Source organism: Myotis yumanensis, unplaced genomic scaffold (assembly GCF_028538775.1).
Source record: "Myotis yumanensis isolate MYYU_CA2020_CCGP unplaced genomic scaffold, mMyoYum1.0.hap1 SCAF_5, whole genome shotgun sequence".
In the NCBI taxonomy this organism is placed as follows: Eukaryota; Metazoa; Chordata; class Mammalia; order Chiroptera; family Vespertilionidae; genus Myotis; species Myotis yumanensis.
The window spans coordinates 75,864,596-75,936,104 of NW_027223756.1; the positions used below are offsets into that span (position 1 = coordinate 75,864,596).

At 46.8% G+C, this 71,509-nt stretch overlaps 2 protein-coding genes across 6 annotated transcripts in view; both read left to right on the plus strand.

Moving 5' to 3' along the window:
* Positions 1–12,627: 12,627 nt before the first annotated feature.
* Positions 12,628–37,279, plus strand: STMN4 (stathmin 4). 4 transcript variants are annotated; one of them, XM_070415607.1, is made up of 8 exons: positions 12,628–12,725; positions 29,787–29,878; positions 31,110–31,205; positions 31,854–31,934; positions 32,369–32,577; positions 33,628–33,819; positions 34,494–34,547; positions 36,701–37,279. In XM_070415607.1, exons 2-7 carry the CDS (start codon positions 29,866–29,868, stop codon positions 34,512–34,514), a joined length of 612 nt encoding a protein of 203 aa, XP_070271708.1. In that variant the 5' UTR covers positions 12,628–12,725; positions 29,787–29,865; the 3' UTR covers positions 34,515–34,547; positions 36,701–37,279. The 4 variants fall into 4 exon arrangements, with proteins under 4 accessions (XP_070271708.1, XP_070271707.1, XP_070271710.1 ...); XM_070415606.1 differs by lacking the exon at positions 34,494–34,547; XM_070415609.1 differs by lacking the exon at positions 31,854–31,934.
* Positions 37,280–59,098: 21,819 nt separating this feature from the next.
* ZNF558 (zinc finger protein 558) overlaps positions 59,099–71,509 on the plus strand; it is a 22,555-nt gene continuing 10,144 nt past the window's right edge. Inside the window, exons 1-5 of one of the 2 annotated variants that reach the window (XM_070415578.1) lie at positions 59,099–59,186; positions 63,342–63,418; positions 67,922–68,028; positions 68,755–68,843; positions 69,322–69,448. In XM_070415578.1, the coding sequence (XP_070271679.1) occupies positions 68,007–68,028; positions 68,755–68,843; positions 69,322–69,448 (238 nt within the window). In that variant the 5' untranslated portion in view covers positions 59,099–59,186; positions 63,342–63,418; positions 67,922–68,006. The remainder of the gene's footprint in view (positions 59,187–63,341; positions 63,419–67,921; positions 68,029–68,754; positions 68,844–69,321; positions 69,449–71,509) is intronic. The other variant, XM_070415579.1, reaches the window with a different exon arrangement.

The window sequence follows — 71,509 nt, forward strand, 5'->3', positions numbered from 1 at the left end:
CTGTCACCACAAAAGTCAAACTCCTGCGATAGGTACTGGTGAAAAAGAAAAGAGGTTTATTCAAGTGTCGGCCACCTAAAAAGATGGGGGACTCTTGTTACAAAGCCCGTCTGAACATCTCAGAGCAGACAGAGGATTTTATAAGGAGGGAGAGGGAAAGCAGAGCAGAGAGATCAAGGGAGGGGTTGAAAAGTTCTCTACATGCAGACCAGCACAGTCCATTCTGATAAGGATCTCAAAACTGGTCAAGTGATAGTCTGGTGTGCATCATCCTGGTTTTTATCATCTGATTTTATGTTTTCCTGGTTATGCAGTTGAAGATCAGCAAATCTCCTGGAACTGTGATGACTGAAGGTCAGAGCCTGCATCTTCTGAAGTTAATTCCTAGGAATCTTATACAAACACTAGAGGCCCAGTGCATGAAATTTGTGCATGCTAGGGTCCTTAGGCCTGGCCAGTGATCAGGGCCGATCGGGGCCTTCCTTCCCCTGCTGTTGGCTGTCGGTTGCTGGCCGGGGCCTTCCTTCCTTCCACACCACCCCCTGGTAGTCAGCGCATATCATAGCGAGCGGTGGAACGCCCGGTTGGTCGAACTCCCAAGGGAACAATTTGCATATTAGCCTTTTATTATATAGGATGCTATTTATCTACAAGCTACATATTAGCCAGAGTCAGCATTTACAGAAACAACGTCAAATGAATGATGGGGTGGGTTACAACCCCCCACTGTTACAAGCTGACCTCCCTCTTTCCCAGCCTATAAGAGAAGTTAAACACCATGAGCAGGGCTGGATTAATGGGAGTATTTCTCTGAGGAGCATTATTAGGGTGCTGTGGGTCCCACCTTCCCTTCCAATTCCCCAGCTCCCCACATGCACTTCTACGACCACAGGGGAATCAAGAGCATGCCTTCCACTTACCCCAGCACTAAGGAAAGGAATTTCACCAGGACAACCTGGAATACCTCCTACGTGACCTCTGGATCTTGGAGGTCACAGTGGGCTGGCATCTGATTAGTGCTTGAAGAATCATACTGGCCGGGTTACCTGCTCTGATGACAGAATAGAGAGAGGCTGCTGCCTCAGGGACAGCCTGAGCCACAAACTTTCTTGGAACAAAGGGGGTGTGTGAATCTCCTGAGGACCAGATGACCTTGTGATGACCTGTCTCAACTTCTGTCCCAAGGAGCCATCTGGAAGGGAGAGGGGCCCCAACAATAAGCTGGCATGTGCCCTCCACTCCTGCCCAGAGAGGGCTAGAGCCAGAGCAATCTGTTAGGAAGGCACCCCCTCCCCCCCACTGCCAGGGAGCTGCAAGTAAGAGGAGCCAGAAATGGGGCATGCCTGGCTCTCTAAGGAACCCTCCAAAGTGCTGCAAGGCAAAGTCAGCCCTGAACACCTGAGTTCCCGAGGGCAGCAATTCACCATCAGGACCGAGGCAGCCTCAGAAGACCCTACTTTCCCCACTCTCCTCCCCACCCCCTCATCCCCATTCTGGCAGCAGGGGAAGAACACAAGGCAGAGGGGTGGGGAAGGAGCTGGACCTAGCCTAGCCCCAAACACCCCTGGTGGGAGGCAGGGAGAAAACGGTCAGTTCTAACAAAGTTGGACATGTTGATGGGATGTACTAATTCCTGATGAGGCTGCTTTGGGAATTAAGAGTGTAAGCAGGCAATCATGGGCTTTGCCAGGATTTTCATCCAGGAACAAATTGTTGCCTCTCACAGGTCTTGCTTGTTTAACTTCATGATGATTTTACTATTATATAGTTCACTGAATACGCCACTCAGTAAGCTCAGAGCCTTACACAGCTGATCTCAGCGTGACAGGCTCTTCCCACCCCTGCCCTCCTAGGGAAACCCGGTTCCCTCATCTGAATCAAGCTAAGCCTTGTCTTTCCAGAGTATCTTAAACTTCTCTCTACCTGCTTTCTTTATGGTGAGAGAGAGGTGCTTTTTTTGATTCCAGGAGGGCAATGCCCCAGCTTTGGGGGAAGATGCTATTCGTTTATAATTTTTTTCTGCCATTCTCACACAGTAGTTGTTTTTTTTAATTAACTTTATTGAGATACAATTTACCAACAATAAACTCATGTTAAGTTCAGTTAGTTTTGACAAATATATAGGCCCATGCCACCATTGCCACAACCAGGGTAGGGAACATTTCTGTCACCCCAGAGGTCCCTGTGGCCCTCACCACACCCAGCCCAGGCAGCCCCTGACATGCTTCCCATCACTGTGGATGTGATCTGTCTTTTCCCAGAGCTTCGTATAAATGGAATCATGCAGGACAACCCAGGCTTACTCAGGAAAAATCTCTCTAGATAAGAAGAAACCAGTTTTTTATTTTCCTAGAAAATAAGAAAATTCATTTAACCTTGGCCACTCTATCATTGGTTAGAGCGTCCTTCTGAAATGCTACGGTTTCAGGTTAGATCTCTGGTCAGCGCACATACAAAAATCAACCAGTGACTGCATAAATAAGTGGAACAACAAACCTCTCTCTCTCTCTCTCTCTCTCTCTCTCATCAATAAATTAAAAAAAATTTTTTTAAAGAAAATCCATTTAAAGTGTGAGTTGTTTCCTTCTAACAAGCAAACCACTAAAGCCACTATTCATTCTCTCTGGAAAGTGAACATACTGTAAATAATTTTCTTGACTTTTTATTTCAGTTAGTTCAAAATCTCTGCCTCCTCCCTCCTCACCCCTCCTTCAGTTTATGTTTCCATTTTCCTCTGACGTCTTGTTTATTTTGCTAGAATTTGAAAGTGTTATTGATGTTATGCTTACGGGTATTTCTAGTTTCCTTTAACCTTGGGATACAAATTGATTTTTTCACAGGCTAATTCATCTTCAAGATTTCTTGGCTTGAATTTGGCCCATTCATTGATCTAAAATGGTTGCGAAGCCATGGAGCAGAACGAGGCAGATCCTAACCTACGTGGTGAGTGAAAGTCACCATGGCTTTTGTCATTGTGGCAGGATTGTATGTGTTTCCTCCTATTCTGCCCTTCTTTTAAGGCTACCTTTACAGTCCTCCCAGTCTCTACTGTCCCTTTAAACCTAAATTCTGCAGGTGAGAGCAAATCAGCTCTTTTTCCACTGTTCTCTCTGTGCTCCTGAGCGGGTCAAGGAGGGAATGTACCAGGATGACCCAGAGGTGATCCCAGCTCCCTGGCTCCAGCACCGTCCACACACAAAGCAGCACGCAGCACGCAGAACTCAGTGGCTGGCCAGCCGTGACCTTAGCTGAGGGGGCAGGCGGCCTCCTCATCTCCCAGCACCCAGCCCTTCCGACATCCCGTGTTTACAGCATCCTTTGTGAGTTCCCCTTCTAGGGGTTTCAGCCCCTGGGAATTTTGCACTGGGGAAGGGACAGCTGTAGTGCTAGAGGCCAGGATATGCATAAGGCAAATCCTCTTCCTGCTCCCAGCTTTCCTCTTTTTTCTTAACCTGATTCAATTGTTCTGCTGTTGGCAATTGCCTTTTGTTCAAAGGCAAGGAGCACAATGTTGCTGTTTTATTATTAATCACTAACCCTGATGGCATACCGTGTGGGATGTCTGCTCAGCGCTTCCCAATGCCCACTCTGAGAACAGTATCCCCTACTCCATGCGGATTTGCACTGTGCACCCCCCACCCCCACCCCCCTGCCAAAATCCTTGCCATCAGACACGCACGCCTGACTGAAATGGGGCCAGATGGGTTCTCTTGCTTGGACATTTGAAATTGGGATTGAAGGAGGGTTGGTTTGTCTCTTTTTCACCCCAAGAAAGGTGGGCTGGCCAGTGCTCAGAGAGTAGAGTCTCTGTCAGGGAGATGGGCAGTATGGCCTTGTGGACAGATGCAGATGTGGACATGAGTGACCACATGGTGTCAGCAGCGGGAGACACATCCATGTACAGGGAGAAGGAGAGAGGAAGAGAGGAAGACTGGCAGGGTGAGGGGTGAGTGGGGGTGGGGTGGGGAGGGGGAGGCTCCCAGATTCTGTCGGTTTCCAGTTCCAGGTTCAACCCAGCTGTCCTTTTGTGTTGGTTTCTATGTGATCTCCCTGTAAACTTGAATGAACTTCCTGGTTTTGCTTAAGGTAATTTGGAATCGTTTCCTGTTCGTTTACAGGAAAAAGACTCTGAATAAGATGCAACCTGGGACCAAGAAATGAAGCTGCACCTAATCACATAACTGGCTCATTTCAGGGCTTGGGAACACGGATCCCACCTCTCCCGCGGGGGGAGGGGGGGGGGGGTGTTTATGGAACACGGACTGAAGCCACTGGTGAAATTAGTGTCTGTTGTTTTGGGAACTTGGACAATTTTGTCCTGAATCTGAGGCTTTAGGGGGCTTGAAAGGCCACCTCGAGGATGTCGGGCTGTGCCAGCTCCTCCCTGGGACTTCAGTAAGGTGCACGGGAGATGTGAAGCAGTCCGATGCTGCCTGACTTAAAGTCGGTAACGGAAAACAGGTCAGTTATGCAACCCTGCCCCTGGCGTTCATTATGCTGATAGTATAGGAGCTGAGAACACTGCGAGTTCATTCTCAAAATTCACCGTGGGACTTCCTGAGCTGCCGTACCTACCACTGTGCAGCCACCGACACTGAGCACTAATGTGGCCACCAATAACGAAGCAGCCAGGCCCTGGCCATTGAAACCAGGTCGGTTGAGACACGCTAGGGCAGTGGTTCTCAACCTTCCTAATGCTGTGACCCTTTAATACAGTTCCTCATGTGGTGGTGACCCCCAATTTCATTGTTACAAATTGAACATAATTAAAGCATAGTGATTAATCACAAAAACAATATGTAATTATATATGTGTTTTCCGATGGTCTTAGGCGACCCCTGTGAAAGGGTCATTCGACCCGCAAAGGAGTCGCGACCCACAGGTTGAGAACCGCTGCACTAGGGGCTTTGGGGAACCCTGATCCTTCAACACTTTCGCCAAGTCCATCTGGTGCGTCCTCTCGCTGGACAGAGGTGGCGGTGCCTCCCCTGCACAGCACACTTGAGGACCAGGCTGAGGATGCCCCACTGGGCTAATGAGGCCTCTACATCCTAAACTGAAACCCATTAAGCAAAATATATAGCAGGCGTCCTAAGAAACGGAAGTCCCTTAGACACAGCCTGCCTCTGGCTGGCCAGCTTACCAAACTGTCTAGAAACGGCTTCCAGCAAATCGCATCTCCCTAAATTAAGTCGAAGGACTGCTAATGAAGGTTTTACAGGCTTTATGCTGCCAGGAAAACTTCCAGCCTCGAGAACAGCGTTTTTAAAGTGACACAGATCCACATTAGGAGCTTCTCAGTCCCTCAGGCGAGCGCAGGCCCAAGCTCAGAGGCTGCTAACTCCACAGCCAGTTCATCTCCAGTCTCCTCCCAGGGGTGGCCCAGGAGGACCCCACACAAGGACCATGTCCCCAGGAGCAGATCCTGGAGTGGCTGCACTGGCTAACCAAGGACTCCCCCAGAGGCCGGCAGGAGTCACCGTGCAGCTGCCGCCAGCTTTGTCAGGGCCCTTCCTTCTCCATTCTCATGGGAGCTTATTGTCCACTCTCTCTCCTCGTGTTCCTTGTCAGGTGGGACACAGGTGGCAGACTTTATCACTCCTCCATAGACTAGACCACCTGGAGACTGACTCAGAGGGGAAAGGAACATGGCCTGGGGTCAGGACCTCCATGGGGGATGGCGAAGATGTTTGTGTTGGCAGACACGTCTGTGCTGTGTGACCCCACTGTCATGGGATGAGGAGTAGGGCTGGTTGATTTTATTTTCCTGAAAATTTTGAATTGACTCAAAGAGAGATCGAATGGATTTCTCTGTGTGGCTAAACTACAAAGGATTTCAGCACTGCTGCCAGGTAAACAATGAGTTTTTCATGGCTGTGAGGCAGCCATGTGCATGGAGGACCAGAGATGGTGCCTATAGCAGGGATGGTGCCTATAGCAGGGATGGTGCCTATAGCAGGGATGGTGCCTACAGCAGGGATGGTGTCTACAACAGGGATGGTGCCCACAGCAGGGATAGTGTCCACAGCAGGGATGGTGTCTACAGCAGGGATGGTGTCTATAGCAGGGATGGTGTCCACAGCAGGGATAGTGCCTACAGCAGGGATAGTGTCCACAGCAGGGATGGTGCCTACAGCAGGGATGGTGCCTACAGCAGGGATGGTGTCTATAGCAGGGATGGTGTCCACAGCAGGGATAGTGCCTACAGCAGGGATAGTGTCCACAGCAGGGATGGTGCCTACAGCAGGGATGGTGCCTACAGCAGGGATGGTGTCTATAGCAGGGATGGTGTCCACAGCAGGGATGGTGCCTACAGCAGGGATGGCGTCCACAGCAGGGATGGTGTCCACAGCAGGGATGGTGCCTACAGCAGGGATGGTGTCTACAGCAGGGATGGTGTTCATAGCAGGGATGGTGCCTACAGCAGTGATGGTGTTCATAACAGGGATGGTGTTCATAGCAGGGATGGTGCCTACAGCAGTGATGGTGTCTATAGCAGGGATGGTGCCTACAGCAGGGATGGTGCCTACAGCAGGGATGGTGTCCACAGCAGGGATGGTGTCCACAGCAGGGATGGTGCCTACAGAAGGGATGGTGTTCATAGAAGGGATGGTGCCTACAGCAGTGATGGTGTTCATAGCAGGGATGGTGTCCACAGCAGGAATGGTGTCCACAGCAGGGATGGTGCCTACAGCAGGGATGGTGTCTATAGCAGGGATGGTGTTCATAGCAGGGATGGTGCCTACAGCAGGGATGGTGTCTATAGCAGGGATGGTGCCTACAGCAGGGATGGTGTCCACAGCTGGGATGGTGCCCACAGCAGGGATGGTGCCTACAGCAGGGATGGTGTCTATAGCAGGGATGGTGTCCACAGCAGGGATAGTGCCTACAGCAGGGATGGTGTCTATAGCAGGGATGGTGTCCACAGCAGGGATGGTGCCTACAGAAGGGATGGTGTTCATAGCAGGGATGGTGCCTACAGCAGTGATGGTGTTCATAGCAGGGATGGTGTCCACAGCTGGGATGGTGTCCACAGCAGGAATGGTGTCCACAGCAGGGATGGTGCCTACAGCAAGGATGGTGTCTATAGCAGGGATGGTGTTCATAGCAGGGATGGTGCCTACAGCAGGGATGGTGTCCACAGCAGGGATGGTGCCTACAGCAGGGATGGTGCCTACAGCAGGGATGGTGTCCACAGCTGGGATGGTGTCCACAGCAGGGATGGTGCCTACAGCAGGGATGGTGTCTATAGCAGGGATGGTGTCCACAGCAGGGATAGTGCCTACAGCAGGGATGGTGTCTATAGCAGGGATGGTGTCCACAGCAGGGATGGTGCCTACAGCAGGGATGGTGTCCACAGTAGGGATGGTGTCCACAGCAGGGATGGTGTCCACAGCAGGGATAGTGCCTACAGCAGGGATGGTGTCTATAGCAGGGATGGTGTCCACAGCAGGGATGGTGCCTACAGCAGGGATGGTGTCCACAGTAGGGATGGTGTCCACAGCAGGGATGGTGTCCACAGCAGCGATGGTGTCCACAGTAGGGATGGTGCCTACAGCAGGGATGGTGTCCACAGCAGGGATGGTGTCCACAGCAGGGATGGTGTCCACAGCAGGGATGGTGCCTACAGCAGGGATGGTGCCTATAGCAGGGATGGTGTTCATAGCAGGGATGGTGCCTACAGCAGGGATGGTGCCTACAGCAGGGATGGTGTCCACAGCAGGGATGGTGCCTACAGCAGGGATGGTGTCCACAGCAGGGATGGTGCCTACAGCAGTGATGGTGTTCATAGCAGGGATGGTGTCCACAGCAGGAATGGTGTCCACAGCAGGGATGGTGCCTACAGCAGGGATGGTGTCCATAGCAGGGATGGTGCCTACAGCAGGGTTGGTGCCTACAGGAGTGATGGTGTCTACAGCAGGGTTGATGTCCACAGCAGGGATGGTGTCCATAGCAGGGATGGTGCCTACAGCAGGGATGGTGCCTACAGAGGGAAGGTATCTACAAACAGAGAGGAAGGAAGCAGCTTTGCAGAGAGGCTGGGGTTTGGTGGGGGAGCTGATTCATGAGTGCCTTCCTGTTTCTTGCTTCTCAGGAGGAAGGGTTGCATTTTCGCTTTATATTCCATGAAATATCTCTGACACTTCCTCTAGCTCCAAAAAAAGAAACACCTTTAATTTTGAAATAATTATAGGTATAGAGTAAGTTGCAGAAGGGTCCCATGTACCCTGCACTATTTCTCACATGGTTACAACTTCCATAACTCTAGTATAATATCAAACCAGGAAATGGACATTGGTACAATGTATGCCATAAAGATCTTCTTACTGCTTTCCCTATATAGTCACCCCTTTTTTCACCACTCCTAATCCATGAGAACTTCTAATCTATTTCCATCTCTATAATTTTGTCATTTTGAGAATATTCTTTTTATTTTTAACCCTCACCCAAGGATATGTTTTTATTGATTTTAGAGAGAGAGGAAGGGAGAGGGAAAGCACAAGGGAGAAATATCAATGTGAGAGAGAAACATCAATCGGTTGCCTACAACATGCAACCCAACTGGAGATTGAACCCAAATCCTGGGTATGTGCCCTGACCAGGAATCTAACCTGCAACCAACTAAGCCACACCAACCACGGCTCATTGTCATCATGAATTGCCTTTTTAAATTGCTAGTAAGTGAACTCTCCTCCCCCCCCCCCCCATGTGTATATTTGTTGTCTGTATATCCTCATTGATGTGTCCCTTCATGTTTTTGCCCATTTTCTAATGGTGGGGGGGTACTGTCAAGTTTTAATATAAATTATCTTGTTTTGTTAACAAATTTGAAATGGGCTTCTGTTCCTTGCAAACTCATGGGTATTCTGCTTTTGTCTTTAATGACAATCATAATAATAGCTAACATTTATTGAGCACATACTTTGCAGCAGGCATGGAAGTGACTCACAGGTTTTAGCTCACTTTATATATGTTGTTTTTATAAACATTATATGGTATTGTTCTAATCATTAACTGCCATTACAATGCCGTTTATAAATAATTAGCATAAACAAATGGCTCCCGCAATCCATTGCCTAAATTCCAACTGACTGAGTTTGTGTTGATTGAAAAATATCTAAGCCACTGATGTCACAAGAGTGCAAGAGTCACAGCAGCTGCTCTTCAAGTGAAACAACAGCGTTCACAGTTTAAAAAAAACATTTCATAGTGCAAACGTTTTTATTTGTTTTAAATCAATCCCTGACAATGTTCAGTTCCAACACATTCTACAGGGGGAAAAAATCCTCCAAGCTTCCGTCTCCTCCTAAAATAAAAGCAGAAAATCAATGCCCATTTACATTGGGTAGTCTTTATAAACCACACGAGTGTGAATGACGCTGACACACATGCAGTGTTCAGATATTCTGAATGCCTGTATGAAGCTAGGACAGTATTTCCTGAGGGTTCCCTAGGTGAGTGTGCAGTTGGCCCTACAGCAGAGCTACCTCTGTGACGGGCAGGTCCCTGAGGGGCTGGGCACTGCCCCCTGTGGCCTGGGGGCTGTTCATGTGAGTTATTGTGAGTCAAGTCAATGCCTGCCTTCTGGGTAGTCAATCATCTACTGATTGTCTGCTGCTGCTTCTTTCCACACTTGGAAACTGACAAGAGGATGCGGGGTCCCTGTTCCCACATGTTAGTCATGTTTCACCCTTGGAAGAGGTAGATGATGGCGAGCCCGCGGGGCAGCCAGGCAGCACACGGGCATCGGGGAATGACCACACTTGCCCCACCCCAGTGTCGTCGCCACAGTGCTACCTGCGCCGTGAAAGGTGGCGTCAACAGAGCGAAGTCACAGGTCTGTGCGTTGGGGGCCCCACGTCCCTGTGACCGATGTGCAGCCATTGCATTTAGGAGGGTCCAGTGGCTGTGGCTCTACCTCTCCGCCCCCTTCCCGTGAATATTGCCCCTCCCCCACCTCAGTTCAAATCTAGCCTCACTACTCAGCAGCCAGGCTGTTTGCAATTTACCTTTCCTTTCTGTCCCTGGGGTGGCAGGGGAAGCCCTTTCTCGCAGGGCTGTTGTGAGCTTTGCCGATTACTGTATCTATTACCAGGGAAGAGGGAAAGGGTGCTGTTGTTTCATGGGAACAGAGTTTTAGTTTGGGAAGATGAAAAGTTCTGAACAGTGGTGATGGGAACAAAACATTGTGGATATCTCCATCCACCTCCCATCATAGCTTAGCACTCAGATGGTAGCTAGCTAATTCTAGGAATGGGGAAGCCCTCCTCACTACCCCGAGCCCCCCACCTTGTTCTCTGCCCTCAGGTCATGATGTTCTCTCCTGTCCATTCCCCCACCCTGTCCCAGCCACACCCTCCTATCAGTCGGTTGGGGAGGGGGCGGTGAGGGGGGGATGCAGACAGACTGCTCCCCTCGCCTAGTAGCGCAGGATCTCTCATTGGCTGCCATCACCATGGCAACTCACTGTCTCCTCCCCCACCCCCTCCCTTTCCAGAGCCCGCAGATTTGTGGAATTCCAGGCTTCCAGGGCTGGGAGGGAAGAGGAAAGAGAGTCGGGGGAGGGGAGAGAGGCTCCCCTGACTGCAAGGGCAGCCGCAAGGTTCCCGTTTGCCTGGATTCCCATTGCAGCCTGGTGACCAGTGTGGCCTCCGTTGACTCTCCATGTTGAGAAACCACTCTGCTATTCATAGGCACGCCTGATCCCCTCTGACATGGGCCAGCCCAGGGCCCCGGGGCCCTGGGTTCGTGGCATGAGGCAGGCATGAGAAGAGTGTTGTTCAAACAGAAGACCGGTTTCCTGCTGCTGGCCTTCTGGCACTGATGGGGGGGACACAAAAGCCCCAGCGTGGGTGAGCTCTGAAGCCTCCCAAGATGTCGGGGTCATTGGTTATTCTGGCCATCCCTGAGCGTGGTTGGTCAGAGGGGGCAGCCTAACCGCTGCTCTCCCCACCTGATGAGCCACACGGTGGGTCTCAGCTGTGGGGTGCAGGCCAGGGTCCGTGCCAGGGCCTGAGAACTTACTGCTTCCCCAGCTGCCTGCAGAGTGACCACACAGCACTCTTATACATGCATGGACTGCAGTGTGCAGGTGCTCACCGGTGCTCTTGTAGTTCGAAAACATAACTTAAAAGCAAGGTAACCTTTTGCCATTATGCGTATCCTCAGGCAGCAGAGGCGTGGTGGTAGGGCGTGGGGGGTCCGTGAAATTGATTGTGGTTGAACTGACCCTCCTTGAGGAGGGTGAGGCCACAACATTCTGACACGTGCTTCAGTGTTGGATGAACCTTGAGGACATGATGCTAAATGAGATAAGCCACAAACAAAAGGATGAATCTTGTATGATTTCACTCCATGAGGTAATACATGAGGTAATGAATTTGCTAGACGAGGCAAATTCATTGAGACAAAAGGTAGATTAGAGTTTGGGGGGGGTGTGAAAAGGGCAAATGGGGAGCCACTGTTTAATGGGTACAGAGTTTCCGTTTGGAAAGATAATGTTCTAAGATAGATGGTGGTGATGGTAGCACAGCAGTGTGGATGTACTTAATGCCCCTGAACTGCACACTTAAAATGGTTAAAATAATGAACTTTATGTTATATATATTTTACTACACACACACAGAAATGTGTCCCCACCCCAGCCAAAAGGGGGTGAGGCAGAGCTAGGTGGTGGAGCAGTCCCACCTGCCGTGGGAGTGCGGGATGGAGGGCACGCCCAGGGAGCTTTGACAAGGAGGGGGCTTGCTTCTGGAGCAGGGAGCTTGCCCCACCGCCTGTCTCCCGCCCAGCCTCCTCACCCTGCACCTCCAGCTGCCTGGCTCGGGGTGAGCAGGTTGAGAGGTTACACCTGGGGCTCCCTGCCCCCATTCCCTGAGGGAACTAAAGAAGCTACGGTTGGATGACCCATTGCCTCCCCTCAGGGGTCCGCCTCATTTGGGAGTCCCCCAGGCGGTGATGACCTCAGCTTCAGTCCCGATCGGGAATATCAGGAGGGCTGGCCCGGGCGGTGCGGACCCACCCGCGCTGGTCAAATAGCCACAGCACAGGAGCGGCCAACAGCACAGCGAGGTGGGGAGAGGGAAGCCCTGCTCTCCCGGGACCCCCGTACTGCACCTTCCCCACCCCCATGGTCTGAGGCACCTGCAGCCCCTCCTCGACTTCTGAGTCACTATGCAAACCCACCAGGCCTTCTGACCAAGATGGAAACCCGGCACCAAGCCCTCCGGGAAGCTATTTTTAGGAGTCATCTGTGCTTTCTGACTTCTCTAGATTCCACAGTCTCCCACCCCCAGATCTGAAAGAGCTAAGGATTCTGGAAATCATTCATCAGCCCCCCTCTCCAGGTGCCGGCGCTCGCTGGACCGCTCAGCCTGCAAGCTGTGCCTTCACCCCCACCTTCCCGTACCACTCCCTCTTTCTTTCTTCATCCCCACCCTCACCCCGTTGGTCCCCCCGCTCTACAGGCTGCATGGCAAGCAGGCTATTTGTCTGACATCATCTTCCACTCCCTGGCCTGCTAAGAGTTACTCACTCAGGCAATCCCTGCTCCGCCGCCGGAGGAAACTGTCCAATTGCCAAGCAACCCACTGTTGGCCAATCAGAGAGCTCGGAGGTGATGTCATGGCGAGAGCCGAGCAGTGGTGCTGATGTGGAGAGAAGCCCAGGGTACCACTAATTGAGGGAGTGAGGAAGGGAGCAGCTCGCTTCTAACGGGACTGCAGGTAAGTAGAAATGAAATGCAAATTATGCGAGGCTCTTCGGATAAAAGAAAAAGGAAACCGGCCGCTTCAAAGAGGAGAAGCAGCAAGGGGTCCGGCACCTATTGTGTTGCCTTTTGGTTTCACGCAATTAAACTTTGTCAAATCCCCGGGGGGGGAATTGGGTGAGGGGAAAAGAATGCTCTCCGCAGAGGGGAGAGGGTGGGCTGCCGGCGTCCCTCCCATTCCAGAGCTCAGGGGAGAGAGGGTGGGCGGGAACCGCCTGGGTCAGATGTCCACGGGGAGGGTTTTTTCCTGCATCGAGATGTGTTGGGGCTGGGGAGAAAGGTCTTGCTCAGCGTCTGGCTTCCCTGGGGCGGGCTCTGACCCCAGACCCTTTCGAGCTAGAAGCTGCTCCGTGTTCTTCATTTCTTTTCTCAGCCCCAGCTTGTCTCCTGTCCCTTTCCCTTTGTATCACCCGTTCTTTATCCTCTATCGGCACCAAGTTACTTTTTTCCTCTTGCTTCTAAGGATGCAATGAGATCACCACCTCTTCCCTGCCCCGCCCCGCCCTGAGGTCAACCTGATCCTACCTGGGCAGGGTGGCTGGCTGTGAGGCTGCAACCTGCGAGACCCACAACTGCCACGCCCTGGTCCCTGCCTGTGGCCCAGCCCGTCCACGACTCCTTCAGCCCACCCCCCTCGCCTGCGGCTGAGGCACAGCCCTCTCCTCGTGCGGGACCCGGGGCGTGGATGTCCAGCGGCCGGCTATCCCCACGCGGCGGTGCTGTTTGGGTTTTATTCCTCCCGGGAAGACACGGTCCGGTGTGGAGTCCATTGTCCTGAAAACGGGCAGGTCTCCACAGCCCCTGGTGGGGGCTCAGGCAGCCCGTGTCTGCACATTGGGGCAGGGATACCCCGTGTGTCAAGACCAAGAGAATAGCAGGAGGCTGGCCAGCGGCGGCTGCAGGAGTCCTGCAGGGAGGGGGGGAGGTAGAGAGGGAAGGTGGGGGAATCTGTGTCTCCTGAGGCTGAGGCCCCTGGGGGGGGGGGGGGGGAGGGAGGAAACCCCTCCCACAGGCAGGGAGTCAGGGTGCCGGGGAGTGAGATCATCTGCCAGATGAGGAAGTAATCACAGAGCGGGAGCAGCGAGGAGGCAGAGGCGAGAGGTCTGATCAGCGCAGCTGAGTCTCTCGGAGAGCCCGCTCTAGCCTCTAGGGCAGCGGTTCTCAACCTGTGGGTCGCGACCCCCTGTGGCGGTCGAACGACCCTTTCCCAGGGGTTGCCTAAGACCATCCTGCAGATCAGATATTTACATGACGATTCATAACAGTAGCAACAAACATTACAGTTATGAAGTAGCGACGAAAACAATTTTATGGTTGGCTCACAACATGAGGAACTGTATTTAAAGGGCCAGAAGGTTGAGAACCGCTGCTCTAGGGCCAGCCAACTCCCTTCTCCTCAGCTGCCCCCAGGCCCTCACCTTGCTTTCTGGAACTATCCCTTCCCCTCTCCTGGAAGCCCACTCATCCTCGCCAGCGCCTGCGCACCTGTCCGGGGGTCCCAGCCTTTCTGGGACAGGTTTGCAGTGAGTGAGACTCTTGCATCGCTAGATGGACCCACCATAGAGCATGGTAGGGGGTGAGTTCCCCAGCACGAAAAGCACTCAAGCAGAAATTGGATTTCCACCCAGTAGTGTGGCTATAGAGATTTCTGTGTTGTGTTGGAGACTGGTCTAGATTAATGTTTTTCAAACTGTAGATTGAGACCTATTAGTGGATTGTGAAATTGATTTGTGGATTATAACTGATTTTTTAAAAATAAAATGGGATAAAATTGTGTAAAAATAAGTCAGAACTCATTCTATATAGTAGAATAAATAATGTTACCTATACCATTTGCTAGTTATATATTTTCAATTATATATATATTTATAAATATAAGTAAATATAGATTATATATTTATGCTTGTATTTCAGTTATGTATACATCTATGTGTTCGTCAGTCTATACATATGTGTATGTATCAATGACTATATATATGCACTGACATATATATACATGTATACATATATGCACTGATATATGTATGATATCCTATATAATAAAAGGGTAATATGCAAATTGACCCTTACAGCAGAAGCACTAGGAATGACTGATCACTATGACACACACTGACCACCAGGGGGCAGACGCTCAATGCAGGAGCTGCCCCCTGGTGGTCAGTGTGCTCTCACAGGGGGAGCTCTGCTCAGCCACAAGCCACCTCCTCAGCAGCGCTAAGGATGTCCGACTGCAGCTTAGGCCTGCTCCCCACTGGCAAGTGGACATCCCCCAAGGACTCCCAGGCTGCCAGAGGGATGTGTGACTGCCAGCTTAGCCCCGATCCCCCGGGGAGCGGGCCTAAGCCAGCAGGTGGACATCCCCCGAGGGTTCCCATACTGCGAGAGGGCACAGGCCAGGCTGAGGGACCCCCCCAAGTGCACAAATTTTTGTGCACCAGGCCTCTAGTATATATATATACACACATGTATATATCAGTAGCATGACATATACATACTGGATCATGATATAAATGCAATTCCTTATTATGGATCCCAGTAAGAAAATGGTTTGAGAAACATTGGGCTGAGAGACCTCTAATTTCTTTTTCTAACTATAAGATTGTAAACCTATCAATAACTCTTACTAGACCATAAACTTCTTTTTTAATGTATAAGCATGGTAAAATACACATAATATGAAATTTACCATTTTAATCATTTGCAAGTGTTCAGTTCAGTAGCATTAAGTACATTCACATTGTTGTGCAGCCATCAGCCCAATCATCTTCAGAACTTTTTCATCTTTTCAAACTAAAACTTTGTCCCCATTAAACAATAACTGCCTATTCCCCCCCACCCAACCCCCGCCCATGGCAACCGTCATTCTATATTCTGTCATGTAAGTGGGATCACACAATATTTGTCTTTTTGTGACTGGCTTATTTTGCTTAGCATAATGTCCTCGAGGTCCACGCATGTTGCAGACTGAATTTCTTGCAAGGAGAACTGTCTTATTCATGTGCCCTTATTCCCAGGTACAAAATAAGGGCCCAAAGGTCCAACTAAATCCAAGTATTTTTTAACTGGAAAAAGCTCCATCTTTAGGGAGATACTTTTTTCTAAGGACCCATCAAAGCGAGAGAAATCTTGTGTCCTGAGCAAACTGTTGAGGAGACATACTATTGGCCTTGGAGTAATGGGAGTGTCTTCCGTTTTTGCTTAATATCTAGATTTCATTTGGCTTCATAAAAGAAATCCAAGAGCCCAGCCAGTGTGGCTCAGTGGGTGAGTGTTGACCTATGAACCAGGAGGTCACGGTTCGATTCCCAGTCAGGGCTCATGCCCAGGTTTTGGGCTGGATCCCCAGTAGAGGGTGTACAGGAGGCAGCCAATCAATGATTCCCTCTCATCATTGATGTTTCTATCTCTCTCTCCCTCTCCCTTCCTCTCTGAAATCAATAAAAATATATTAAATTTAAAAAAAAAAGAAATCCAAGAGCCAAGTGGGGTTGGCTGCCTTCTTTCATTCAACCAGGACATTTGAACCACCGTTCTCTCTATGGGACAGAGATGGGATGACTGATAAGATTTAAAATAGAGCAACAAAGCCTGATGAACTGAGATCCAGAGAGAAAGGCAGTGGATCAGAAAAGGAAGGGGGAAGAGAGAGAGAGAGAGAGAGAGAGAGAGAGAGAGAGAGAGAGAGAGATAGTGTCTACATTAACCCAACAATATAGAAAGAAGAGTAAAATTCAGATCTTTTATGTTCTTGATTTTAAATAATTGGATATTTTTTTAAAAATAACGATCATAACCAAAGAAAGGTTTACATTTTTCCTGAACCCCTAAGATGTTCTCCCTGGATATTTTATATTATTTTCAACTTACCTGGAGATTCCCATTTGGAGGCATAGGATTCCCAGATATTTTGAAGTCACGGATGGTTAGAAATGAGACTTTTTTTTTTTGCAGGGGGATGGAAACTATAAAATATGCAAAATGTAATTTTCATAATGCCCTGTAATTTTTATTTTATAATTTTTATAAGAACCAAACTCTCTTCCCTCTCTCTTTCTCTCTCCCTCTCTCTCTCCTTCTCTCTCTCTCTCTCTCTCTCTCTCTCTCTCCTTGGGAAATAAGCATTCATCATGTACAATTCAGTATGCTCATAAAGTGAGAATTTGCTATATTTAGAGATGTGATAGTCTGGAAAAGGTTACTTTTTCTACTTTTCTTTGGGGAGGAATAAAGACCAAAAAATTTTCTTCTGCTGTTTAAAAAAGCATTTTTTGGTTGTTTATTTATTTATTCATTTATTTATTATTATTATTTGCATTTTTAATCCCACTAGAAAGACAGATGTGGGTATATTAACCCCGCCCCATATACCCCTCTCCATCTCCCTGACCAAAACTCACTGGACTTTTTCATCAATTAAAACTGACAGCCAGCCCTAGCCAGTTTGGCTCAGTGGAAAGAGCATCGGCCTACGGACTGAAGGGTCCCAGATTTGATTCTGGTCAAGGGCACATGCCTAGGTTGTGGGCTCAATCCCCAGCGTGGGGCATGCAGGAGGCAGCCAATCAATGATTCTCTTTCATCATTGATGTTTCTATCTCTCTCTCCTTCTCCCTTCCTCTCTGAAATCAATAAAAATAAAAATAAAAATAAACTGACAGCCATGTATCCACCCCCTCAGGGTCCTGCTGTCAGAGGTGGGTGGTGGGAAGCAGGAGGACAGAACAGATCAGAAGGGGCAGAGAGTCTGGGCTGGTTGGCCTAACATATGACAGGGCCCAGGCAACCTGGGAGTTCAGAGAACAAACCAGAGAATGTGAATCAGAAAAAAGATCTGAGCTCAGACACTAGCGTAAAAGGTCCAATGGGGGAGTGTGGGGGGCTGCGGGGGGGCGCGGCAGAATTCCAGTGGGTCATTTAGGTGTCAGTGCCCAGAAATCCAGACCAGGTAGGAAGCAAGGTTCAAATTGAGTACAATAGTGCCCCGCCCGCCCCCCCCCCCCCCCACCTCCCACCTTATCTGCTGTTTTGCTTTCCACGGTTTTAATTACACTTGGTCAGCAGTCATTTGAAAATATTAAATGGAAAATTCCAGAAATAAGCAATTCATAAGTTTTACCTTGCGTGCCATTCTGAGCAGCGTGATGAAATCTCACTCTGCCCCACTCGGTCCTGCCTGGGATGTGGATCATCCCTTTGTCCAGAGTTTCCACGCTGTGTTTGCTCCCCACCCATTAGTCACGTAGTAGCTGTCTCAGTTATCAGGTCGACTGTCATGGTATCACAGTGCTTGTGTTCAAGTAACCCTCATTTTACTTAGTAATGGCCCCAAAGTGCGAGGGTGGTGATGCCGGCAGCAAATATATGTCAAAAGAAGCCATAAAGTGCTTCCTGCAAGTGAAAGGTATGCATGTATAGGGAAAAAAACATAGTGTATATAGTGTTGCTATCTGCAGTTTCAAGCATTAACTGGGGTCTTGGAGCTTCTCCCAATGGTTAAGGGAGGACCAGCGTATGTGGAAACAGGTGAGAGGCTCTGTCTGCTGATCATGCAAACACAACTTGACTATTGGTACTGGGATAGGTGTCTGTCTGTCTTCTGCTCCTACCATCAAACCAGATATGTAAGGACTCGGCAAGTATTCCATGAGTCCCTCCTAGAAAAAAATTACTGTAGGAGTAGTCTTGCTAATTTTTTAGCAAATATTTTTTTTACCAAATTACAGAACTCTAGTACAAAAAGAATATTGATAATGATCATGAAGAAAACATTAGAATTTTGAGTCATTGTCTAATTGTAATCCATCTATATGTATAAAAGCCTAATATGCTAAGTGTCCAACTGATCAGTCGGCTCCTCTGTCAACCAATCGCTATGATGCACATTGACCACCAGGGGGCAGATGCTCTGACTGATAGGTTAGCTTGCTGCTAGGATCCAACCAATGGGGACTGGGTGATACAGGCTGGACATGCCCTAGAGCCCTCCCTTGGTACCTCCCAGGCCGGCCAGCCCCCATAAGCCCAAATGGGACTGAGGGAGACAGCCCCAATTGCCCTGATCTCTGGCCAGGCCAGGGACCCCACCCGTGCACAAATTCGTGCACCAGGCTTCTAGTATGTTTATAAAGCTGAATGCAATTTTCAAATATCTTAAGGCTAGGAAATATGTCTGTTCAATTCATCATTGTATTCCTTCCTAGTACCTCACATAGTGCTTATAGTCAGTTCTCAATAAGTAAATCAGTAGCGGTAATTCATAACTGAAAATCCAGGCCACTCTGACAAAACCATCTCACACCAAGAAAATCATTAGGTACTGTTTTATTCTCAAAGTAGTGAAATGTAGGTATAAATGATATTAACTACAAGATGAACGCAAGATGTAAGACTTACAAAGCATTGGAGATGAATGAAAGAACACAGAAAGCGAGAGTATTACTGCAAAGGATAGGAGTCTCCCTTTAGCATAGCTAATTGCAGGCCTGAACACGGGCTCTGTCACTGCTACTTAATCTTGGGGAAGGCACTGGTTCTCTTGGACCCTCTGTCTCCTCATCTGAAAAAGGTTGGGGGGTAAAAATGCTAGAAATCTCCATGGCTCCTCCCATCTAAGGACTGAGAACTTGACTTCTGAAAATGTTTCCAAGTTCTATTGCCTGCGCTCTTCTCATAGGAAAGTGATTTAATTCATGACACTTGGTAGGTCGTGTGTGCACATTTTAACGGGCTTCCTGAGGCAATGCTTGAGACAAAGAAGAGCGCAATGGTGAGAGTTGTAAGCACTTAGGTCCCCCACAGTTGAGAGGCAGACTTGGGGCAAATGTGCCTCTGTGCACCCTTCGACCACATGCCCTGGCAATCATCCATCTTGCTTCCATTTATGCTTGGCCTTGGATTTGAGGTAGTACCATGGAACTCTACTGGAAACCACATGGCCTTTGGTATGAGAAGGCTTGGGTTCGAATCCCATCTTCATTATTTATTACTTCTATGACTTCTGGGCAGATCAAGTCACCTACCTGAACTGGCTATCTATAGAGTGGGTATAGTAGTATCTATTTCATAGGATTTGGGGAGAATGAGATGATAAAATATACATGCCCAGATTACAGATCATAGGCACAAGAAAAAAACTACAAGGAAATGCCAGTAGCAAAAAGTAGCAAGATGACAGGGATTTTCCTTTCTCTGTCACATAGCTGTTCTGCAATATGATGTCACTATGTTTGTAATTAAAACATTACTTATAAAATGTATATATGCACACATATGCCTATGAAAGTGCCTGGTAAACTGTAAAAATACTACAGAATACGCCTAATGTCGTGACGACAGTAGGATTATACAGGCTTGTTCCCTATGCTGATTCCTCCAAGTGCTCTGACCTCAGGACCTCACACGGTCCTGGGTCACAAAGCCTTGCACTCCGTCCGGCGACACTGAATGGAGGTCTGTGCCCCTGAACTTGGCTTCCGCTACGCTGGTTCTTCTGTATACATTGACTCGAAATAGAAATCGTCCAGCAAGTGCCCTCACTTGGGTTACTTGGAGCTGTCAGTGATCCAGGCTTCATTTGCCTTCTCTGGCTTGCCTCCCAGTGTAAACACAAACCCCAGAGCTCTGTGTTTGCCAACAGGTGACACCTCCCTGATTCCTAGAAGCACGACTGAGGCTGCATTTCTGAGTCTCTTAGCTCCTGGCTGGAGGTGGATCTTGACTGCGGCGCCCACTGTCTCTTCCTCTTGAAGCCACCCGGAGCGGGGTGGTTAGTCCCCCAAAGCCAGTCCATCGCTCGCTATTCTGCTTTGCCCGGTTTCCCTCCGTGTGTCTCACTAGCCCACCTTGGCCTGTGCGCTGACACCCACTCCTGTCCCTTCATAGCGTGTTCTGTGTGACTGCCGGAGAACTGCCCGAGGCCCGCAGAGCATCTGTGAAACTTCCGGAGGCTCCAAATTCCCACCCAGGGAACCTGTCTCACTTTTTATCATCAAAAAACAAACAAATAAACAAAACAAAAAACACTCTGTGGCTATTTTAGAACCTAGCTGAGGGCTTGGCACAGAATTAAATATTCAATAGTAATTGTGGAACGGATGAAAACCACATTCATGAAAAAATTATTATTATTTAACCGAAATAAAATATGCCTGCCCATCCGAGTCTCTGATCAGCATGAAATAACCAGGGTTCCCATACAGAGATGCTATGACTCTGTGACATTTGGGCAGCTTATTTCAGGTAAATATATACTAGTTACTGCCACAGGACTTTTAAAAAGACTGATAATTAGCCCGGTCGTAACAGCCACCTTCCTGTGCTGCTTGTGGTCAGAGGGCCTGGGTCGAAACTCATTGCTTCCAGGCCTTGACTCTGCAGAGTTCCCATACAGCCTCTGAACACGCTTGCCCGGAACCACTCTACTCAAACCATTTAGCTTTGCCTTAGCTTCTTATCCTTCAAAAATAGCCCTCAGGGGAATTGACACATCCTGCTGGCCCTCTCCAGGCATTTCTTGCCGTGACAAATCGCATGCTTGCTCACGCCGGCCTGTGGGCAGTCAGAGGCACCTGAGGAGGTCAGGTGTGCACCCGATCAATGGCCATCTGGCATCTGAGAATTGGTTGCTCTTCTCTGTCAGCGTCTGATCATTGACTGCATTACAGAAAGCCTGGGAGTGTGGGTCACTGTTTCTGGTCATGTAAATAAGTCTGCCTGCTGTGGTGTCCCTTCTGCATTCCCATCTTGGTATTGCTGCTCTGGTGGCCCCCATGTGGGCTGTGCACGCGCATCCTGGTCTGGGGGAGAGAGAGGGGGTCAGTGTGAGGGGGAGGGTACTGGCACTGGAATCCAGAGGCTCGGACTCCGATCTTATCTCTGCCGCCAACTCAGTGTGATCTCGGGATCTTTGGTTCCTGGGGGAAGGGCATTGGCACTTCGGAAGGGACTATTGTTGGTTGTTGCGTGCAATGCAGGACACTTAGCCTACCTGGCCCCTGCCCACTAAATGTCCCCAAGTACCACCCCCCGCCCCCACTCTCGTTTAGTGACCAACAGAAAGTCCCACATGTTTCCTGGGAGTGAAGCTGCCCCCAGTTGAAAACCACTGGCTGGTAATGGCTGGGTCTCGCCATCTCTGACATTCGGATGTTCTAGGGGAGACTGGGGGATCCATGAGATCTCTCATCAGTCAGCAGCTGATTCTAGACCTTCAATTTCAGCCGCCCTCACCCCCAATCAAAACTTACTAGTAGAAAAAATAATAATAAAAAATAAAAATAAAAAACTTACTAGTATTTAAAAAAAACAACAACAACAACTTACTGTTCTGCCCTGGCTGGGTGGCTCAGGTGGTTGGAGCTTCCCATGCACCAAAAGGTTGTGCTCAAACCCGAAACCTAGGTGTGTTTTCAGTCAGGGCACAACCTAGGTTTCAGGTTGGATCCCCCATCAGGGCACATACAGGAGCAACTTATCTGTGTTTCTTTCTTCTCTCTCTCTCTCTCCCTCTCTCTCTCTCTCTCTCTCTCCCCCCCCCCCTCTCCCTCCCCCACCACGCCCCCTTCCTCTCTCTCAAAATCAGTAAACATATCCTCAGGTGAGGACAGAAAATGAAAACTTACTCAGTTTGCATCTTATCTCCTAATGGTCCTGGATCGCTGCTGGTGGGACTATCACTAATAGGAAAAAAATATGTGATGATTTGCTTTTCCATATACAGATTCTTACATGCTGGAGCTGGGGAAAATCTATGGATCAGTTTGCAAACAGTAAAACAGTGCTGGGTGGGTTGCCAACAGTCCAGGGGTTAGCTTGTTCTAGGCAGGTCCTCAACACTTTCTGCCGAGTCTCAGCTTCTAGCCTTCCCCTCTGCATCTTCCCCTAAGATCATGCTGCCAGATGAACCTTTTTTATTTTAGAGAGAGGAGAAGGGGGGCAGAGCGAAAGAGAGAGAGAAAGAGAGGGAGAGAGAGAGGGATTCAAGAGTGAGACATTGACCAGCAGCCTCCTGTACTCCCCCTACAGGAGATTGAGCCCTCAACCTGGGCATGTGCCCTGACTGGGAATCGAACCGGCAAACTTTTGGTGCATGATCCCAATCAATTAAGCCACACCGGCCAGAGCTAGATGAATCTTTTTGCACTAGCAGTATAACCTAAAGGTAGAGCCAGGCTTTAGAATGAAAATCCCAGCTCTGCCCCTTACTTCCTGTAGGATGTGATGCAATTAACTTGACTCTGCTGGGCTTCCATCTCCTCATTATAAAAGAGCCTCAGGGAATAAACTGAGATAGTGCCTGTGATTTTCCTAGTACAAAGCAGGTGCTCAAGAAACGGTAGCCATTATTATTGCTGTTATTACCAGCATCACCATTTCCGCTCCCTTATTCAAAAGATGTCAATGGCTTCCCACCAAATTGAAGATGAAGCACAAACTCTTTCCCTGGTCTGGAGGTCTCTGATCGTCACCTTCCTATTCTAGCAATTGGTCCCAACGCGCCCTGCATGCAGCCCAATGGGCCCCCTCTGACCGCCAAGGAACTCAGGTGCACAGCCATCACACAGTCAAGTTCCAAAGCCCTTCCAAGATTAGAGGCATTGCAGAAACTAAAGTGCATAATAAGCCCATCACACGCTCACCTTTAGCATCTGAAGCTTGAGTCACTCTCACCACCCGCAATGCTGGATCCTCACTGACAGCACAGCGACTGGGCTGCCCAGGGGGGCCCTGCCTCTTGTCTGCGTCCATCAGAAGTGCGTGGGAGCGAGCACTGGGAGGGAGTCAGGAAGCCGCCATCCTGAGCTCTAGCTCTGGTTCTTTGATCAAAAGGGATCCCTTTGATCTTTGCTACCACTGAATGCCTTCAGTTTGCTAGGCTTTCTTAGGGGCTACCCAAGGCCTGGGATTGGCCTCTGCCTTAACAGAAAACATGCAAGGGCTAGAGGTTTGCCTCAGCTGGGGTTTTGCCTTATGATGCTCTGATGTATGATGTCCTCCTAGAATCTCCCACTGATGAGCCTGACCTCATGGCCTCATGCCTGCGCTGGCCTCCATGATCTCAATCTCTGTCCTGCCTCCTGGAATTCCTGGCATTCTGTTCTCTCTGACCTTGGGCGATAACACCCTGACTATCCCCTCTCTGACAGTCCCAGGACAGACCTGCTGGCCCCAGGCCATGACAACATGACCCAAACCACCAAGCCACTTAGCAGATCTCACAGCACGTGAGAAGCTTGTAGGGCCCCGGCCTCAGCCTCGAGGACTAAGGCTGGTTGTGGGCCTTAGAGTTGATTGGACGTGCCCAAAAGAATGGCCTGGGTCCTTGGTGTCTAAGATGAGAGGCCTAAGAACTGCTCTTAAGGGCCTTCGGGCCAAGGGTTAACATCACTAGATCTTCCGAGTGGTGTGCCTTCGTTCTGGGTCCAACCCATCTGACGACCTGCAGTTCTCACAGCCAGGCTGAGTGCTGGGGAGGCTGTGTGACCAGCCCCACCCAACACTGATGCCACAGGTTAATTAAGGGTAAAGTCAGGTTCCCTGCTGTGGCTGCCGCCAGCCAATGGCTTGGGGCCCCTTTGCATTGCTGGGCCCTTCAGAAGAGTCATGCCCTCCTCACTGACCCCTTATCTCCTTTCTCAGAATATTCCATGAGCGCCCTAACTGGTTTGGCTCAGTGGATAGAGCATTGGCCTGCGGACTGAAAGGTCCCAGGTTCGATTCCGGTCAAGGGCATATATCTTGGTTGTGGGCACATCCCCAGTAGGAGGTGTGCGGGAGGCAGCTGATCAATGTTTCTAACTCTCTATCTCTCTCCCTTCCTCTCTGTAAAAAGTCAATAAAACATATTTTTAAAAAAAGAATATTCCATAGGCAGCAACATCTTTTGAGTCTTGAGTGCAATAGAAATGATGTAACTATTGCTACAAAGATTTAAAAGAGCCCCGTGTACCCACTGGCACATGTACACAGATCATCTTGAGGAAAACATCAGACTGTGTAAAAACACTGGTAGTGAGCTAGGGTAAAAGAATGATGGGTTTTGAACCCTAGCTCTGTCACTTACTGGGTACATTCATTTCCTATGGCAACTGGGACAAATGACCCCAAACTTAGTGGCTTCAAAAACGGAAATTCATTCTCTCACAGTTCTGGTGTCCGGAAGTCCACAATCAAGTTGTCAGCAGGGACATACTCCCTCCAAAGATTCCAGTGGCTTTGGCCATTCCCTGGCCTATGGCAGCATCACTCCAACCTCTGCCTCCATCTTTCCATGCTCTTCTTCTCGGTGTGTCTCTCCTTTGTGTGTCTCTTATAAGGACACACCATCAGATTTAGGAGCACCCAGTTAATCTAAAAGGATCTCATCTTGAGATCCTTCACTTAATTAAACTGTAAAGACCCTTTCCAAATAAAGTCACATTTATAACGTGCAGGGCTTATGACTTGGATATGCCTCATTGGAGGACACCATTCAACCCACAACACTGAGTGATCTTAGGAAGTCACAGTCTCTCTGAGCCTCGATTCCCACGTCTACAAGACAGGGGTAGCAATTCCTATGTTACAAGGTTATTATGAAAATTAAAGTGAAAGCATTTATCACATAGTAGATGCCCTATAAATACATATTTTTAACTTAGGCAGATTCCAACCCTGGGAAACTGAGTGCTCTCGCTTACGAAGCCCTTGGCCACGCATACCTCTGCCCATCTGTATCTAGGGTGATTCCTGTTCCCTGCCCTGACCTTCCTTCTCTGCCCCTCTGACCTGTGTTCTCTACCTGGTTCTTCCTGTCCTAAAACTCTGAGCACAGTATCTCCCATCGAAGTAGAGGCAGCACTCATTGCACATTTTAATTAAATCATATCTTTAGGCCGGACTGGCTCTTCCCGAGTCCTCAGCACCATGGAAGAATGAGCAGTTAACTTCCAGTCCTTCCACTGCCCATAAGGAAGAATGGACAAATCAGACGACCTGGATCATAGAACCATCTCTACCCCCAACTGGCTGTGTGACCTTCACCAAAAGTCTGAACTTCTCTGAGCCCCAGATTCTTCGTCTGAAAATGAAGTTGATGATGCCTCTCGTGTCAGCCGAGCCCAACCTCATGCAAAGATCAACTGGGACAATGTGGGTGACAGAAACTGTAACCTGCAAAGTGCTCCACAAATGCGGGGTCTTAATTATCGTTCTCCGCTCACACTGAGGAGCATGGTCCCTGACTCCAGGCACCTGCTCCTGGAGAAAAAGCTCAGCTGAGCCTCCTTCTTTCTCAGGGTGAAGTCGGAGGCCGCTCCCTCTCCTGGCAGGGCTCGCTCACTCTACCAGTTGCCTTCACAATCCGCCGAGTCATGAGCAGAGATGGTGTAGAATGAAGGCTCATGACTCTGGATGTCGCATCCAGGCTCGGAGGCCCGCGCCCTGTTCAGAGACTCGCTGGTACTGTCAGGATCCGCTTGACTCGAGGAGAGAGGCCCATTGTGCTGCACTGGGAGGGGCGTGGCAGGGCCTCTGACTCTGAAGCATAAGGAGACGCTGCAGGAGTAGAGCCCTTCAAGGCCAACTGACCCGGCTTCAAATCTCCATTCTTTTACTTTCTAGCCACATGGACCCTCTGAGCCTCCCTTTCCTCATCGGCAAATGGGGACAATAGTGTCTGCAGGGCCGGTGGGAACCAGAGGCCATGACTCTGAAGCCGGCGTGTGGCACCTGGTAACTACCCTGAGGAAAAGGCCAAGGAACGGAAACTAACATTTATGAAGCACTTCAGTTTGGCTGGATGCTGTACTTACGCTTTTCTCATCTAATTTGTAAAACTCTGAAGCATTAAGATGGGGAAAGCAAAGTTAGACATGTGACGTGACTGGTGACAGGTAGTAAGAGAGCTGAAGTCTGTGTTTGAGTCCTCGCTGGTTGAGCCCTAAAACTGGAGCTGAGCCTAATGCTTCCCGTGGCTTCCCTGCCCATCCCCAGCCAGTACAGACCTGGCTCCCAGATGGAAAACACTTCATTAAGGAAGGAAAGGGGTGCTAAGTGAGTCTCAGGGTCCTTTGTCTTGTGAGGATGTTGGCAGGGAAGCTGTTGGCTCATGCCACCCTCTGGCACAGTGAGCGCTGAGGGTGTCTGTATCAGTCAGGGTTCTCCAGAGAAACAGAACCAATAGGATATATATAGATACATAGAACGAGATTTATTATGAGGGATTGGCTCATGCAATTACGGAGGCCAAGAAGGCCCACGATCAGCCGTCTATAAGCTGGAGGCCCAGGAAAGCTGCTGGTGTGGGTCAGGCCAGTCAGAAGACCTGAGAACCAGGAGCTCCCAAGCCCAAGGGCAGGAGAACATGGAAGTCCCAACTCAAGCAGAGAGAGCAAATTCGCCCTTTCTCCACCTTTTTGTTCTATCCGGCCCTCAATGGGTCGTGTGAGGCCCACCTTCATTGATCAGAGCGATCTTTACTCAGTCTATTGATTCAAATGCTGATTTCTTTCAGAGACATCCTCACAGACATATCCAGAAAGAATGTTTACCAGCTCTGTGGGCATCCGTTAGCCCAGTCAAGTTGACTCAAAAGTTAACCATCACGGTAGCCAAGGAACGAGTGGTCCCCATGATGGCCACGCACTGTTGACTAGTTCTCACTCCACCCAACAGTAGCCTTCAGTGGAGCCCTGTCACCGACTGTCCCCAGACACTCCCCTGTCTACTCCCTCTCCACCTCTCCTGTTTCTCCACCTCTTCCTCCTTCACACTTTCTGGTCAAGCATCAGCCGGCTTGAGGTCACTTGAGACCAAGTTTTCTCACCTCCGCCCTTTATCTGTGCTGTTCCTTGGCAGAATGCCCCCCTGCCACCTCCTGGCCAATTCTGACTTATCATTTAAGACTGTGCTGTGTGCTGCTAACACCAGAGAACCCTATCTGGCTCTCCAGGCCTGGTGCGGAGTATACGGTCCCATCTCTGCTCCCACGGTAATCCCGCACACCGGTTACCACCTCTGTACTACTTTTATTTTTTTTAATCCTCACCAAAGGACATTTTTTCCATTGATATTTAGAGAGAGTGAAAGGGAGGGAGGCCTGGCCGGCGTGGTTCAGTGGTTGAGCGTTGACCTACGAACCATGATATCATGGTTCAATTCCTGGTCAGGGCATATGCCTGGGTTGCAGGCTCGATCCCCAGTGTGGGGCCTGCAGGAGGCAGCTGATCAATGATTCTCTCCCATCATTGATGTTTCTTTCTCTCCCTCTCTCTTCCTCTCTGAAATCAATAAAATATTTTTTTTAAAAAGAAAGAAAGGGAAGGAGGAGGGGGAGAGAAAAACATCAGTGTGAGAGATGCATCAATTAATTGGTTGCCTCTCACACACACCTTGACCAGGGCCCAGGATCGAGCCTGCAACCGAGGTACATGCCCTCGACCGCGAATCGAACCCAACACCCTTCGGTCCACAGGCTGATGCTCTGACCACTGAGGCAAACCATAGGGCCCTGGACTACATTTTGATGTCATTATTCCTTAGTAACGTTTGTTCTTCTCATAGTCTGGGGCTGTCTTAAGTGGGGTTGAGGAGTGCTTAGGACGGTGGTTCCTGGGGGGAGGGAGTGAGAGGGCACCTGGAGAGGTCTTTTGACATCTTCTGTCCAGCTCCCTCTCACCTATATGAGAATGGGTCATTGGGAAGCACCACAGTTATTTTGCCAATCTCTCCAAGGTAATTCTGATTTAGGATTTGTCTCTCACCCTAACCCTTGCTTTGGGCCAAGCCAAAGAGCTGCGCAGGGAGACAGACAAACAACCTTTGATCCATACAGTTTGGGGAAACCCATGTCTGCCTTCTCAGGGGGCTTGAGACTGGGAAACTGCCGGAAGCCGGTTCATCCTTGCTGCTTGACACAGTCGCTGCAGGAAAGAAACATCTGCACAGCATATGTTTCAAGGGACCTGGTGTATATGGCATATTGTTCTTAATATGTTTGCTCTCCTTAGTGCCATGTGTTTTAACCAAGGTCACTTCTCTGAGAAAGGTTGTTTCCCCAGGTGGGGATCTTTCCCTGAGGTTAGGGAGGGGATACAACCCCTTAATTAAGTGTCAGGCAGGTAGTTAAGCTACATAATCTTTCCTCCCTGGAATGGAGATAAGAAACGCCCTAACCTTTGTAATAGAAATTGACAGGATTAAAATCAGCTGGTATAATTTGCAACATCATGGATGGAACTGGAGAGCATTATGCTAAGTGAAACAAGCCAGTCAATGAAGGAAAAATACCACATGATCTCACTCATTCATGGATAATAAAGACCATTACAAACTTTTGAACAATAATAGATACAGAGGCAGAGCTGCCTCAAACTGATTGTCAAACTGCAGTGGGAAGGCCAGAGAGAGTTGGGGGTCAGGAGGGAGGGGAGTAAGAGATCAACCGAAGGACTTGTATGCATGCATATAAGCATAACTAATGGACATAAGACACTGGGGGGTAAGGGAGGGTAGTGGTTTGTCAAGGGCGGGGGGGGGGGGGGGGAAAGGATACTTATGTAATACCCTTTGTAATACTTTAAGAGGAAAATAAAAAAAAAAGAAAAAAAAAAAAAAAAAAAAAAATCAGCTGGTATAAATACGGATGTAACAAGACTATAAACATCAGATCCTCATCAGCTCCTAACCAGAACTCCGACCAGAACTTTGGCTGGAGATCCTGGCTAGAGGTCCTGACTAGGCTGCTGATCAACTGAAGGCTGTCTTCGTGTCATTCCTTCTTCGCCGACTCCGTCCACACCTTTGGGGACCCCTGGACCCGCTGGGATTGGACCCCAGCAGGAAACCAATTCCGAAATCATCTCAGGTGCCTCAAAACTGAACTTTGTAGGGGTTGTGCGGAGGCAGCGGCTGGTGTATGGGAAAGGTTGGTGTGTGGAGAGGGCCTGGAGGTGGGAGCCGATGAGGCGCCTCCTGGGGTTCCCTCCCTGCTTCCTTGTGCAAATAACCTGTCAGTGGTAAAATACTCTCTTTTTCTCAGGTTTGTAACAGCGTCCTGAGCTGGTGACAGACCTACTCTGTGGCTCTCAGTCGGATTGAGCTCTCACCTTCCAGAAAACATGACCCTCGCTGGTAGGTACAAACTTACTTATGTGATGGGGCACCACAGCACAGGTTATTTCTGTACACGCATGTATGTACCTACAGATGCACAGAAGATAAGAGAATTACACCCAGGGTTGCAAAAGGTTATCTCTAGACGGTGGGTGGGATTGCAGCTGAGCTCTTCTTCCTTTTGCTCTTCTGTGTGTGTGCTTTAAAAAGGATTTGCCATGCACATGTATTATTTTTTTAATATATTTTTATTGATTTGGGAGAGGGAGAGAGAGATAGAAATATCAATGATGAGAGAGAATCATTGATTGGCTGCCTCCTGCATGCCCCCCTCTGGGGATTGAGCTCACAACCCAGGCATGTGCTCTTGACTGGAATCAACCTTGGGACCCTTCAGTCTGCAGGCCGATGTTCTATCCGCTGAGCCAAACCATCTAGGGCTATGTGTATTATTTTTAAGTCAATTATGTTTTCAATTTGTAAAAGGAAATGAGGAGGAGAGTGTCCAGGCATCGCGCTGGGCATTAGCTGCGAGAGCCTGAGTGTACCTGAGCTTAAAACAAGGCGGGGAGGGGGGGGGGGCGGGGAAGGGGGGGTGGAGGGCGGGGGAAGGCAGGGAGGCGGGCGTGCCAGGAACACATGCCAGGGGTGGGGGTGGGGTGCGCTATGATTTGTGACCTTCTGGTTTTCAAAACCTCCCAGACACAGAAAGACTGGACAGTGGTAGGGGTACCCCTTGGGCTGTCATGGACATCGGCCCCTCTGGCTGTGACTACTGTACTGGGAAGGTCAGGGACGGTGAGCTTTTTCTCCCACTTCTTTACCTCCCGTGTTTCCAGGAAAACACTGCCTGGAGCATAAGAAATGGAGAATCCTGGGCGCCTGTGGGGAGCTAGAGAGCGTGGTCCAGGATGCCTGGTTGGGTGGGGCTGGTGCGTGGGATCTTTCCCTGAGAGCATTTTCCATTCAGCACTAGGAAGGGGGACGATGTGCTAAGGAAAAGATGGTGTCATCTGCGTGCTCTGGAAGGCTCGGGTTCTAGTAGGTGGGCAGAATCAGGTCCAGTCACACACAGGAGTCCTAAACAGGGCCGCTTGGGGCAAAGGGTGCTGGGTCCCCAGCCAAGGGGTGGGTCTGGGTGCCTCTGCAGAGCTCGGTACCCCCCTCTGCTGGGGCATCCAGACTCCCACAGATGCTGGCCCGGAGACTAGGGGAGGGCGGTCGTCTTCACCTGCGGGTGTTCCCACAGCCTACAAGGAAAAGATGAAGGAGCTCCCGCTGGTGTCTCTCTTCTGCTCCTGTTTCCTGGCCGACCCCCTGAATAAGTCATCCTATAAATATGAAGGTAAGTGAGGGCGACCGCTAGGAAAGTAATGGGTGGAGGGTTCCTGTGGCTCACAGCCATAGTACAGCACCCCCACCCCAGTTTCCTGAACCTCTCCCCCCACGTCACCTTTGCTTTCCCAGGACCAATAGAACCACCACAGCTGACTCCGAGGGTCTAAGCACCATGTGAAGGCAGGCGTGGGGCTGGGCCTGGGGAGTAGGCGGCAGGCGAAGGTCTGACGCAGGCCCTGTGCAGAGTGCTCTTGAGCTCAGCTTTTGTTCATTCACTTAAATGATGCTGTGGAGGGTGCAGAGGTGAAGCAGAGATGATGCCCTCGGGGAAAACCTAGCCTGGAAGAGGAGGCAAGACAGGCTGACATCCTTAGACTCCATAGTTACCAAGCCTCCTCCGGGAAGGGTAGGGAATGCTGGGGGAGAGCCCAGAGGTGGGAAGAGGACTTTTGCCCAAGGAGGTTCTGTGATAGCCATGCTGGCGGGTCCCTGAATGCTGGCAGGGAGCACTGAATGGCCACATCCTGACTGGGGGTGGTCAGAGCACAAGTCACCTCCTAATTTCCTGGGGGTTAAAAGGAAGGGATGGGTTTGGTCTGAAAATGAGAGATGGGGGTGTTTGGGTTACCTGAGAATGTTTTTTTCCGTTGTTTAGGCTGGTGTGGGAGACAGTGTAGGAGAAAAGATCAAAGCCAGCGGAAAGACAGTGCTGACTGGAGAGAAAGAAGAGAGCAGGGTAGGAGGGAGAGGGGGAGAGGTGTCAACAGGCTGAGCCATCAGACTGGTAGTGGGAGGAGGAGTGAAGAAGTGGATGGGTGGTGGGTGATGGGTAAGTGCACACTGTTGGCCACCATAGATGACCATCTGAGCAAGAGCTCAACTATGGGAGGAGCCTTGTGGCAGAAGCAAACACCGTTGCTACAGCCATTGTCAGAAATCACATATCTTGGGACCTTGAACTTGGAGCCTGAGCCCTCACTGTGGCTACCCTCTCCTTAGCCCCATCAGAGCCCATGGAACGTAGGTGCCACGCTGAGGACAGACCCAGAACGTTGGCCACTGGTTTGCCTGGGGCACCCAGGTCTCCCACGGATGTGTGCATGTGTGTGTGCTTTACGGGGGCCCACGCCGTCTTCAGGGGGTGAGCAGCCCCTCTTCTTCTCTCTGCAGCTGACACGGTGGACCTGAACTGGTGTGTGATCTCCGACATGGAAGTCATCGAGCTGAACAAATGCACCTCCGGCCAGTCCTTTGAAGTCATCCTGAAGCCGCCCTCCTTTGATGGGGTGCCCGAGTTCAATGCCTCCCTCCCCAGGCGGCGAGACCCATCGCTGGAAGAGATACAGAAGAAACTAGAAGCAGCTGAAGAGCGAAGGAAGGTAAGTGCTACCCTTGCTCCCTTCCATCTCAGCAGGAGGGGGAAGGAACTGGAGAAGACCTGTGGTGGCTCTGAGCTGGGGTCAGGTCACCACCGACCTACAAATATTTATTTTTTAAAAAAATATATATTTTATTGATTTTTTACAGAGAGGAAGGGAGAGGGATAGAGAGTTAGAAACATCCATGAGAGAGAAACATCCATCAGCTGCCTCCTGCCTACCCCCTTACTGGGGATGTGTCTGCAACCAAGTTACATGCCCTTGACCAGAATCGAACCTGGGACTCTTCAGTCCGCAGGCCAATGCTCTAGCCACTGAGCCAAACTGGTCATGGCCTACAAATATGTAGACAGCACTTCCCATCCCCAGGGCAGAGAATGGGGCGTCATGGAGAGGAACAAGAAGTCAACGTCCCTGGTCTCTAGGAGCTTCCAGTTTGGTTAGGGGGCTCAGGCACAGCATTACCTGCCTCCAAGAGGCGGCCGGACATGCACAGCAACAAGAGTAAGACATGGACGAACAATAAGGATTTAGGAAAAGATGAGACAAGTAAAAAAAGGGGCTCCTTCACTGGGGAGGGGGAGAAGGCCCCCTGGTGTGTCTGCTGTTTCCTATTGATTCTCATGGCCCACCTCCGATGCCAATTTTTGTGTAAGTTTTTCTTCATCTTTCAAACAGGAAATAATCTTCTCCTCCCTTGGATTCCTCTTAGGGCATCTGTCACATGCTGGTTTGGTTTGAGTTATTTATGTATGTTCTCTCTACTAGGCTTTTTTCTTTCCCAAGTTGGTAGATGAGTGCCTGGCACATAGTATATGGTCATTTAGTATTTGTGAATGCCTGAATGAATGGATGGATGGATGAACGAATGAATGAATGATGGCCATGAGGAAAAGAGAACTGAGGGTATGGTGGAGAATCTAGGAAGTAGGCTGGGGACCAGGTTCAGGGAGGCATGTGTTCTGGGTGTGGAGCTTTTAAGTCAGATGATAAAAACATCCCCTGCGTGCTCACCTTCAAGAGTCTCTTTCTCCCTTTGTGCGTCCCTAGTACCAGGAAGCTGAGCTCCTGAAGCACCTCGCCGAGAAACGGGAACACGAGCGGGAGGTGATCCAAAAAGCCATCGAGGAGAACAATAACTTCATCAAGATGGCTAAAGAAAAACTGGCCCAGAAGATGGAATCCAATAAGGAGAACCGGGAGGCCCACCTTGCTGCCATGTTGGAACGGCTGCAAGAGAAGGTAAGCGGCCTTGATCAGAGAGGAGACTCCTAGGACACGGTCTTCCGTCCATGGCAAGTGTCATAGACCTATTCGTCATTTCCGGGAGCAGGCAGTCTCCGGCAGGAATGGGGATATTCCGCTAGGCTGGGTCTAACGAGTTCCGAGGGATGGTTTGGGAAGTCATAGGCAAGAAACATAAGTGGAGCTTTGGAATTCCTTGGAGGACGTGCTGCACAGCTACACAGTGGAACTTTCTCATTGTCTCAGGGAGATTCGAGCTCTTATCATCTAGAGAACGCAAGGGAGGAGGACTAAACAAGCCGCTGTACACGCCTGGCTTTCTCCTTGAATGGACCAATTCAACTCAATGAGAGATGCTGACTGGAGCTCCTGGCTCTAAGCCAGGGGCACGATGACCTGAGCTGCCCATTAAGCAGGAAACATGATTCTTCCCAACTCTATTGATATGGACCGAGGGAGTCAGGAGTCTTTCCAATATGCTGCCTCTTGTCAATAAACCAAATGGTGTCACCTAAATATGAGAAACGTGAGAAGCTGAGGTTGGTCTCCGTGTCAGCAGAATAACAGCCCGTTCTGCTAAGAACACGTTGGCCTCGTTTCCTGAGTCTCAAGGCTGCCCCAGTTTCTCCTGCAGCTCCTGGGAGCGCTCCAGCTCTGTGTTTTATTTCCAGGAGCCGCCTGCTGCGCGGTGACTCCCGGGACCCGATCGGTGGCCTCGTCCCATGGTGAGCAGCGTGGTCCCCACTCCTTCCTGCCTGTCCACCTAGAGCCTCCGGTCCCTCGCAACAGCTACTAGAAAGATCTAGTTTCTACACAGGGGATCTGTCTGTCCCATCGGCCCTGCAGTTGGCCAGCATGTGGCAGCCCCTCTGCTCCTATATTGGTGGGGGCAGCAAGGCCTCCATGATGTACCAGATAGGAGGGAAGTGCTCTTGTCTAATTTCAAACTTCCCCAGTTGTTGAAGGATGGCTAGGAGCAAACTCTCGCAGGAAAAAAAAAAATCTGGGACTGGGATAGGATGAGGCATGGCTCTCGGGCCAAACCGAGAAGAAATGATTGAGGCGTAGAGCATGATATGGTATTTGAAAGACTGTCCGACACTTCTTATTTCATCATACCCCTCTTTCCACAGCCAGTCCATGAGGTAAGCAGGACAGCTCTTACCCTTGTTTTACCAAAGCCTTCGGCAATGCCTGTGTCAGAGGAAACCGTGTCAGAGGAGGTCAAGTGACTTGCCCAGTGGCACACAGCCACTAAGCTGGACGGGAACCCAGTTCGTTGGCTATGCATCCAGGTGGCTCTTTCAATGTTTATTGCAGGGAAACCAGCACCCAGTTGTCCTGCTGGCCTTTTGTCAGAGACAGGGGTTCATTGGAGGCCAAGGAAACGGAGTCCAGAAACCTAGGGTTCTGCCCAGGGAGCTCACCTGGACATGGAGGTAGATTTTGAGAGATTAGGAAGACCCAGACTCCGGGGTAATAGCTTTGGAGGTCGGGTAAGACTCAAAGAAGCAAGACGTTGGAGCAGACATTCGAGTGGGCCTCACTTCTCTGGGATCTTGACCTCTATTCAGCCTTGCCCACTAATGAAGGAAAGGGGTGGGCGTGTGGTTTCTGCCCTGGCTCCGGCCAGGGACGCTTTCAACAATGCCTGTGTCACTATTTGTGTGGGGTCATTGACCACCTGCACCAGACACACCTGGTGCCAAGTTTAACACTACAGGTACGTGGATCATGTCTTAGATCTACTCATGCTGTTTCTCTAGGGATGGTGCCTGAGGACTGCAATTCAGCATTCTATCCAGGTCATGCTGGTACACATAGCAAGGTTGAGAACCACGGCCTTAGATGCACCCCTCCCCATACTTTCCCCAGGACCATGGAAAATTCTAGGGCCTCTGCAGGGACAGATTGGTAATTTAAGATATATCCTAGTGGGCGTGTTCTAGGTTGCTTCTTGATATCTGGGTGTGATGATATCCAGGGTCTGGCAGTGACAATATTTATTGAGCACCCACCATGAGCAAGGTGCCACAGGAGGGATTGGAAAATACAAAAACGAACAGGGCATGCTCCCTGCCCACAAGGAAGTCCCCCAGTAGAGGACCCGGATCTGTGCACAATGAATGAGTTGCAAACGATAAGTCCTAGAGGTAAACACTAAAATCTCAGAATTCTAGCGGAAAAGGAGCCTCCCATGCGTGCCCCTCTCTTTAAAGACCAGAGAGTCAGGCCTGATCAGTGAAGCGAGCTGGTCACGGTCACACAGCTCACAGGCCTCTGAAGGCAGGGCCCATCTTGTGGCTTCATCATGCTGGGAAACAAAAGAGGGTCCTCTTCATACACCTGTAAGAAAGCTCGCCTGTTGGAGCTGGAGAGCGCTTCCAAGAATTCTTCAGTCCATTTAGACTTGAAGAGCCCTCACCTTCCACCCAGGGGCTTAGACAACTCTCCTAAGGAGACAGACAAGAAATGAAAGTGGCAGTCAAGGGGCGAGTAGGGGACACCTGTAATGAGGCCCCTCTGCTCTGCCCGTTCCTTTAGCAGCTACACTGAGCGGCTGCTTCTATTAAGTCAAGTCGCATCTTCAGTGCAAACCCCAGGATGGCCAGGTGAGGGAGGAAGAGGCTGGTGGGCACCGGGGTCATTGTGAAGTGGGCCCCCAGGGAGGTTGGCTCCACCTGGGGCCCCACCTGGGGCCACACCAGCAGACTCACTCACCTGCCTCCTGCCAGTCTCACCTGCCACCTTCTGTCCCTCCTCAGGACTCCTTGAGACCCTGCTCTTCACTTCCGGTGGTGGCCATTCTTGGGGTTCTCTTGTCCCTCCCTTTATCCCCTCAGGGGTAACCTGCCCTTTCCCTTCCCTTCCCTCCCAGGACAAGCACGCGGAAGAGGTGCGGAAAAACAAGGAGCTGAAGGAAGAGGCCTCCAGGTAAAGCCCAGAGGCCAAAGAAGTTTCCAGAACAGCCGGACAGCTCCAGCAGCTCCGCGTTCCCGAGGCAGCCTCGCCCGCCGCTGGCTGCTCTCGCAGCACTGGGGTTTGGGGGGAGGGGGGCGACCAGGGGTGTTCCCTCTGCTTTTGGTGTTTGTACATGTAAAGAATTGATCAGTGAAGCCATCCTATTTGTTTCTGGGGAACAATGATGGGGTGGGAGAGGGGAGAGGAGAGAGGTGGGAAAGGGAGATGGAGAAGATTTCATGGACATTGCAACCCTGCCCACCGCAGACTCAGGTCAAGTCCAGGCACCATGTTGAGAAGTTGAAAACAGAGCAGAAGTCTGAGGGAAGGGCAGAGTCCTGAGTGGGGCAGCGACTGCAGGGTGTGGCCACCTGCAAGGGGGTGGGGGGTCCCAGAGGTGTTGCTTCAGCCCTGCAACAGGTGGGATGAGGTCTGAGTGTGTGTGTGTTAACCATCATCTTTTGATCATCATGACCAATGAAACATTTATTCCCGGTCTCCCGTTCTTTATTTCCTGAATCGGTCCTTTGGGTGATGGGTAGAATGTTCTTGAATTTGGTTCCCACCCTCCACGTGACAGATGCCCCTTTGGTCCCTCAGTTTGACCATCAGAGCATCTGAGATGCTGAGGTGGGTTGAAACATGCCAGCCTTTGGCATAACTGAAAAGTTTGCTGCTTCTCTTCCCCCTTATCCTCTCTCCCTCCTACTCCTCCTCCTCCTCCTTTTTGTGGGCTGGTCCCTTATTGGATTTGGGGCATGGAATTGATGAGAAAAGAAACCCAATCTTCCTTTCTATGGACTGACATTCTAATATGGTCCCCAAGATGCACAGTAAGAAGGAAGTCCTCCTCACTTTGGGGGTGTGGGATTCTAGGGGATCACCAAGAGCAAGTGAGGAAATAAAATGTTTGTTAGTGAAAAGCAGAGGGACTCATTGCAGACCCAGCAGTCAGAGCACCAGCCATGGCGGGTAAAGGCGTTCCCTCCTCTACTCTCCTGCAGAAAGGAGCCCGGGGTGCAGCCTGTGTGGACAGGGTCCCAGGGCATCTCTCCTCCATGCCCCACACACCGTGTAGTTTTGTACAGCTTTGTAAATAAACTGTTTGGTACTTTTTGTGCCCCCACCAGTGGCACTGCAACTTAGCTTCATTATAGGATGGGATAGCAAGAGAGATCAAAGGTGATTTTGAAAATAATGATGGTAATAATAATAATAGCAGATAACACTTAGGAAGCACTTATTAGATGCCTGGCAATTGTCTGGAAATTACATATATATATATATTCATGCACTCGGGGGGGCAGGGGGTCCCCTCAGTCCAGCCTGCGCCCTCTTGCAGTCCAGGAGCCCTCAGGGGATGTCCAACTGATGGCTTAGGCCCACTCCCAAGCCAGCAGTCAGACATCCTTAGTGCTGCCGCAGAGGCAGGAGAGGCTCCTGCCACCGCCACTGCGCTAGCCAGACATGAGCCTGGCTTCTGGCTGAGTGGTGCTCCTCCTGTGGGAGCACAATGACCACCAGGGGGCAGCTCCTGCGTTAAGCATCTGCCCCCTGGTGGTCAGTGCGTGTCATAGAAACCCGTCATTCCACCATTCAGTTGATTTGCATATTAGCCTTTTATTATATAGGATATCCTAACACATAAAAACCCTGGGTCCATCACATCCACAACAACTGGAGGCTCAACCTAATGCCCAGGCTGCATGCGCAGCAGGCTCTGGTGGGTGGGAACTTGTGCCAGCAGAGACGGGGATGGGGAAGGCGGGGCCAGCACTCATACTCAATCACAACCACACACATGCACACAGTGCCCACCAGCTCACAGCCTTTTCTCCCTTTCTTTCCCTCCCTCCCAGCTCGCTCTCAGAGCCTCTCTCAGAATGAGGAAATGAAACAGACTGGGCCTGAAAAGGCCTGGATGGAAGGGAGGGTGGGCAGAGAGTGGAGCGGCCCCCTCCCAGCTGGGAAAGGGGGAGAGGGAGACAGGGAGACAGGGAGGCCTGGAGGACTGCTGAGAAAAATAAAGAGAGACAGACTGGGCGAGATCAGGCCAGCAGGGGAGAGCAGTTGAGGGTGAGATTAGGCCGGCAGGGGAGAGCAGTTAGGGACAATCAGGCAGGCAGGCAGAGGCAGTTAGGGGTGATCAGGCAGGCAGACAGAAAGGTTAGGGGCGATCAGGCAGGCAGGCAGAGGCAGTTAGGGGTGATCAGGCAGGCAGGCAAGTGAGCAGTTAGGAGCCAGCAGTCCCAGATTGTGAGAGGGATGTCTGACTGCCCGTTTAGAACCAATCCAGGTCCTAAACCGGCAGTCAGACATCCTCCAAGGGGTCCCCGATTGGAGAGGGTGCAGGCTGGGCTGAGATAACCCCACCCCCTGTGCACAAATTTCGTGCACCAGACCACTAGTGGGTATCTACACTAATAAAAGAGAAACATGGTAATTGGCATACAACCGTTACCCTTCCCATTGGCTAATCAGCGTATCCTTATGCAAATTAACTGTCAGCCAAGATGGCGGCCGGCAGCCATGCACTGAAGTGAGCAGGGAGGTTTGCTTCCTCCAGGGACTGCAGACTCCAACGTTCCCCGCCTCACTTGCCCGCCTCTCAACTGCAACTCTAAGCAACTATTACTATGTTGCAAATAAGCAGCTGAACAAAACCAGCTTTCAGTCAGCCCCAGACCACAACATTGTGTCCATGTTTTCAGCACCGAGGCCTCAGAGCTAAAGCTGGCCCAGAATAAAAAAAGAAAAAAGAAAACAAGGAGCGGTTGGGAGCTTTTAGTCAACTGCCAGCGGGAAAACAGCCCTCAGCCCCTCAGCCAGCCTGGCCAGGCACCCCAGTGGGGACCCCCACCCTGATCCAGGACACCCTTCAGGGCAAACCAGCCGGCCCCCAGGCCTCTATCCTATATAGTAAAAGGGTAATATGCCTCCCGGCACCAGGATCAGCGGAGCAGCGAGGCTCCCAGCACCAGGATCAGCATGACAGGGGGCAGCGCCCAAACCCCCTGAGCAGCCCTGCTCCGTGCCTGATAGGGGGGGGCTCCCCAATCCCCTGATCGCCCTGCAGCTCTGTGTGTGACAGGGTGTAGTGCACCAACCCCCTGATCGGCCCTGCTCTGTGTGTGACAGGGTAGAACCATAACCTCTCCATCGGCCCTGCCCCGAGTGTGACAGTGGCGGCGCCCCAACCCCCTGATCGGCCCTGCTCTGTGGGTGATAGAGGGTGGCGCCCCAACCCCCCTCCACGGGCCTTGCTCTGTGTGTGACAGGGTAGAGCCATAACCTCCCCATTGGCCCTGCCCTGAGTGTGACAGGGTGCAGCGCCCCAACCCCTTGATCCGCCCTGCTCTGTGTGTGACAGGGGGCAGTGCCTCAGCTCCCCTATCGGCCCTACTCTGTGAGTGACAGCGGGGAGCTCCTCAACCCCCTGATGGGCCCTGCTCTGTGAGTGACAGGGGGCAGCTCCCCAACCCCCAGATTGGCCCTACTCTGTGAGTGACATGGGGCAGCGCCCCAACCCCCTGATCGGCCCTGCTCTGTGCGTGACAGGGGGTGGCGCCGCAACCTCCCCATTGACCCTGCCTTGAGTGTAACAGGGGGTGGTGCCCCAACCCCCCAATCAGTCTACCCTGAGCGTGACTGAGGGTGGCATTGCAACCTCCCGATCCGCCCTGCTCTGTGCATGACGGGGCGGCGCCCCAACTCCCCAATCGGCCCTGCTCTGAGCCTGACCAGGGCCTGCACTTAGGGATTGGGCCTGCCCTCTGCCACCCGGGAGCATGCCTAAGCCAGCAGGTGGTTATCTCCCGAGGGGTCCCAGACTGTGAGAGGGCACAGGCCGGGCTGGGGGACACCCCCCCCCCCCCCGCCCCAAGTGCACAAATTTTTGTGCACCGGGCCTCTAGTATATATATATAAATGTATATATGTGTGTATGTATGTGTATATATATATATATCAATCTTCACAACATACCTACAACATAGGTTCTGTTATCCTCCCATTTTGAAGACAAGGAAAGGGAGGTATAGAAAAGTTAGGTAACTTGCCCAAGGCCACACTTAGAACAAGGACTTTAATTCTGGCAGAGTGTCCCAGAGTGTGAGTTCTTAGTCACTGCACTGTGCTGGGTCTTGACACTTCCAAACTAGGATGTGAGTCCTAGGAAAAGGTTCCTCAAACTATGAGTTGTGACTCACTGCATTGTGAAATCCACTTAGTGGGTGCCACCCAACTTCAATTTTAAAAATGGAATAGAGTAGAAAACAAAATATCCAAGTGATTCCAGGGAACAGCGAAAGTATTGTTTTGTGGAAATTATGTTTCCATTTTATATTTGTGTCCTTATGTTCTAGGTCACAGCATAAAATGTATTTCTTACTCGGGGGTGGCAATCAAAACCCTTTGAAAGTCAGTGCCCTAGAATGAACTTGGAGGCCAGAGCGACAGCCCCGGGGGCTTCAGGAAGCTGCTATGGTTAAGAAAGTGAGAAGCTGTGGCCATGTCACCAAGAACTGTCTGCTTCTGAGTAAAAGGAGATACTAATGCCCTCAAGGGTCTAGTCCCACAAATTTACCGCATCAGAGACTCCATCTTTCCAGGGGAATACCCAAGGCCAGGAGCAGGGGGTAGAGGGAAGAACTGAAACAGGAAGAATCAACAGAATTTGGTGACTAAATAGAGACATGTCCAAGCTCCTGGTTGAACAGGTGGGAAGATGGCGGTGCTACCATTGAGATGAGACTATGAGAGGAGAGGACACTTCCCTAGGGAAGGACTCCATTTGGGTCCTTAAATTTAAGATGTGACTTCTTTAAATAATATAACTGAGATGATTTCTTGACTACAATTAAAGTTACATAACTTACTTATGAACTGTTTTCCATTAACACCATTAACGAGGAATGGGGCTCTGTGTCTAACAGCCCAAGCTGGGCAGAGCAATCCGGCTCACAGTAGGCGGAGACAGTCTCAGAGGCAGTGACGGCAGTAACATACACATGCCTGAGTTAACCTAAGTCCTAGCCATAATGCATATGAAAATATGTGCTTGAGTCACAATAATGAATGCTAAGTGCATTGCATTAACTAATCTGCCTTGAGCACAAGTTCAAATGTCATCACAGTTGCAGGGAGTCTGTTCCGTGAGTACGTGCTTTGTTTGCAAAGTGAAACTTGAGATAAAGACGCTGCACTTCCCAACCTCCCCTATTGCTAGGTGTTGTCAGTTTACTCATTTCTGGCCAGGACATGGAAAGAGAACATATGGCTTCTGGGAAGTGTTTTGAACGGAAGGAATGTGCCCTTTTTCTTCCCTTTCCTATCTCTTGCTGGATTGAATGTGGGTGTGATGGATGGAGGTGTAGCAACCAATTCGGATCCTGAAGTGCAGATTAGAAAAGAAGTATGCCTGGGGCATAACAGAGTGGCAGAAGCCTGGATCCTTCACACTGTGGGCACCAAACATACTTCAGGTACTTAAAAGAGAAATAGACCCTGTTTTTGAGAATTTTTTTGTCTGTCAGTCACAATGGAATCTAATCATATTGGATTTAATTTCTGTTTTCAACAGTAAAATTCATATAAAATTTTTGTCCTGCCCTAGCCGGTCTGGCTCAGTGAACAGAGCATCGGCCTGCAGACTCGAGGGTCCCGGGTTCGATTCCAGTCAAGGGCACATGCCTGGGTTGCAGGCTTGATCCCCAGTAGGGGGCGTGCAGGAGGCAGCCGATCAATGATTCTCATCATTGCAGTTTCTCTCTCCCTCTCTCTTCCTCTCTGAAATCAATATATATATATATTCATAAATAAATAAATAAATAAAAATTTTGGCCTGCCCATATCCCGAGATTAAAATAATGCACTAAAGCCCTAGCCAGTTTGGCTCAGTGGATAGAGCGTCAGCCTGCGGACTGAAGGGTCCCGGGTTCGATTCCGGCCAAGGGCACATGCCTGGGTTGAGGGCTCAATCCCCAGTGGGGGGTGTGCAGGAGGCAGCCAATCAATGATTCTCTCTCATCATTGATGTTTCTATCTTTCTCTCCCTCTTCCTTCCTCTCTGAAATCAATAAAGGAATATATATATTTTTAAAAAATAATAATGCACCAAAGGCACTGGAACAATGGGACTAGATAAAAGGACCATGAAACTTGGTTCTATGGGAAATGATTCACATTCACCAATTAAACAACAGGTAATAGGGTCCATTTTTGTTGTCTGCTGGGGGCATGGAAGAGGGAGTCATTAGCCCAGGCTGAGTGAGGGTGACATTTAAGATGGATCCTCAACATAAGGAGGCTATTGCCAGGTCTGGGAGGGGTGTGGGGAGAGGGCATTGCAAGGATCATGAGGCATGAAAGGCAACGGTGTGTACAACTCCTGGGCGGTGTTCCCTGGAAGGCTAGTGTGATTAGGGGACAGTACGGTATCCAGAGTAACCAGAACACCACGTGAATGGGGTTGGCAGAAGAGGAGCCTGGATGATTGGGCCATTGGGAAGGGCTTCGATGATCAAACCAAGGAATTTGGACTTAATCTACAGGTAACTAAGAGCCACCCAGTGATCTGCAAAGATAAGAAGCCTCGCATGGTCGGCCAGACAATGACCACACAGTTCCATATTCAGAACATTACTCTTTGGCCAACAAAATAGTGAAGGGACTCCCTATAGAAATACAGTGTCATTACAATTTTTTCCCAAAGGACTCAAACAATTTGGGGGGCAAGAGGTGGGGTTGGGGGAAGGAAAGGAGGGAAGTGGGATGGGAGGGAGGGAGGGAGGGAGAGAGAGAGAGAGGAATAGAGAGACAGAGGGAATGTGTGTGTGTGCATATTTGATAGACACTCCAGCTGGTAATTACGGGAGAGAAGAAAGCCTGAAGACCTGCATCAGAAAAGATTTCGAAGGAATGGGAGGAAGAATCGAGATGAATTTGGAAGTTTAATTAAGACCATGGGAATTTGCTGCCTAGGGAGAGAGGAAACTGTCTCTAGATTTATTTGTGATGAGATCCTCACACTTTCTTCCTCGGTCTGTTTTCGAGGCCTCTCTACAGATTAATGGTACTAGATGTTAAATATCCTTTTGATTGAGTTTCTGGAAATATTACATCTGATATTGATTTAATTTCAGATTTCTTTTCTTTAGTAATACCCAAGGGGCATTTTATAATCTTAAAATTGCATTTCAGGAGACGAGAGCAGACTCGAAGCGCCTGCCATGAGCCGATAATGCGGCTGTCGCTTTGCCCGCATTACCTGACTTGGTTTGCTCATCACTGTAACCCTGAGGTCAGCATCAGGCACCCCTTTTACAGAGGGAGCTGAGGGTCTCAGAGACTGAGGGTTGCGCCCAGGTTTCTTCTCAGTGGCAGAACCGGGATTTGGATTCTAATCAGCTTGACTACAGACGCCGTATATTCCACAACATCAAGAACGTTCTAGCGATGTCTTTCACAAGCTGAGAGAACTCGGGCATGTGGTGCAGCCTTCAACAGGTGAACTAAGTTACACTCTGTCACTCTCCTGAGTTACACTTTGAATTCCCAGGGAGATGCTTCTGGGAACCTTAGAATGAGGCACACTGATTATTACGTTTCTCATGGGAAGGAAATACAGCATTTGTGCATTTTTTTCTTGTTGGCAGTTTTATTCATTTTTTTACATATATTTTTATGTACTTCAGAGAAGAAGGGCGAGGGAGAGAGAGAAACATCAATGATGAGAGAAAATCATTGATTGGCTGCCTCCTGCATGCCTCCCACTGGGGATTGAGCCCACAACCTGGGCATGTGCCCCGACCAGGAATCGGACTGTGACCTCCTGGCTCATAGGTTGACGCTCAATCACTGAGCCATACCCACCAGGCTACACATTCATTTTAAAGAGGACATTTATTTACTTATTTACTCATTTCTCGTTGACAGTATTGAATGCAGTTAAGGCACTTCAGAAGAGAGTCTTGGAAGACTTGCTTTCTATACATTTACTTAAAGACCAAATGTGAACCTATTTCCACATTCTAGTTTCTACTTTTCTGTCTTGTCTTGCTATGATGTTTTGAAAATTCAACATAGATTCATCACTACTGGGTCTGGGACTTTTTCCCATTCAGGGAAGAATGGGAGCTTATTACTGTGCAAATGGTGTGTGATCGGGATGCTTTTCTTCCTAGAAATCGGCAGGATGCTTGCAGTGGGCAGGTCTTGCCATTCTGATTGCCTGGCGTTGCATCTCAAACCCGCCTGGAGCTGCATGGCAAACCCGCCTGCAGCATGCTGGACAGAGGATTAGCCACCAGGTGGTGCTCTTGGCTCTTGATGCGTTCACTCTGGGGGCTTGAGCAATAGTTCTGCAAAAACAGAGGTTGCTAAGCCAGAGCTCCCACAATTAGTAATTAGGGAGAGGGTTGTTATAGTGATTGGGATGTTTATGCTTTTGTCAGAGCCAATGCCTATGAACCATCAGATGGCTTCCTTTGATGATAATGGCTGGCACAGCAAAGTCATGAAAATTCCCTAAGATTGTGCAAACTGCATTTGCTATTCTTTCTTGTGTTCTTCCGTGATTTATGGACTGTAGCCGGACAGCCAAGAGTGACAGAATGTGCTCTTTTTAGCATGTTTATCTTACTCCACACTGGATTTTAGGCATTTTCCATATATGTTTTCTCCCCATCGCCAGAATTTCTCAATGTGTTTTTCATTAAAATACTCAATGAAGAAAGATATGCTGGTCTAACAGGTTTGGGAAAGACAGCAGGCTACTCTCAGAGATCTACAATACAGACCAGTATGTTAAAATCTATGCAAAGTCCAGCTTTATTTCCAAGATATCATATGACAATTGAACCCATTTTAGTAGAATATTCATTAACATGTAGGGAACCCATTCTCATTTTGTTCCTAAAATATTAATGACTATGCTACTAAGAATGGATTAGCCCTAGCTGGTTTTGCTCAGTGGATAGAGCGCAGACTGAAGGGTCCCAGGTTCGATTCCGGTCAAGGGCACATGCCTGGGTTGTGGGCTTGATCCCCAGTGTGGGACATGCAGGAGGCAGCCAATCAATGATTCTCTCTCATCATTGATGTTTCTATCTCTCTCTCCCTCTCTCTTCCTCTCTGAAATCAATAAAAATATTTTTAAAAGAATGGGTTCAATTATAATTTAATATATTTATGTAGGTCTCCCCAACAGGTGTTGAGTTCTTTTCTGTGGCATGGACTCAGCAAAGGCTTAGTGCATAATGAAGCCTTCATTAATGTTCACTGTTATTCATGGGCTCCTAAGAAATATTTTAATTAAATTATCTATCCATGGATATTATTGACTGTAATTGTTATTTATAAACACTAATTATAGTTTTAGTGGGGAAATGTATCCAACACCAAGACATAGGCAACAGCAATAATGATGTCATTTGTAACTTAGCATTAAATTATGACTACATTCTCATGAAAGGGCTAAAGATTAAAGCACTTTTGCCTCTACTTACCATTTATTTTCCATTTTATTACCTTTTCTCAATGTTTTAAGATCAATATATTGGATATTATATGCCAATAAATTGGATAATCTGTATGAAATGGATGGGAGAGTCTGAATGAAATGGATGCATTCCTAGAAACATACAATTTTCCAAAACTGAATCAGGAAGTATCAGAGAATCTAAATAGACAGATTACAACCAGTGAAATTGAAGCAGTAATCAAAAAACTCTGAACAAACAAAAGTCCTGGACCTAATGGCTTCACAGGTGGATTTTACCAAACATTCAAAGAAGAACTAACATCTATCCTCTCAAACTATTCCAAAAAATTCAAGGGGAGGGGACACTCCCAAGTTCATTTTACAAGGCCAGCATTATCCTAATTCCAAAACCAGATAAAGACACTACAAAGAAAGAAAATTATAATCCAATGTCCCTGATGAACATAGATGCTAAAATCCTCAACAAAATATTAGCAAACCTGATCCAGCAATACAATAAATTCCTCCATGATCAGGAGGAATTTATTCAGGGGATGCAAGGTTGATACAATATCCACCAAATCAATAAATGTGACACACCCCATAAACAAAATGAAGGAACTCTAACCAGTTTTGCTCGATGGATAGATCATCGGCCTAATGACTGAAGGGTCCCAGGTTCAGTTTGGATCAAGGTCACATACCTGGGTTGCAGGTTGATTCCTGGCCCTGGTCAGGGTACCTGCCGGAGGCAACCAATTGATATGTCTCTCTCACATTGCTGTTTCTCTCTTCTCTCCCCCTCTCTTCCACTCTCTCTAAAAACCAACAGAAAAGTATCCCCAGGTGATGATTAACAAAACAAAGAAACTGAAGGATGAAAACCACATGATCATATCAATAGATGCAGAACAAGCATTTGATAAAATCCAGCACCCATCCTATATAATAAAAGCCTAATATGCAAATTACCCCCTCAACTGGGAGTTTGACCAGGGGATAGGGTTGGCTGGCCAACCGCCTGCACCCCACTCCCCCAGCTGGCCCCGCCCCAGCCGGCAGCCAGGGGAAGGGAGGCCCCAGGCAGCAGCTGGCAGCTGCTAGGGACCCTACTCATGCATGAATTTCATGCACTGGGCCTCTAGTTTGCTATAAAACCTCTCAGCAAAGTGAGAATAGAGGGACTATATCTCTACATTATAAAAGTCATATATGACAAACCCACAGCCAACATCATACTTAACTGGAATAAACTAAAAGTATTTCCCTTAAGATGGGGAACAAGACAGCGGTGGTCTCTTTCACCACTCTGATTCAACATACTACTAGAAGTTCTAGCCACAGCAACAGACAACAAAAAGAAATAAAAGGCATCCAAATTGGAAATGAAAAAGTAAAACTGTCATTATTTGCAGATGACATGATAATATATATAGAGAACCCTAAAAATTCCACCAAAAGATTACTAGAACTGATAGGTGAATTCAATGAAGGATCAAGATACAAAATAAATATCCAGGAATCTGTCACATTTTTATACACCAGTAATGAACTATCAGAAAAATAAACCAAGAAAAAAATTCCATTCACAATTGCTTCAAAAATAATAACATACCTAAATAATAAATTTAACCAAGGATGTAAAAGACCTGTACTCAGAAAATTATAAAGACACAAGAAAAAAATTGAAGAGGATACAAACAAGTGGAAGCATATACTATGTTCATGGGTAGGAGGAATTAACATTATTAATATGCTCATACTACCCAAAGCAATCTATAGATTCAATGCCATTTCTATCATGACACCAATGGCATATTTCACAGAACTAGAACAAATATTCCAAAAATGTATATGGAACCATAAAAGACTTCAAATAGCCACAGCAATCTAAAGAAAAAAGAACAAAGTTGGAGGAATCACACTACCTGATATCAAAATATACTACCAAGCCATAGTAATCAAAACAGCATGGTACTGGCATAAAAACAGACATACTAGTATAGCTCAATGGAACAGAGTAGAGAGCCCAGAAATCAACCCATGCCTTTATGGTCAATTAATATTTGACAAAGGAGCCAAAAACATACAATGGGGTAAAGATAGTCTACTCAATAAATGGTGTTGGAAATATTGGACAGGTACATGTCAAAAAAAACAAAAAACGAACTAGACTAAAACGAGGAAAATGACTCATAGGTCCAGCTGCCTGCTGCCACAAAAGCCAAACTTGTGAGACAGGTTCTGATTGAGAAGAAAAGAGGCTTATTCAGGACTCAATAACCTGACGAGACAGCTGGCTCATGCCTTCAAAACCATCTCAGCATCTCGGTGGGGTTATATAGAAGAAACAGGGGAAGAGGGGAACGAAGGAATTTCTGACGATGTGCAGTGTCTCAGCTCTGCTCTTGGGTGGTTTCAATGTTTTCTCCCGTGTGCATTGTTTCATTGCTCTATCTGCAATTGTGCTGCTGATGTCCGGGAACAGGGCATGCAGACCATGTTCCCACTGGTTCTGATATGAATTGCTGACACTTGCCCAATGCTTATGGCCAGGGTCATTCCTTGGTCACGCAGGAGCTGCAACTGCTGATGTCTACAAAATACTCATAAGAAAACTTTTAATATATGAATTTTCTATGAATTTGTTAGTACAATTTATTTTGTGATTATTGTTTTTTATATTACTGTCAATAGGGTTATTTTATTTCTTCTTCAGATTGTTCATTGTTATATATAGAAATGCAACTAATTTTTGCATATTGATTTTTCATCCTGCAACTTTAATGAATTGGTTAATTAGTTCTAACAATTTTTTATAGTCTCTAGAATTTTCTACACATAAAAATCACATCATTTGCAAAAAGAGATTTTACTTCTTTCTTTAAAATTTGGGTACCTTTTATTTCTTTCTCTTGCCTAATTTCTCTGGCTAAGACATCCAGTAGTATGTTAAATAAGAGTGCTGAGAGTAGGCACCTTATCGTGTCCCTGATCTTAGTTTTTGCCTATTGTGTATGAAATTAGTTGTGAGTTTGTCCTAGGTGGCCTTTATTATGCTGAGGTATGTTCCCTCTATTCTTACTTTGCTGAGACTTTTTATCATAAAAAGGTGCTGGGTTTTGTCAAATGCTTTTGTAGCATCTATTCGTATCATGATATAATGTTTATTCCTTATTTCGTTTATGTGGTGTGTCACATTAATTGATTTGTGGATATTGTACCAACCCACTTTATCATGGTGTGGGAGCTTTTTAATGTATTGCTGGATCAGGTTTGCTAATGTTTTGTTGAGGATTTTAGCATCTATGTTTATCAGGGATATTGGCCTATAATTTTCTTTCTTTGTCGTGTTTTTATCTAGTTTTGGAATTAGGATAATGTTGGCTTTGTAAAATGAGCTTTCCCCAATTAGTTTTTTCTCCTTTTGAATTTTTTTGGAATAATTTGAGAAGGATACGTGTTGGTTTTCCTTTGAATGCTTGGTAAAATTCACCTGTGAAGCCTACTGCTTCAATTTCATTAGTTGTAATCAGTCTATTTAGATTTTCTGTTGTTATTGTTGTTGTTTTAAATTCAGTTTTAAGAGATTGTATGTTTTTAGGGATTTAGCCATTTTTTCCTGATTGTCCAATTTGTTAGCATTTAGTTGTTCAGATTTTTTTGCCCTTTGAATATCTGTGGTGTCAGTTGCTACTTCTCTTTCATTTCTGATAATTATTTGGGTTCTCTCTTTTTTCTTGATGAGTTTAGTTAAAGGTTTATCAATCTCTTTATCTTTTCAAAGAACTAGCTCTTATTTCATTGTTCTTTTGTATTGTTTTTTCAGACTCTATTTTGTTTATTCCCACTCTGACTTTTATTATTTCTTTCCTTTGTTGTTCTTTTAAAAACTGCACTCTATGTGTATATTTTTGATGACACAATTTACCTCTTTTTACATTGTGTATTAATTAACAAATTATTATAACTATAGTGATCTTTGGTACTCTTGTCTTTTATCATTTACTAGAGGCCCGATGCACGAAGTTTGTGCTAGGGGCTCGGCCCTCACAGCCCCGGCCGGCCCTTGAAGCCCCGGCTTTGTCCGGAAGGTTGTTCGGCTGTTCGGTCTAATTAGCATATTAGCTCCTTATTATATAGGATACTCCAGTTTAAATAGTTTACACACCACCTTATTACAGTATTAGAGTGTTTTTAACTACTAGGCTTTTAAACATTTAATATGTTTTCATGTTAGCTATTAGTATCTTTACATTTCAGCTTACAGAACCCCTTTCAGCACTTCTTGTAAGTCAGGTCTACTAGTGATGGATCCCTTCAGCTCTTGTTTGCCTAGGAACGTCCTTATCTTCCCTTCATTTCTGAATGATAACTTTGTCAGATTAGAGTATTTCTATTTGGTGGTTTTTGTTCTTTCAGCACTTTGGATACTTTATGCTACTCTCTCCTTGCCTGAGAAATCCCTTAGAGGACAGAATCTTCTTTTCTCTTGCTGCTCATAACTTTTTTTGTCTTGGATTTTTGACAATTTTATATGTCTTGCTGAGGACCTGTGCAGGTTTGGTTTGTTTGGTGACCTATGAGCTTCATGAACTTGGATATTAAATATCTCCCCAGATTTGGGAGGTTCTCATCTATTATTTTTTTTAAAATAAGTGTTTGCCTCTCTTCTCCTTATGTAATGTCAATAACTGGCAAATTCATCCTATCTGATAAATCACATAGGCTTTTTTTTTTTACACTTTCTCGTTTATTTTTCTTTGTTCTCCTCTGACTAGATAATTTCAAAGTTCCTACCTTTTGTATCTCACAGATTCTGTCTTCTGCTTGGACCATTCTGCTGTCGATACTCTTTCATGCATTTTATATTTTATTCATTGAATACATAAGCTTCAGAATATGTTTGGTTTTTTTATGATATCCATCTCTGTTAAACTTCACAATTTGTTCATGCATTGTGTTCCTGATTCTGCTGAATTGTCTTTCTGTGTATTTTTTTTTTTTGTATCTCATTGAGTGTTCTTTAAAAAGCTATCATTAATTCTTTATCAGGTAAATCATAGGTCTCCATGTCTTTGTCATTGGTTCCTTATAGTATTGTGATGCTTTAGTGGTGTCCTTTTTCCCTGCTTATTTGTTTTATGTTATTGATTTTTTTTTTTTTTTTTTTTACAGAGAGGAAGGGAGAGGGATAGAGAGTTAGAAACATCGATGAGAGAGAAACATCAATCAGCTGCCTCCTGCACACCCCCTACTGGGGATGTGCCCGCAACCAAGGTACATGCCCTTGACCAGAATTGAACCTGGGACCCTTCAGTCCGCAAGTCGACGCTCTATCCACTGAGCCAAACCAGTTAGGGCCCTTGCTTATTTTTATATTTCTTAAATTTTTGCATTGCTGTCATCACATATGAAGTAATAATGTCAGCCTTGCTAAAGATTCTAAGCCTTTCTCAGGTATCTGTGATTATACCAGCTCCACACTATGCGCTCCTTCTATTAGTAGGATTCTTAAGTTTGCATGCTTTCTCTGGATCCTGCAATGTGCTGACAGCTGCTCTTGTTTTCCTGAAGGTGGCACTACAGCTCAAGTTTATGGTCTCTTCCTGCAAATTCAGATCTGCCAAAGCTCAATGTCACTGCTGCCTTCAACATCGTACACAGGAAGCTGGCCACCGAATCTAAGGAACAAAATAAACTGGCAAACAAAATAGACCCAGAAGCATGCAACAGACTGATGTATTTCAGAGAGAAGGGGTGGGGCAGGAAGAGATTAATCAAAGACCTTACATGCATATATGCATAACCCATAATGCTGTGAAGGGCAGGGGACGGGCAGGAGCGGGGTGAAAGGGGGTCAATGGGGAAAAAAGGGGGGATATCTGTAATACTTTCAACAATAAAGATAAACTTTAGCCTGAGCTGGTTTGGCTCAGTGGATAGAGCATCAGCCTACGGGCCCAAGGGTCCCAGGTTTGATTCTGGTCAGGGCCACTCATACCTCCGTTGCAGGCTCCTCCCCAGCCCCGGGCCCTGGTCAGGGCTCATGCAGGAGGCAACCAATCAATGTGTTTCTCTCGCATCGATATTTCTCTCTGTCTTTGCCTGTCTCTTCCACTCTCCCTAAAAATCAATGGAAAAATATCCTCAGGTGAGGATTAACAAAACAAACAAACAAACAAAAAAAGATAATTTTTTTTAAAGAATTATGTAACTTTTTTATTTATTTATTTTTCAATTACAGTTGATATTCAATATTATTTTATATTAGTTTCAGGTAGTATCACACTGTTTTAATTATTGTAACTTTGTAGTAAGTTTTGAAATTAAGAAGTGTGTTACCTCCAACTTTGGTCTTCTTTTTGTAAGATTGTTTTGCGTATGCGGAGTGCCTTGAGACTCAATATGAGTATTAGGATAATTTTTTTATTTCTGTAAAAGGTTATTGAATTTTAATACATATTGCATTGAATCTGTAGATCACTTTATGTTGTATTTTCATTATTACAGTATTGTCTTCCAACCCAGGACATGAAATGTTTTTCTATTTATTTATGTCTCCTTTAATTTCTTCCAACATTATTTTGTAGTTTTCAGTGTACAATTCTTTTTTTTATTAAATCTATTTTATTGATTTTTTACAGAGAGGAAGGGAGAGAGACAGAGAGTCAGAAACATCGATGAGAGAGAAACATCGATCAGCCGCCTCCTGCACATCCCCTACTGGGGATGTGACCGCTACCCAGGTACATGCCCTTGACCAGAATCGAACCCGGGACCTTTCAGTCCGCAGGCCGACGCTCTATCCACTGAGCCAAACCAGTTTCGGCAGTGTACAATTCTTTTGCCTCAGTAGTTGTTTATTCCTAAAAATTGTATTCTTTTCTATGCTACTGTAAATGGAATTATTTCCTTAATTTCTTTTTGAATCTGTTAATTGTTAATGTAGAGAAACACAGTTTTTGCATTTTTATTTTTTATCCTGCAACTGTGTTGAATTCATTTGTTAGCTGTGTTTTGCATGTACATGTGTTTGTGTGTGCACATGCATGTGTGTATATCCTTTAGGAGTTCCTACATATAAGATCATGTCATCTGCGAACAAAAATAAGTGTACTTCCTCCTTTCTAATTTTTTTAAAATTTATTTTATTTTTAGACAGAGAGGAAGAGAGAGGGAGAAACATCAATGTGTGAGTGAAATACCAATCAGCTGCCCCCTGCACGCTCCCTATCGTGGACCCAGCCCGAAACCTGGGCATGTGCCCTGACTGAGAATCAAACCGTCAACCCTTTGGCGCACGAGATGGCACCCAACCAACCAAGTCACACTGGCCAGGACCTCCTTTCCAATTTAGATACCTTTTTATTTCTTCTTTTCACCTAATTGTTTTGGCTAGGATTTCCAATACCAAGTGACAAAAGCAGACATCCTTCTCTTGTTCCCGACCTTAAGGAAAAAGTTTTCAGACTTTTAGCATTGAGTGTGAAGATAGCTGTTGGTTTTCCATACCTGGTTTTTATCATGTTGAGGAAATTTGCTTGTACTCCTACTTTGTTGAATGTTTTTATCACAAAAGGGTGTTGAATTTTTTTCAGATGCTTTTCCTGTATCAGTGGAGATGAGCGTGTTCTGCCCCACCCCCATCATTTTGTTAATGTGGTGTGTTACACTGGTTTTCATATGTTGGCCCATCCCTGGATTCCAACAATCAATCCCATTTTGCTTATGGTGTGTGATCATTTTAAGAGGCTACTGAATTCGGTTTGCTAGCTTTTTAGAGAATGATAAATATTAATGAATATTCATAAAGGATATTGGTCTATAGCTTTCTTTTCTTGTATTGTCTTTGTCTGACTTTGGTATTAGGGTAATACTAGCTTCATAGGATACAAAGTGTTTCCTCTTCATTTTTTGGAAACACTTGAGAAGGAGTGGTGCTAACCATTTTTTACATATTTGACAGAATTCAACAGTGAAGTCATGCGGTCCAGAGCTTTTCTTTGTTGGAACGTTTTTATTACTGATTCTATCCTCTTGCTAGTTAGAGGAATATTCAAATTCCCTATTTCTTCATGATTTAGTTTTAGTAGGTTATATTTCTAGGAATTTGTCCATTTCTATTGTTTAAGCCACCAGCCTCTGGTCCTTTGTTCTAACAGCCCTAGCAAACTAATACAGTACAGGTTTTAAGGCCCTTCTAATGTTTTCCAAATTAAAAAATGTCTTTTCATTCTGTGAATTACATATTAGGAATAAATATTGTTATTTTAATTTTTTTCCTGTGGAAAAAAAAATACACAAAATTCACCCTGCCAACATTCCCAAGTGTACATTACAATATTGTCAACACATGCACATTGCTATGCAACAGATTCTTGGAACTATGCTGCATCCTGCATAACAAACTGTACACACATTGAACCGCTCCCCACCTCCTGTGCCCCCAGCCCTTGGCAACCACCATTCTACTTTGTTTTTATGAGTTTGACTACTTTTGACACCTCATCTAAGTAGAATCATGCAATATTTGTCCTTTTGTGCCTGGCCAATTTCCCTTAGCATAATACTTTCATGGTACATGCCTATTGCAACAAATGACAGGATTCCTTTTTTCTTAAGGCTGAATAATTTTATATATATATATATATATATATATATATATATATATACACACACACATATACATACACACACATACATATATCACATTTCCTTATCCTTTCATCTATCAACATACATTTAGGTTGTTTCCAACTCTTGGCTCTTGTGAATAATGCTGCAATGCATTTCCTCAAATGTTTTCCTGGTATTTAATGAGATTTAAAAAAATAGTTTTTATATTCATTAGTTAATGTAATAAATTACCTTTCTAAATTACTAAAATTTTAATATTTGTCACTCTACAGATTCATCTTGCCTAATTATGATTTGCATTGATATAAGCTCATGAATATTTAGTAGAGTTTTTAAATAAACCTTTAGGATAGGAAGTATCTTTCTAGATACAGCTGGAAATTAATAAAGTGATTGATATATTTAACTATGTCAGGAGAAAACTGTAGTTTTATTGCTTTCTATATTCTCTTTGCTTACGTGTTAGAATGGTGCATATTATGTGGTTTTTTGTTTATTAATTTATTGGGGTGATACTGGTTGACACAATTACACTGGTTTCATGTGCACAATTCTATAAGTCATCTGTACACTTATTGTGTTCACCATCCCAAGATAAGTCTCTGTCCATCACCATTTCTTTCCTGTACCTTCCTCCACCTCCCCACTCTGCAGTCACCACACTGTTGTCCATGTCCATGAGTTTCTTCTCTTTTTTCATTTTTGCTCAATCCCTCCACCACTCCTACCAACGCCCCCAGCAGCTGTCAGCCTGCTCTCTTTCTATGATTTTGTCTCTATTTTGTTAGTTCATTAGATTCCACATGAGTGAAATACATGGTACTTGTTTTTCTCTGAAGAATGATGCATATTATGATAATGAAATGAAAATTCAATAAACAATTTAAAAATATCTCCTGAGAAGTTCTATGTAATATGAACATTTAAGCAATATGCTGCCATCAACTTTCTCATCCGTAAAATGGGATAGGTAATGGCATCTTCCGTATGAGTTGCTGTGAAAATACTTAGAAATAATGCATATAACATGGTTATCATCATGTTCACTGGAAAGTAATGCCCCATTCATTTTTCCACCAAAATGATCATAGCCTTATCACTTTTATTCTTGAAGGGTGCCATTTTCAAGATACATTCCATTGTTGCAAAGTGAATCATTTTATAAATTCCTCTTAGAGTTTGATGATCCCTTTGGAATACAATACCTCTCTCTCTCCACATATATCTCAAATAATACCGCACGAGACTTATAATGAAAATCTACCTTCTCCACCCTTTACTCAGACTCCCAGAAACCACTTCATTTTTCTGGTTGTAATCCTATTTCTACATGAGCTACTTATGCATCTTTTTCATTTTTCAGCTTTTAATTTTTTCTCATCACTTTCTTCCCTGAAAAAAAATTAGCATGTATTTCTCTTACATAATTTACCTTGCCCAGTATAATTATTTAAAGAATTTGGATAAATCAAAATTTAATGTCTATTGTCTTGTCACATAAATGTTTACCATTTCATGACATAAATCTTATCCAGAGAAGTACCATGTAGGATATATGAATACATTTCCTTCCTAATTTTTTCTTTTGACCTTTGCAATGGTAAACTTCCCTTGTGTGTTCCTATCAATTCATCACTGGTTCATCTCTCTCCACCAGAAATATAAAGATGTTTTCAGTATATCCAGATGCATGAGACAATTTACCAGCTTCAATTTTTCCTTGGTAACATTCCCCTTGGGTTTGAACATACACATATGTATACATATGCACACTATCTGGAAGGGCAAAGGAGAAAAGAATGTTTATGTCAGGATAAAAGGACTGGGAGACAGGGGTGGGAGTGAGGATATTTTACTGACTTTATACCCATCTTTGAAGTATTCCTATATGTTTCTCTGTGATGTAGTCCCTCTCCCCTGCAGCTATAGAATTAGATCCCTCTCTATTGGTTTGGGACAGCAAGTTGTAGAGAAATTCAAATACATAATCCACTTTAAAAAAGAAATTAAGAACAAAAACATGCACCCAAAAATTTAAAATCCTAAACATGTACTTCTTGTTCTATTAGGATTTGTGAGGTTGTGTGAACGGGGTGAAAAAATTGAAGGAAATTTGTTACCTTTCCTGTACAATAAAACCTGGATATAACGGACTAATTCAGGTGTGTGGGTCTGTTAAAGCTGAAAGTCATTATATAATAAAGTATGTTTTCCAAAAGGATGTTAAAAAATTGACAAATTAGTTTACCTCTTCTTACTTATGTAGACACGCTTGTGTAATTAAAATCAAGTATGTATGAAAAGCTTAATTTCCCAGAAAATTTTCTATATGTATTACAATAATTTTAATTTATAATGAATAGGTCTAATAAATGAGTGCATTCACTAGTCACTGAAAGTAAACAAATGCACACAGCGGGGGTGTGGCTTAGGGCAAGTGGGAACATCAGCCGGTAGGGTTAAAACTGCTGCAGACAGTCACCCCATGCAACAACAGAACCAGGTACCACAGGTGATGCACTGTGGTCATGTGCTAATCATTCGCCCAACATTGTTTATTAACGGTGACTTGAATTTAATACGTAAACTAGAGCCGTAGATATGTAATAATTTAATCATGTCAGCAAAATTTAACTAGTGTTTTTTTTCCAACATATGGCCTATTCGCTAAAATTTGTTTAAAATAGTGAATAACCAAAAAAACAAAAAAGCAAAAAAACTGTTAATTATAAGCCAATGTTGGTTAAAAGCAATTTACAATTAACAGGCTGCTAATTGTCACATGACATATGGACTGGAAATTTTGTCCCTTAAATCGGAAGTCCCGCCGTGGCCGGTTTGGCTCAATGGATAGAGCGTCAGCCTGTGAGCTCAAGGGTCCCAGGTTTGATTCTGGTCAAGGGCATGTACCTTGGTTGCGGGCACATGCCCAGTGGGGAGTGTGCAGGAGGCAGCTGATCGATGTTTCTAACTCTCTATTCCTCTCCCTTCCTCTCTGTAAAACATCAATAAAATATATATATTTTTAAAAAATCTGAAGTCCTTTAAATGGAGATTCCCAAAATCGAGGGTTTACTGTAAAGTCCAGGGATCCAGGAAAAGCCCCACCTTGGCCCGCCCCTTGAGCTTTCTTCCCACTGTTCAGCCCCCCTATTCCAGCCCCATCCCTGCCTCATCCCCACCCCTGGAATGGGTCTTGTCCACCGTCCTGCCCTTCTACTCCAGCCTCACCCTCAGGTCTGGTTCCCGCCCACAGCCTTAACCAGGAATCTGGTCCCCAACCATCACCCAGTCCTCTCCGCCTGGTACCACCTGCATCCCAGTCCCCTTCACAGCCCCCCTGGCCCCTGGTACCACCCGCGGCCACGCCCCCTGGTCCTGGTACCATTCACGGCCACGCCCCCTGGCCCCTGGTACCACCCGCGGCCACGCCCCCTGGTCCTGGTACCATTCACGGCCACGCCCCCTGGCCCCTGGTACCACCCGCGGCCACGCCCCTAACCATGTACCACCCGCGGCCACGCCCCTGGCCCCTGGTACCACCCGCGGCCACGCCCCCTGATACCTCTCACGGCCACGCCCCTTGGTCCTGGTACCACCCGCGGCCACGCCCCTGGTCCTGGTACCACCCGCGGCCACGCCCCCTAGTCCTGGTACCCCTCACGGCCACGCCCCTTGGTCCTGGTACCACCCGCGGCCACGCCCCCTGGTACCCCTCACGGCCACGCCCCTTGGTCCTGGTACCACCCGCGGCCACGCCCCCTAGTCCTGGTACCCCTCACGGCCACGCCCCTTGGTCCTGGTACCATCCGCGGCCACGCCCCTAACCATGTACCACCCGCGGCCACGCCCCTATCCCCTGGTACTACCCGCGGTCACGCCCCCTGGTACCGCCCTCAGCCATGCCCCCTGGTCCCTGACCAGCCCCCACCCCTTGAACAGGTCCTCGCCCACAGCCACGCCCTCCGTGTCTGGCGTCTCCCAGAGCCTAGCCCCGACCCCAGAAACTAGTCTCTGCTCACACACCGCCCATGGGTCTCTCCCGGCCCCCGCTCGCTGGATCACCATCTCTGCCCCGAGCCCCCAAGATTCTCGCTCTCCGCGGTGGGCAGCCCGTGACCGGAAGCCCGTGTGGAGCCGCCAGCCCGAGACCGGAAGTAGGAGCGCGGGGAGGCGCCGCGGAGGCTGCCGTGGCGGTGGGCTTCGTGGTGTGTGCTCCGTCTTCTCTGGGTGGGACGGCGTCCACGTGGTCCGGTTGGCCGCAGTGCGAGGGGAGGACGCGGTGAGCTGCGGGAGGTCGGGGCGGTGCAGGGAGGGGCGTGGGGTGAGGGCACCCCGTCACGGCCCGGGCACTCGCTGTCCCGCCCGGGACCGTTGTCTGCCGGGAGCTGCTGGTACCTCCCAGCTCTGCGCGCCGCTTCCCTCCTTCGGAGCTCCCCCCCGCCCCAACCTCCTTTCCCCTCGCCCCAACCTCCTTCCCCCTCGCCGGGTGTGATGATGGCCCCCAGGGGACTTTCAGCCTAGTCCGGAGGCTTTGTTTGGGTTATTACAAGGGGGCGGGGCGGGTAGGGTAGGGTACCATTGGCATCTGGAGGGCGGAGGCCGGGGATGCTGCTCCAGGACCTCCATGCACAACCTTCACAACAAAGAGTTATCCAGCCCAAACGTCAGTGGGGCTGAGCTTAGGAAACCCTGCCCGAGGGCCTTACAGCCTCTGGGGCCCTGAATGAACTGTGGAAATTGTTTAAGAGTCAGCTGAGCCATGGATAGGGCCCCCAAGTGACAAGCCATGTTTAAAGTGACTGGAGTCGCCAGAAACTAACTCTCTGCAGGCAAATGAGCTGAGCGAGCCCATTGCACACAGCGTGAACCTGCTTTCCCCGCTTGGGGAGCAGCTGGCTGGCTGGGACTCAGGAAAATCCAGTCACAGTCCACAATTACACGTTCATCAGTAAATTCAGAAAAGAAAAGGGAATGGGATGGCTTTGCCATTCAGTAGCTGTATTATGCTCTGTAAAAGGCCTCAAAGGCAATCTTTGTGCTTTTTTTTTCTCCTCCTCAGACAAGAAAAGCACCTCTAGAGCTCAGGTTTAAGTTGAAACCAGGTTTGAGGCTCACCTTTCCTCACTGATTTAAGAGTCCTGTGTGACCAGGTGAGGGCTGTGTGGAACTTGTGACAGGTTCCACCTGCCTCCACTGGGCAGAGAAACTGCTAATGGGCTTTCTTGAGCTCAGATCGGAAACACACAGAGTCACTAAGAATGAGAGAATCTTTTTTTTTTAATATATTTTTATTGATTTCAGAGAGGAAGGGAGAAGGAGAGAGAGATAGAAACATCAATGATGAGAAAGAATCATTGATCAGCTGCCTCCCACACGCCCCCCCCCCCCCCACTGGGGATTGAGCCTCCAACCCCAGCATGTGCTCCTGACAGGAATCGAACCCCAGACCCTTCAATCCACAGGCCGACGCTTTATCCACTGAGCCAAACCGGTTAGGGCAAGAATGAGAGAATCTTAAGAAAAATTTCTTATGTTTGATGCATTATAATCAAGGGAAAGATAGTAAGGTGTGTGTGGCTATATGTACGTAAATAATTCAATAAATAGTTACATGAAAATAAATACACATTAAATATGTAAATAACAAAATGTGTAAGAGTACAGAAATGTATTTGCTCACATTATATACTAAAAATGTTGGGATTTTATATATAAGTATAAATATGTAATTTTTACATGTATATGAAGTATGACAAGTCATCCAACTAAAGACTAGCAGGAATATTTAGCAACATACCTCAGTCCTGTTGAGTTTGACTTCTAAAGCTCTATAAATCCTCCACAAAGATTTAAAATATGAGGGCATCAGGGAAACAAAAAGATTTTAACTTTTTTATATTAGTAACAGAAATTTAAATTGACCAGCAAACAAATATATTTTGGGCAAGTGGGATTTTTTTCTCAATGAGATTTAAAATCATTTGGTGCAATATTAAGCAACAACTTAGAGATTGAAGGGTAGAGTGCCAGTTTCCAAAGACTGTCCTCCACAACTTGCCTTCTAATAGAAATTAACTTTGTTTCTTGAAACTTTTCTGAAATAACAGTCTGGTGATTCATATTGAAGAGAAGTAAGTAATTTTATATTCATTTGTTGGGCTTTAATAATTGTGTATGTGTGTGTGTATATGCGTATCCATGCCTTTTTTATTAGATTTCCTATATCATTCTTGAGGGGAATATTTGCTTGTCATGCAACAGGTCCTTTTTGAGTGTGCAGTTTAGGGGACCAGCCATCCTCATTTATTTGGCTATGAGGAATTTGCCAGGATATAGGACATTTAGTGTTCAAATCAGGACAGTCATAGGCAAACCAGGATGGTTCATCATCTCCATGAGTAAGGCCCTGGGCCAGATGCAGAGGGACCCTGGAGAACCAAGTAGACCTTTTCTTGCCTCCATGGAATTTACACTCTAAACAATTAATTACATAAGTGATGTGGGAGCTTGGCACAGAGGACTCAACCTGAGGGAACAAGGAAGTCACTTTGAGAAGGCCGGATATTTAGCTTGAGAGCTAAAGTTGGGGCTGGATGTTGCTAGTCATAGAACTAGAATAGAGAGAAGGTGTGGGAGTCCATTTAAGAGAGCACTTTGGGCAGGGAGAACTGCATGAAAACAACCCCAAACGCAGGAGAGCCTGGGGTTCTCCATAAACTGGGAAGACAGGGATGGCTGAAGCCAAGACAACAACATAGGGAAGGAGCGTGAGCCAGGCTGGACAGTTGGCAGGCAGGACCAGATCAGGCATTACTTTGGACTCTGTTCTAAAGCCAGTGAGCAGACGCTGAAGAGGATGTGTGATTAGCACTTGGTTTTTGCATGCCGGTTAAAATGGACTTCAGGATTAAGAATGAGGACTTCAGAGGGAAGATAGAAGGTGATAGGAAGAAGTTTAGGATTAAGATGGTTGTACCCCAGGCCTGGATAATGGCTATGGAGGAGGAAAGAAGTAGGAAAAAAAAGAGACCTTAGAGTTTAGAACTAAGAGAATATTATGATGCTTCCATTCATGCATGCATTTGTCAGGTAGCACAGAGCATTTACTATGCTCCTAGCTCCTGTCCATGCAGACCTGCAGGCATCACCCTCTCCCAGGTGCTGGGGTCCAACCCCAGCAGGTCCAGGGGTTCCCCAAGGTGTGGACGGAGTCGGCGAAGAAGGAATGACATGAAGGCAGTGTTCAGTTCATCAGCAGAGTTGGGTTCTCTAGCCAAGATCTCCAGCCAAGTTCTGTGTCCATGTTCTCTCGCTAGGTTCTGTAGTCAGGTTCTGTTGCAAGGTTCTCTAGCCAGGTTCTCCAGGTTCTCCAGCCAGGTTCAGTCATCAGGTTCTTTAGCCAGGTTCTATCCAGGTTCTTTTGCCATGTTCTGTCTAGGTTCTCCAGTGAAGTTCTGTAGCCAGGTTCTGTCCAGGATCTTTTGCCATGTTCTCTGGCTAGGTTCTGGTTAGGATCTGACGAGGATCTGATGATGATCTGATGAGGAGCTGATGAGGAGCTGATGTTTATTGACTTGTTACATCCGTATTTATACCAGCCGATTTTAATCCTGTCAATTTCTATTACAAAGGTTAGGGCGTTTCTTATCTCCATTCCAGGGAGTAAAGATTATGTAGCTCAAGCATGATTGTTTGTAGTTAAAGTGATTAACTACCCACCTGGCACTTAGTTAAGGAGCTTTATCCCCTCCCTAACTTCAGGGGAAAATCCCTACCTGGGAAAACAACCTTTCTCGGAGAGGTGACCTTGGTTAAAACACATAGTGCTAAAGGGAGCAAACATATTAAGAACAATATGCCATATATGCCAGGTCCCTTGAAACAGCAAGGATGGACCGGCTCCCGGCACCCAGGTCCATGTTTTCACCCCACTTTGCCACTCACAGGTCCGCTCCTCCACATCTGAAAGAAAGTCAGGCCTGGGTATATGTAGGACTCCTCTGTCCACCACGATAGCCGTTAGCCACGTGTCGCCATTTCAATTAAACCAATGAAAAATACAACTAAATACTCATTTTCTCAGTCCCAATGACCACATTTCAAGTGATCAGTAGCCACCTGTGGCTAGTGGCTGCCACACTGGGCAGAGCAGAATTAAAGAACATTTCTATCACTGACAGTTCTGTTAGGCAACACTGGTGTGAAGAGGCCCTTTCTCTGTGACCTTCCCAGCACCAACATTTCCAAGAGGAGGTAGGAGTCTCTGAATCTGTAACCTGAGCAGAGCCCCCTTCTGCCCTCACGTGAACTCCAGCTGCCAAAAGACCTTGGCGGGGGACTTGGGGTCTGAAAGTGTCCCAGGAAACTTGTCAGTTTCCTCTCCTCTTGGGGCTCTGTGAGCTGAGTGGATCCTACCTCTTCTCTTTCTCCTCAGCTCCGTGACTGTGACTCTTCCTAACTACAAATTGGGTCCCTGGTGGGGAGAACGGAGCCATCCTCCACCTGCAGCAGGTAAGGAAAGTCTGCCACAGTTGTGTGGGTCTGCTGGACTCACACCGAGGCTCAGGGAGGGTTTGATGTGAGAGGCTGTATTAGTTTCCTATAGCTGCTGTAAAATTATAAACTTTGTGGGCTTAATGCATTGCAAATTTATTTTCCTGTGGTTCTGGAGGTCAGAAATCCTAAATGAGTTGGCAGGACTGCATTCCTTCTGGAGTCTCTAGGGGAGAATCCATTCCCTTGCCTTGATTAGAGGCTGCCTGCATTCTTTCCTTGGCTTAATGCTTCTTCTTTCATCTTCAGAGCTAGCAGTGTAGCACCTTCCAGTCTCTATCTCTCTCTGACCTCTGTTTTCATCATCACATCTCTTTTGCAGATCCTGACCCTCCTGCTTCTCTTTTATAAGGACCCTTGTGATGACATTGGGCCCACCTGGATAATTCAGGATCCTCTCCCCATCTCAAGATCTTTACCTTGATCACATCTGTAAAATTCTTTGCCTTTTAAGGTAGCACAGTCACAGGTTCTGCGCAGTGGACATCTTTGGAGCAGGAGTGTTAACCTGCCTATCATACAGGCCCAGGAGTCATCGACTCCCTACAACTCCTTTTCACCTGGCCCACACTCACTCTTAGTGTCTTATGTTCCCCTCTCTGTACACACTCACACCCTTTATTGCTTTCATCTTTTAGGTGCTGGGAGGATACACATGGAGACCTCAAGAAGCTAGTTTTATGGAATTACATTTTATTCTGTTACTACATTCTATATATGCTGCTTGGTATTTTGATTTTTTTTTTCACTTAAATTTATTGAAGATAAGAATTTATCAATACATAGAAATTGTCTTTTTCTTTTTTTTGGCTGCATGTTTCTTCATGATGTGGGTATCCCATAGTTTATTGAACTGATTCCCTATTGATGGTCATTTGTGTTGTTTCCAATCCTTTGATATTACGGTATAATAAGGCCACAGTGAATACTCTCGCTGTTCTGTGCTGATCTCAGCCTATTAATAACCAATGTTGAAATAGATCCCTAGAAGTTCCAGACCAGCCCTTGTGGTTCTGATTATGATTGCCCTTCACCAGTAACTATGAGGAAACTGAAAAGATACAGGTTAACGACTTACAAGATCTAGAAAGCACACCTTAGCCCACACAGGAATGTCATAGGTAGAGAGAGTTCATGGGCCTAGGGTTCTGCTTTTATTGGGATGTAGGGTGGGGGCCTAAGGTTCATGGTTTCACTCTTTGTTGGTGAATTTAAAACATAAGAACAAGAATTTGAAGTGCAGGAAGAGAAAACAAACAGGTAGTCCAAATGGTCAGTAATTAAATCAATCAAGATCTCTAAAATAAAGAGCCTCTGTATCGGAGGCAGCTGGCCTCTTTATGTAGTCCTGAGACTGCCAGATGTGTTTTTTAGAGACAGCTGTATTTGAACTGGATGCCTCTTTGAAATGGATGTTGTCTTGGAATCAAAGCTTAAGTCAGGCATTTGCATTACAAAAAAAGAAAAAAATGTCAGGGTTTACACTAAACTCACCCAGGTCTTTTAGTATGTGTGTTACCGTTGCAATAGATCCCTAGAAGTTCCATTGACGGTGAAAGAGTAAATGTTTTTGATTTTGCTTGACATTGACAAATTCCTTCCATAGGAGTTGTACCCCAGCAATGTATGAGAGTGCATTTCCATACAGCCTTGTCAATAAAAGAAGTGGCCCTCCATGTCTTCGTTGATCTGACTGATAAGAACTGGTATCAGTGTAGTTACAGTCTACATCTCTGTGAATAAGATTTCTGGTGGTTCTACCAGTTGGATTGGTAGTGGTAGAAACAAATTATACTGTGTTGAGGAGTGAGTGGGACATGAGGAAATGAGACAGAGAGTGAAAACACTGAGAGGCAGAGATGAGGCAGTAACTGGAAAGAAAACTGTGCTTTTGGATGTATTTCATTCTAAATACTGCATTGGATTTAATGGTGAGAGAGTCTAGTCGAGTGGGAGAGCTTGGAGGAAAGGGTAGACAAGAGGTCATCAATAGTGTACAGCTCCTTGCCGAAACCGGTTTGGCTCAGTGGATAGAGCGTCGGCCTGCGGACTCAAAGGTCCCAGGTTCGATTCCGGTCAAGGGCATGTACCTGGCTTGCGGGCACATCCCCAGTGGGGGGTGTGCAGGAGGCAGCTGATCGATGTTTCTCTCCCATCGATGTTTCTGACTATCTATCTCTCTCCCTTCCTCTCTGTGAAAAATCAATAAAATATATTAAAAAAAAAAAAAATAGTGTACAGCTCCTAAGGGCAGGTGGGTTGGGACACAATAAAGCTGTAGACTCTGGCCTTGTAAAGAAGGGGAGACAGCTCCTGGTTTCTAACAGAAGAGCGGCAGGAAACGACGTTCAGATTGTCATTTTGACATCAGGAAGGTAGAGTCCTCTCATGATGATCACTTTGAGAAGTAGGATGTGGGGCCATCTGCTGAAGGTCAGGGTATATTCCTTACCTGTTGCTGCGAAGCTTAGTCACTTGAAATAATAGTAGTCATTTCCTGTCTCACAGTTTTTGTAGTTCAGGAATTCATCTTAGGTTCAAGGTTCTGGCTCAGGGACTGGGGTGATTTCTTTTTCTTTTTTTCTGAAGAATTCTTTTTTTTAATACTCTTTTTTTTTTTCTTTATTGATTAATGTATTACATATGTGTCCTTATCCCCCCATTGCCCCCCAACCCCCTCTTTCGTGATTTCTTAGCCAGGTATCAGCTGAAACTGCAGTCATCTGAAGGCTTGACGGGTGCTGAAAGATTCGCTTTCAAGGTGGTTCACGCACATGCTGGCATTTGTGCTGGCTGTTGGAGAGAGGCCTCAGTTCCTCTCCAAGTATCTCTCACCACAGGACCACGTGCGTGTCCTTGCAGCATGGCTCCCCCTTGAGCAGTAGTTTTCAACCTTCTGGCCCTTTAAATACAGTTCCTCATGTTGTGACCCAACCATAAAATTATTTTCGTTGCTACTTCATAACTGTAATGTTGCTACTGTTATGAATCGTAATGTAAATATCTGATATGCAGGATGGTCTTAGGCAACCCCTGTGAAAGGGTCGTTCGACCGCCAAAGGGGTCGCAACCCACAGGTTGAGAACCGCTGCCCTAGAGCAAGCAGTGCAAGAGACCAAGGTGGAAACTGCTGTGCCTTTTAGGACGCAGACTTAGAAGTCACCTCCACAGTATTTTATTAGTCACACAGCTCAGCCCTAGTTAAATGCAGGCGTGACTATCAGGAGGCTTGAATCATTAAGGCTGTATAGGAAGCTGATTGCCATAGAGGGAAAAGGTGAGATTTAAAGAGATTAGAAAAGGTTTGATTAGTAAGAAGCTCCATTGACTTATAGGATTGTCCTGCAGGGTTGAGGGCTCTTTTCATGTTGGTGATCATGTTTGTCTAAAGGTGACAATAGTTCAGTTCTCCTGCAGGCTGGTCTGCCCAAGTGCTGCCACAGAGCAGGCAGATGATTGGAATCACGTGGTCAGAGTTCTGCTGGAGCACTGTGAAGGTGGGGGTTAGGGATAAGGAACTTTGTGGAAATGAGGGACATGGTAATCCAGGCTGGGTAAGCATGAAATGAGGAGAGAAGGTGACTGATGGGTAGCACGAAGGTAGGACAGTAGGTGGACTGAGTTCTTTATGTAGCAGAAGACACATGTAGTGAAAGGAAAAAATGAGTGAACAAAGTAAAAGTTGGGGAGGTTGTGTTCAGAGAGAGGGAAATTTCTGAACTATTGTTCTGGATAGTGGAACAGTGTCAGGTGATGAGCAAGCCCAGGGTGGTGCCCATAGAAATGTGTGGCAAAGGTGGAGTGAAGCAAACTCATAACACAGTGAGTCTGAGATCATCTAAGTGAGGTGGGACTGGAGGCTGAAAGAATAATGGGAGTCAGGTGCCCAAGTCTCCAGTGAATAGGGCTTGAAGGTGGGAATGTGATTGTGACAACCACATGGATGAGACTCAGTGAATCTGAGAATTTAAAAGGAGGTGGAGCAGCCCCTGGCTGGTGTGGCTCAGTTGGTTGGAGAGTTGTCCCGTGCACTGGAGGGTCACGGGTTTGATTCCTGGTCAGGGCACATACCCAGGTTTCGGGTTCTATCCCTAGTCAGAACGCATATGGAAGGCAACTGATCAATGTATCTGTCTCACATCCATGTTCCTCTCTCTCTCTCTCTTTTCCTCTCTCTCTGAAATAAAATTTTAAAAAATATATTGCCTCGGGTGAGGATTAAAATAAGTAAATAATAAAATGGGGTGGAGCAGTAATGTACTGGTCTTACTATGCTGGACAGAAGACAAGTTTTGCCATCACACAGCCCTCGGTTTATCAGCTGCTAGACAAAATAAAGGCCCAATAGCAGACATTGCATTTTGAAGGAGAACATGATGGGCAGGCTAAGAAAGATTTGTCCTCAGTAACCTAGAGAAAGAGAGAAGCTATGGATTTTTCGTGTTATCTTATTTATTCCAGAGTGCATTGTGGGAGTAAGAAGAGAAGCTTCCTGGTTTTCCCAGTGCCCTGTTTAGGAAAATTTACTGGCTCATAGGATCGTGTCATGGTTCTATTCCCCACCTCTGGTAAGTTGTGGGGTCCCAGCAGCTCTCAGAGGCCAGGTGTTAAAGACCCCTGTACCACTGAGGAGGTAGGGGAGGGGCTGAGCAGGTGAGGCAGAAGTGGAGCTAAGAGATCGCTGGTACCTAATTAGGTTTTGGGTATTTGGGATTTCAGTAGTTTGTGTGACTGTGGAGATGTCACCTGTGTGGTAAATGTGCAGGAGCTTTTGAATTTTATCTCTAATTCTTTTTTTTTTAATTATTTTCACTGATTTTTAGAGAGAGAGGAAGGAAGAGGGAGAGATAGAAACATCAATGATGAGAGAGAATCATTCATCGGCTGCCTCCTGCACACCCCCCACCGGGAATCAAGCCCGCAACCCGGGCATGTGCCCCCGACCGGAACCGAACCCAGGACCCTCCAGTCCGCAGGCCGACACTCCATCCACTGAGCCAAACCAGCTAGGGCTCTAATTCTTTTTATAAACCTGATTAAATGACAATGATGTCCCTTGGATTTTCAAATTCCTCATCTGTGAAACGTGAATAATCTCTTCCTCAAGTGCAGTGCGACTCTTGAGCTCTGTTTTCTGGCCCTGGTGAGACAGGGTTCTGCTCTGGTTTTTTAATGAAAGGGTGTGTGTGTGTGTGTGTGTTTATTCACAGGTAGAAGGGGAGTTTGTGAGTGTTAGAGTATAGAGGACACCTGGATTCTTGTGACTTACTTATGACTCATTTCTACTTCTCCAGTTCAGTCTCCCCTGTACCCTACACCACCTCAAAAAGGATGCACAGAGGAGGAAGGGGTTGTTAATGGCTTCCTGACAAGCTGGTTACCGGTGAGTCATGTTTCTTTTTCCAAATCATTATTTTTGGCCACAGTTGAACTTATCTTCAATGACCTGGAGCCTCACAGCCAAACCAGATCTTTAGGCATCCAGGATCTCTGAGCATCTAATGGAGGGTGAGGGGCTGCCCAGACAAGGTCGGTGTATGTCAGTATTGACTACATTGCAAAGTTCCCTGCAGGGCCACTCTCTCATGTTCTGCTGATGGTTTTTAAGGGGACACTAAAGAAAGACACGACTGTTTCCTAAACTCAAGCAATTGATGGTGGCCATTAGGGAATCATTCATATGTTTACCAAGTATTTCCGATTTCTGCAATGGTAAGCAAATTAGAGTAGAGCCCAGAACTCTGATATACAAAATACACCTTCTGCTTTGAATTCCCGGTCCCCACGCTTGCCATCTTGGCCCTTTCCCTATATAACGTCAGTGGTCCTTGGCTAAGCCATAATGTTTTCTATGACTTTAGGACATGGTGACCTTCAAGGATGTGGCCGTAGAGTTTACCCAAGAAGAGTGGGCATTGCTGGACCCTTCTCAAAAAATACTGTACAAAGATGTGATGCTGGAGAACTGCAGGAACCTGGCATCGCTTGGTAAGCCTGACACCATTCCTGCATTTATTTCTTAACTCAAGCAACAAGTCTTTCATTTTTTTTTAAATTGAGGCAACATTCATGTAACATAAAATTTACTATCATAACCATTTTAAAGTATACAATTCAATGGCTTTGATGTATTCACAGTGTTGTGCAACCATCAGCTCTAATTGTCTTCACCACTAAAAGAAACTCACTCCCATTAAGTGCCAATACTCATTACATTCCCCACTCCCAACTGCTGGCAGCCACTAATTTGCTTTCTGTCTCTATAAATTTGCCTATTTTAGAACATTTTATATCATCGGATCATAAAATATGTGATCTTTGTGTCTGGCTTCTTTCAGGCTGTATAATGTATAAAGGTTTGGCTGTGTTATAGTATGTATCTCAGTTATTTATGCCTTTGTATGACTGAATAGTATTTCATTTTGTGGGTATACAGTTTTTTGTTTACCCATTCAATGGTTGATAAACATTTGGGTTGTTTCCACATAATGGGCTGTTATAAATAATACTGCTATGCATTTTTGTATACAAGTTTTTATTTAAACCTATGTTTTCATGTCTCTTGGGTATATATCTAGGAATGGAATGCTGGGTCATATATTACTATGTTTAGCTTTACTAAGAAACAGCCAAACTGTTTCTCCAGCATCTGTAGCAATATAGGAGTTCAGATTTCTCCACATCTTCCCCAACATTTGTTTTTGTTTTTTTATTATAGCCATTCATTTATTATAGTATGAAGTGGCATCTTGTTTTGATTTGCATTTTGTCCTGATGACCTTGAACATTTTTCCGTCTCCTTGTTAACTATTTGTATATCTTCTTTGAAGAAATGTTTATTCAAGTCCTTTTAAATTTGGTTATTTATCTTTTTGTTCTTGGGTTGTAAAAGTTCATTACATATCCTGAATACTATACCCTTATTCAGAATATGATTTGCAAATAATTTCTCCCCTTCTGTGGTGTCTTTCCATTTTCTTCTTTTAATTTAATTTTTAAAATTTAAGTATAGTTGGCATGTAATATTATATTGCTTATATTAGTTTCAGGGCACAGTATAATGATTTGATATTTCTATACCTTACAATGTGATCACCCCACTAATTCTAGTAATAATCTGTCACCGTACAAACCTATCACAATATTATTGGCTATATTCTCCTTTTTCATGCATCCTCCCAACCCCCTCCCTTCTGGCAACTATCCCTTTGGTTATGTTTCTGTGAGTCTGTTTTTGTTTTGTTTTGTTTGTTCCTTTGTTTTTGAGATTCCATGTAGAAGTGTAACCATACGGTATTTGCCTTTCTCTGCCTGACTTATTTCATTTAGCATAATATCCTCTAGAGCAGTGGTTCTCAACCTTCTGGCCCTTTAAATACAGTTCCTCATGTTGTGACCCAACCATAAAATTATTTTCGTTGCTACTTCATAACTGTAATGTTGCTACTGTTATGAATCATAATGTAAATATCTGATATGCAGGATGGTGTTAGGCGACTCCTGTGAAAGGGTCGTTCGACCGCCAAAGGGATCGCAACCCACAGGTTGAGAACTGCTGCTCTAGAGTCATCCATGTTGTCAGAAATGGCAAGATTTCATTCTTTTTTATTGCTGCGTAATATTCCATTGTATATATGCACCTCATTTTTGTTATCCATTCATCTGTTGATGGACACCTAGGTTGCTTCCATATCGTGACTATTGTAAATAATGCTGCAGTGGGCACAGGGATACATGTATCTTTTCAAATTAGTGTTTTTGGTTTCTTTGGGTAAATACCCAGAAGTGGAATTGCTGGGTTGTATATCTATTTTTAAATTTTTGAGGATTCTCCATACTATTTTCCATAGGGGCTGCATCAGTTTGCAGTCCTAGCAAGTGCACAAAGGGTCCAGGACTTTTGTTTGTTGGAAGTATTTTTATTACTGCTTTGATCTCATTAGCTGTAATCAGTCTGCTCAGATTTTCTGTTTCTTTTGATTCAGTTTTAGAAGATTAGTATATTAGAGGCCCAGTGCACGAAGTTCGTGCATGGGTAGGGTCTCTAGG

Coding starts and splice junctions, on each gene's coding strand:
- STMN4 (XM_070415606.1), top strand. Junction 31,206..31,853: donor GTCATCCTATAAATATGAAG/GTAAGTGAGGGC, acceptor TCCGTTGTTTAG/GCTGGTGTGGGAGACAGTGT. Junction 32,578..33,627: donor CAGCTGAAGAGCGAAGGAAG/GTAAGTGCTACC, acceptor GTGCGTCCCTAG/TACCAGGAAGCTGAGCTCCT.